Raw genomic sequence first — 72,089 nt, 5'->3', positions numbered from 1 at the left:
GTTTGATAACTAAGTTACACCAAGTGGTCTGTGACTACGTTCATCCTTCTACCCAATATAAAATAATGTTTTTATTTTTGTAGACAAAGGTTTGATAATGACAAAATTTTATGGAAAAATTATAAGGAGCACTAAAATGTCTGAAACATGAAAAGATTGATGCACTATATTTGAACCAGAACGTGTTATATAATATATTAATTTGTAAGTAAGATTACATTAACACTAAATTTTTCATGGTCGTATTTTTTCAATATTTGTTACATACTTAAGATACTTTGTTTCTCCGTTTCAGAAGAGAAACTGATTCAGCAAGGAACGTGAACTCTCAAGGGATCTTAATTTTTTTTAAATATGTTTATAATTGATAAATTAATAATTGAAATAGTTCATAAGAACTAAATTGATGCCAATTTTGTTTTAAAATAGGTTGTTTAGTTCTTATAGTTATAGTATTACGTTTGAATAGTTGTAATTAGTAAGTTAGTAATATATGAAAATACTGATATAAATTTTTGTAAATAACCTTTTGTAAATTCTACGAGAAGATGATTTTAATTAATGATCAAAAGTCAACGGTCTTCAAAAGCATTATTTGCAATTATTTAGATTAACTGTGGAATATATTTTTACTAAGTTGTGTTTTCTGTATGAGCAGATATAAATGAAAATGCCCAAACATGATTATGTTTCTTACATTTTCATTATGTGAAATCAATATGCTTGTGACTGAGTATATTAATAATTTATTAAAACTTAAGTGATAGACAGCAACCCCTATGGCACTGCTGAAGTTTATAAGCACTGGTGACCACTTATCATGAGCCGGGTTGCGTGCTCGTCTGCTGTTGAGTCCAATAAAAATTTTCGAAACCCTTTCTATTATTTAGATGTAATATTAATGTACATTTAATTTGGATTAAAAGATAAATTTACATTTTATGTTTGCATGTGTATGTTTATAATTCATTTGCATGTAACGAACATCAGTTTCTTTTGTAACAAAATGCAAACTAATGGTTTGTAATGAATGTAATTAACTTTAAGATGATTTTCTTTCAATCTGCTGTTTGTTTCATCTAGTATTACCAAATATAAGAATGTTAAGAATAATTTAGTATTCACTTTAGTGTGTGTATTATCTCTACAATGCTAGTTTAAATGACAATTATTGTATGACGAAGCATAGGTAGTGTTTATAGATGTAATATTTTCATACAAGATGATCATGATCATGATCTGTCACGATCAACTTTAAGCAAGAACTGCTATCGTTAAGAAACAAATTTATTTAATTTAATTCAAATTGTCTACTATGTTTGTAATGGAAAGCTGACATGTTTATATTTCGCACAAATGACTTATTGACATAGAATGATTTGATTATCTAGACTTAATTAACTTTTAGATAACTTTCGATTTAATGTTAATAAGTACGCTAGTAGGATTAATCTAGAGGAATTATTGTTATTCGAAATTTTATACAATTGTACGTTCATACAATCTTTTAACAGAAAATTGTTTGTAATATAGGGAAATTAAATAGCTTACAGAGAATTACAGCTTTTTATTTTAAAAAACTGTTTTCTCTCTGTATGAAAAGATCTTATCGATTAGAATGCTGAACACAATCAAACATTCCTTAATATCTCATAAGTACTACCGGGAATTTCAGCGATTCTAAACGATAAGATTTTTTCATAAAGAGAGTTATTAAAAATATTAAAATTACTATAAAAGCCACCTGGTGGGGGGTAGGGAGACTAATAATCGACCGTAGCGACGCCTGCTGGACCGGGCTTTAACTAAAGCAAAAATAAAAATGAGAGTTGCGCATCTATCTCGTATATATTAAGTGTATAATCTATGGTACCGATTCGTGAATATCAGCAATATTCGTTTGGTTCGTATCGAATCGGCCAGAGTGAGTGAGCGCACGATAGGGATATCATGTGATGAATGAAACAGAAACAGGCATTATCCATACAATTGTAAACCTTATATTTAAGTCCATATGTCTGTAGATTATTCTTAGCGTATCAGCAGGATACAATTTAGGAAAGAAGTTTCAACTTTCGACCCTAACTTGAATGCAGTATAGCCTATTTGCATCGTTGAATTTAATTTCACGCGCTTTGACCTTGAACTAGAATTTTTGGACAAGTGTTTATAAATACTTAAAAGTTTTTTGTGTTTGATTTTTAAAGTACACATTTTTCTATTTTTAGTTGAATCCAAATAATTGAGTTTATTTCTTGTGTTTGTATTAAACTTTTGAAATCTACACTCTTTTGGTATATTTTGTAATTTTAAATTAAGACACAAAATACTAAAAACTGAAAATAATGTAGCCAGTCCTAAGCCTGGTAAAAGCATGAAGGAAAGTTTTTTTGATATTTTTATTTTCATGTTCTTTTTATTACTTTAAGATCATATTATAAATTGATATCAGAAAACCAACCGTATAACGTTGACTTAAATCTATATCTACTACGATATTATATCAGCGTAACGTTTCAAATCTCAAATATCATGAATCGAGAAAATCTACTAGCATCCATCAATATATAGATTCAGAGAATATATAGATTCAATATCCGATATTGATACTCAATATATAGATACGATTCGATACGCGGCAAAACCGATATTACCCACTCCTAATCTATACTAATATTATAAAGAGGAAAGATTTGTTTGTTTGTTTGCCGCGCGTTACGGTTTGGAACCCATCCGAAGTTCCAGGCTGAGGGCTTGACGCGGATTCGAAATCCATCTCCGATTCGGTATCGGAGCCTGAACTCGAAACGATCGAGGTCGCGACGGGCGAAGCGCGCGATGACGTAATCGACGCGGGCGCGGGGGTGGGGGTAGCGTTAGGCGCTATGTGAGCCGCATCGTGGGAACGTGCGCTCGAATTTGATACGACGGCGGGGGGCGCGGCGCGTGCCTCCGAGGCACGTTTAAAGTACGCGGCGACGGACGCGGGGGGGGAGGGATTACTACGAGCGGCCCTAAACTCGAGATACTCGGCCCTAATTGACGGGTACCTATCCCGGATGAACCCGACAATGTCACTAACACTTTCACTGTCTTCCATTTTTCTTTCTTCTTGCCCGGGGGGGGCGGCCCCGGGACTTTTGTTGAACTCGCCGAAAGGCGAGGCCCCGGATAGGATTTGTAACCCCCCTGTGCTGCAGGACAGCAAGGAGCAGGGGGGGGGAATGCCTATGCCGTGAAAACGGCAATCGGCGGGGAAAAGGAAAGGAACCCGCTCGGGCTGTATAATGCTACAGCAGGCAGAATCGCGAGCGGGGGTCTAGTCTTGAAAAAGACTGTTGTTTTGGGAAGGGTTAGGAAATCGCTAGCCTGTGATAGTGCCACAGGAAGCCTGATCGTAGCGATTGGTTGCCTTGAAAAAGACAGTTGGTATGAGGTGGGTATTCACGGTCACAACACTATCACGCACAAATGTGTATTCCGATGCGTAGGTCGCAAGCGACCAACGGATTGGAAGGCACGTTCACACACAACCGAGTCGTAAACGAGAATGTATTCACGGTCACTAAACTGTCGAGCACAGCTGTGAGTTCAGAGACGCAGCTCGCAAGCGGGCCACGGATCGGAAAGCACGTCCGCGCACGACCGAGTCGTGAGCGAGAATGAGAAGCCGACATTGTCCCTGATGAACATAGGCTACTTTTATTTTTATTTTTTATTATTCTTTTTTTTGGTTTCATGTGTGTTTTAATGTTTCCGAAGCGAAGCGAGGGCGGGTCGCTAGTCTATACTAATATTATAAAGAGGAAAGATTTGTTTATTTGTTTGTTTCGAATAGGCTCCGAAACTACTGGACCGGTTTGAAAAATTATTTTTCCATTAGAAGCCGACATTGTCCCTGATGAACATAGGCTACTTTTTTTAATTTTTTTGTTTTTTTTTGGTTTCATGTGTGTTTTAATGTTTCCGAAGCGAAGCGAGGGCGGGTCGCTAGTATTGAATAATAGCTGTTTCTCCCTACAAATTGAAATACATGACTGATTCGTTGTAGAAATAGGTAGGACAGTTACCCGTACATGCTTACTAGCAGTATTCAGATTGAATTAATTGATTTTGTAGGTTTGATATATATATGACAGATAGAGGCTGGTTTCATGGTGTTTTTAAAATGATGACGTCAGCGTCGCTGACGCCATTCTCTTCATCATTACCATTGCTTTCCATAGTGACAGTAATTAAGAGTCACTTTTCCAATGAATTCCATTTATTAAATTTCAGGTGTACAACGATAACAATAGGGAGCTCCGCCTCGTTCGGCTGTTCGAGTCGGAAATCGGAATGCTTTGTGCGACAATAGCTACTCGTGTTGATAGTAAAATAGTGGAGGTAGCTTAGTCATTAATTCCGTCTTAAGCAGTTATTTACATGCGTAGCATTAAGGAAACAGTTAATTTTAACTAATTTTAGCTAACCAAATAGTGACGATACACCGACTTATACGTGCGTATATCCGGCGAAAACTTAATATAAAAAAAAGTAATAAGTAAGTAAATAAATAAATCAGTTCGTCTGTAGATCACTGAAAATGAAATGTAAGCAATTTGAGAAGAACCAGGCAGCGTAGTTTAATTAAAAGAAGATTCCTAGAACAGCCAGCAATGTAATTGGTTTATGTTAGGTGTTCTCAGAAATGAGAAATATCTGCTCCAATTAGAAATGTATGCGATTGATTATAATCTATTTCGAAACTGAGAACTAGAGAATTGTGTGTAATAAAATTGAAAAACTAATTAATCTACGTTGATATCTTGACAAGCTATAAATTTAGTGCCGAAGTCTGTGGATACAGCAAGAGAATACTTCAATTCTTGGCCAAGCAAGAATATTCCCTCTAGATATCATCTAGTTAATTAAAATGTCGATCGCGTTTTCACAATTATTGACATATACATACTAAACAATAGTTTTATTTATTTATTCTTTATTTGTACACACAGTTAATATAATACAGTAATTGCGATAAGATATAAAAAAATGGCGAGCTTAACTCAACAATTGAGTTATCTACCAGCTAACCGTTCTTAAGGAAGGAAAGCTTTACATGAGTGGGTAGATGAGTACAATCTAATCAATTTACTTATTTATACAATACACAATACACAATAACAATAATAAAAATAAACACTAATATATCAGACTATATACATACACAATTACACACATAAATATCATAAGCATATACATACACGTGCATATATAATGAAATACATAAAGTAATACTAATTTTTTTTTATTTTCTATTTTAGTTTAGAAGTTTCATAATTAATTTATTTATTATAAAAAAAAGAACACAATATTCCTAACCTAAAAGTACATGTTATTATCCGCAACATGCTTCGTCAGATTACAGAAATAAAGTTATCAGCAACATGCTTCGTCATAAAGTACAATACTTACTTTCAGCTGCAAGCGTCGTCATACTAAATTGATAGATAGTGCTCCTTTAATAGTTTATTTGATATTAAACGAATGTATTACCAAATTACATCGTTTGTGGCAAACGGGTAGCACAGCGCAACACAAATTCGTTACTGCAATCACGGACTTGGACGTTCGAAATCTGATTTACGTTTGATTTGTGGTCGAGTCTGGTCTACGTGTAGTGACACACGTCCCACCTATGAATACGATAAAACTTCGAACGTTTGCTATGTTTTACTACTTTGTAATTGAACTAGTAAAAACTGTGTGTTTTGTTTTTAAGTAAACCGTTTATTTTAATATTTAATTCTAGCTAGATTACAATAATCAAGTTTGCAAACATTTAAGGCGATTTATTTATTTGAAAGACACGAATGGCCTCCTTGATTAATGGAAGGAATATAGATAAGTTGTTGTGGCCAAAAGGATAAGACGTTCTGTGCATTCGTATCTAGCGATGCAACGGTGTTCGCATCTCGCAGGCAAGTACTAATTTTTGTAATGAAATACGTACTTAATAAATGTTCACGATTAACTTCCACGTTAAAGGAATAACATCGTGTAATAAAAATCAAACCCGCAAAATTGTAATTTACGTAATTACGAGTGGTAGGACCTCTTGTCAGTCCGCACGGGAAGGTACCACCACTCTGCCGTGAAGCAATAGCACGTGAAGGGTGGGGCAGCCGTTGTAACAATACTGAGACAAACATTTACGTTGTAGATGTCTATGGGCTCCGGTAACCACTTAACACCAGGTGGGCTTTGAGCTCGTCCACCCATACATACAATAAAAAAAATATTATATAGACAAAGCCAATAACGTCCCTCGCCTTCAGACATAAAGTCGAAGTTTCAATTATATTATTAAACGGCTGTTCCAACTTTCAAACCGAAACGCATGCTTGCTTTGCAGCAGTAAGAGGTAGGATGGTGGTACTTACCGTAATTATTGTTTTATCTGTAGAATGAAGAATTGCAATTACGACATTAATTGTTATATTGTGTTATTAAATACAAAAATACGCACGTATTAAAAAGTTGTGAAAACCTTGCGAGTGTATAAACAAAATCTTTTCTTAGATTATAACGAAATTGAGAAGATTTATAACGGAAATAATTTATTTTTAAACATCGAATGTACCAATCCAAATAATGATATAACTTTAAGAAATCATTTGCTGGAGAGATATTCGGCAATCATTATCGGGGGAAACTTTGTTTGTATCAAAACAACATCTGAAGAATTATGAATAAAATAACACTCGTACATATTTCAGCGAAAAAAATTGTTTGTTTTGTAGTCTTGGAGATTCCTTTTAAGTGCGACACGTGTAGTGCCACGGGAATATCTTTAGGAATTTAAAATTCCCGTCAAAACTTTCCTGGTACATAACAAAGCCATTAGGAGTAGACGAAAGTCCCGATGTTATTTTCTAAGTTTAGGAATCGGAAAGCTCTACTTTATCAAGTATCAGTGTCGAACTTTTGGGTGCTTAAGTCCTCAAATCGCATGTGATTTATGTTCTTTACTTTTATATAGTTTGTTGTAGTTTTCTTTTTGTTAGTTTTTAATGATTTTACTTAACTATTTTTGTTGCTTCAAATTAATTTTATCAGTAATTAAATAGTAGCTCTGTTTAAGATATTTCTGCGCAGCAGTTTATAGTTGACTTTATAGAAAAGAAAAATAAATAAATATATATATATATATATATATATATATATTTTCTTAGATGGGTGGACGAGCTCACAGCCCACCTAGTGTTAAGTGGTTACTGGAGCCCATAGACATCTACATCGTAAATGCGCCACCCACCTTGAGATAAGTTCTAAGGTCTCGATATAGTTACAACAGCTGCCCCACCCTTCACACCGAAACGCATTACTACTTCACGGCAGAAATGCGGACTCACAAGAGGTCCTACCACCACTAGAATATATATTATTTATATACATATATGGAGTTGAAAATAATTTGTTTCCAAATAAGAAGCCTCCATGACACATATTAAATTTACTGATATAAAGCAATTGCATATATATATATTCACATCGCAGAGTCACAAGCGGCATTTTGATTGCGATCACAAATGTATTATCAATGGATGCCCAAATCTGATTTACCACTGATTTGCGGTTGTCGGGCGGTTCGCAAACATTCACGTCACCAGCGCTTTACTTCGTATTCATGCCTGTCCGATAATGCACTTATTTCTGAATTCGTTACAGCCATTCAGGCTAAAGAGAATGTGTGTGCAACGCTTATTTACTAGAATTTTAATTATGATTAATGAGTCGTTTTATGTTGACATTTTCTAGTACGGGTATTATTATTATTATTAGATTAAATATCATTAGACCTGTCGTGCTGTATGGATCTGAGTGTTGGGCGACGAAAGTAAAGCATGAAAGAGGAGTGCATGCGGCATAGATGCGAATGTTGAGATGGATGTGTGGAGTGACAAGAATGGACAAGATAAAGAATGAGTATATCAGAGGAAGTGTGAAAGTGGCCCCGGTAAGCAACAAATTAAGGATCGGACGGTTAGCGTGGTATGGACATGTGATGCGTAGAGAGAAGATGCATGTGACTAGGAGATGTATGGAAATGGTAGTGCAAGGGAAGAGGTCGACCGAAGAAGACATGGATAGAGTGTGTGAATGACGATATGAGAGAGAGACAGGAGTGAGTGTTGAGATGACAGCTGATAGAAGAGAATGGAAGAGAAAAATTAGCTGTGCCGACCCCACCTAGTGGGATAAGGTGGAGAAAAAAAAAAGAAAAAATGTTTCTTGTATGGGTAAAACATAATGTTTATTTGAACTAGTGGTCCCCCGGTAGTCGAAATTCGTCTATAATTAATTGAAATTATAAATACACTATTACGATTCAATTGTCAAAGACTATTTTATACTTCTATAAATCAGAGATATTTATGCAAAAAGAAAAGTTTGACAATAAACAAATAGTATGCATGCGTGTGTGTGTTAAACACATGGTAGTGTGTGTAATGTTTTTTATTATTGATTTAATGTATTTTTTATGCATCATTTAAAAAAATATTAACATTCTGCCGTCCCTCTCTATATTCTCTATAAGTGTGGGAAATTTCATACTCCTCCGTCCGGGTAATTTTCGTAAAAAGCGATACAAAGTTTTTCCTTCACGTATTAATATATAGATATTGACGAAGTTATTTTTAGGTTTATCTATAGAATAATTAATTTAAAGTTCATTTTGATGTAGCCTTGATAATTAATAATACGATTTTCGTTGTAAAGAGAGAATTGATGCAGTTAGAACAAAATATATTAATATATTCCATAATCGGTTCGCATGATATGTGTTGTAGTGTTGTTGTAGAGAATTTAACCAGAAATTGTGCGTAAGATTAAAAGAGCGCTTCCTGGATTGATTGCTGAAAAAAATTAGTGGCTAGTTATAACTTAGTTAAGACACTATCAACGATCATCGTCGACTATCGCCTCGACGACCCGTCGGTCGGGCGTCCTCGGGGTGGCGCCGCGTGTCTGTTTGTAGTGTTGACCGCGGGAACCCCCCTACTCTGACCGGGTTCTGACCCCGGACGGAGATCGGACGTCGGGTGTAAGAGTGCAGGGGAGTCATTTAGTGGGTGGGCCCTATAATTCCTTGGGCCCGCGGTCTACTCTCAACACCTGCAGATCGTTGAGTCCCACATACCCCGCGCGCCCCCATAGGCGCGGGGACCTCGTAGGTGGTTAGGCCCCCGGCCCGAAAAAAAAAAACTATCAACGACCATGATGTCTGAAGTGTGATTATAACAAAGTACATATTGTAATTTCCTGATTATACGTGCGTATTTAGATTAATTTGTGATTTTTTTTTCTAAACACGTTCTCGTATTGTTGCTTTTGTATAAGGCACTTTTTTTTTCAAAATTATTTACATTCCTCTTCTCTTGTATTTAAAATTCAAAATGAAATGGAATTCATTCAATCAGAGCTTCTTTTGTGCGAGGACGTATGTTTACAAATGTAACATAACGCGGGTAGTCAAAGTAACTTCGTCGATTTGTCTTTGAAACGTTCACGAGGCATCTCCCTGGGCCTAAGGGATTATGGTTCGTAATGCCACCTAAGGACCGCTGTTGCTTGTTAAATTTAATTTCTGACAAGGAACGGGTATCGCTCCGAAGCGAGGGCGGCTGGTCAAACGAACCGTGGAAAGTAATGATCACACGAAATCCCAGATCAGGAATTAAGAGTACTTTTGTTTTAGTAAACCGACCGGAATAACGGTTGAAGTTTCGCGTTGTCATGCCGACAAATGATTTGATAGGCTTCATCAACCGAAGAGGGCTCGGATAATGTTTCTTTCGCTACCCGCCGACTTAAGAACGAACGCCGAGATAAAATCGTCAAAACAATATCGTCGTGAATTCTTACTTTCTATACATTGAATCGAAAATAGTATTGCCAACTTCATATATGAGTTCACTCTTTATGAGTTACGTTTTGTCGGCTGAGCCCTGAATAGCCGGCCGGTCGCTTTGATGGTATTGAAAGAGAAAATGCTTATCGCACCATCGGCCGTAAATAGCGGAGTGGGTGTCGAATTTCTCAACACATGCTACGAAAACACACTTATCCTTTCTACTTAAACTGTTTTCACATCCCTCTTCAATACATTGAAACTATTCGTTTCGACTTTGGCTAGTACTACGAGTTCTATATGTATCGAGATGACAGTAAATAAACGTATAGAGAAAATAAAGCAGTTTTAATGTTAATTCGTAATTAATGGAAACATGTAGACAAATTCCAATAAATTATTAACTATGAAATAACTATGCAAATGTTCTAATTCATAAGGTATGTATGTATAGAGTTGTTCATATCTAAAGAAACGTTTTTAAAGTGGGGTAATAGAGTTCTTATGTTATCACAACCATTTAACACTCATCTTTGGAATGAAAAAGCTAATGGCGCGGAACAAGCCGAAGTGGTTAAAATAAATCGACGACGTCCCATTTCCTGCAGTGAGTAACGCGACCTCATGGATCCGTTCTAAAAATTGAATTCGCGTTATCTAAGTCCTAGATCATGATGTACAGGGACTTCATATTAAATTTCAAGGGTCTGATCTCGTTTCAAAGTGAAGATTCGGTGGTTCGTTTCATTAAGTTCATATCGAAGCCAGCTGATGTTTATCTTAGAGCTGTTTCACTGTCTATCCATTTTTTTTAATTAAAAATTTACTCTTTTTTTTTTGGGGAACAGTGGCATAACACACTTTAATTATCTTTCACCATTTCATCTTAGTCTTTTATTATCAATATTAATTACTTTTCACTGTTACTACTAGTTTGTATATATTTATACTCATAATATGTATATATGTGTATTCAGTTTGTTATTATTTTACATATATTCATTTATTAAAGAGATATACTTTTAACATCTTTGAAGTACAGTTAAATATTTATCATAAGTTTTTATCTGTATTTTTGCCTGTAAGTCTATGTATGAACCGTGTTTAGATTTTTAGATATTTCACATCTCATGGAGGTTGCGCCAGATCCTACACAAATGGCAAAATGCTGTTCTCTATCTTGAACTGAATATTTAAAATTACGTTAATTTTGTCTACATTGCCTTGCCAAATAATATTCTTCGTTGAAAAGTCATTCATGAAAAGTATTAATTAATCAGTATTAATATATTCCTTTTGATAACAATTAACATTTAACAAGCGAAGTTTGAAGGCAACTTTAAATAAATCTCGTGTTCAGACATTATTTGGCAAATTAATTCAGAAAGTTTATTTCAAAACACGCAAGGAAAAGATGTTTGTGCAGAACGATAAAATCTTCATATTTTGTTCAGTTTATATTACACATCAAATAAGCCATGTTCTGATGTGTTTTATCCGATTTATTTTTGTAGTGCTTTAGAGGTCAATAATTACTTGTTTAGTACATTATAATTGTAGAATCGACTTCATAGATTATTACATGTGCGCCTTTATGTTCGTTATTTGTTTTAAATTAGTTGTAGATTTTTTTTAATTGTCCGAAAACAAAATTGAAATTTACACGGTCTAGTGAGCATGACATAATATACAGGAACTTGTAAAAGAGGAATTTTAATAAGAACATTCCAGAACATTCTAGGTGTTTGGTACCATCTAACTTCAGTGTTTTGAGCAATCGCTATGGACTGAGTTTGATTGGATTAAGATTTTTTTTTAATTGCAAAGTATTCGGGTTATTTTTTTGTTAATTGAAACTTTTTTCTTTAGTTTGCCAATATTATAAATTTATTTTGAACACATTTAAGATGACCATGATTCAAACAATGTGCAATAGAGTATATTTACTTAACCTAGATTCTGGGTTATTTTATTTAATGCATACAAAAATTTTGCATAAAAAGGAGCAAATTAAATGGCAAGTACATAAAACGAGCTCAATAGACACTGAGTTTTCTTTCAGCAAACCGAAATCAGAAGAAAATAAGTGGAAATATATAAAGCAAATTAGAACATTTGAAGTGATCATGGCTTGTTTTTGTTTCTCCCTTACGCTTAATAGTTAGTGGGCGTTACCTTTTATGGATATGAGTAATACCGAAATCACAGTTACGCTGCTACCTAACGTTAAGGATCATCTTTAAACTGCGACTGAAGAAGGACTGTATATCATAGCGCTTAGGAAATACGATGGTTAATTGTAGAACCGGTATTTAAAAAAATAAATAAAATGACTCCTTAAATTGCACTGTGATTTTAAATTCACGAAATTCATCTTACTAAATTACTCATCTACTACACACACTACACGTTCTATCCAAACTAGCGAGCTCTCCATTTCAAACGCAAGTTTCTGGTTTCAGTTGTCAGTTTATCGCGTATGACGTAGTAGGTATGACATAGTATCATTCATGTCAATGCTGCTTCAATTCTTAGATATCTGTCATGGTGAATGTTTTGTTATGTGCTACCTTCGTCGCCTAGAGTCGAGTTCGAGGCGAAAACCTTTAACAAAAGTCAGCCTTCTCTTTCGCAATAGGTATAGCCCAGAGTATCATCAGACTTTACTAGTTTACAAGTCACCCACTGTAGCCTTAGCCAAACTATTTTAACTACCATTTACTTATAATTTTCAATCATCATTCGTAATGGTTGTATATCTGTTGTTTTTTCCTTCACTTTCCCTTAAATAGTACTGGTTCTGCCTATTTTTGCCACCAACCAATCTTTAATTCCCGTTGGAAGAATAGGACAATCGTTGTTTAATTTAGCTGATACTAATATTCCGCGTGTCCTTAAATAGGGCAGTTCATTTAAACCAGTCTTTCTCAAAGTGGGCGATAACGCCCCCTAGGGGGCGTTTGAAACCTAGAGGGGGGCGTTAATGAGCCCAGGGAAAAATGGGGGGCGTTGATGTGGGTTAGGGGGGCGCTGTAAAATTTGTAATTTCATTTACTTTATAGTATTTTAAATTTCACTAAAATTAAAACTCGCCCACTACACAATAACGAATAATTAGTTTATGTTTCTACCCTGTATGATGTTATAAAAACTTAAAATAATTAACATAGATTTCGTATGATAGCCCACACACCGTACGCAATCAAGTTGTAACAAGTTTCTGCGGAACATGATCGATGATAGTTAAAAAATTAGAGCAATTTTACCTTAATTACATTGCACCAGAAATTATTTTAAACATTAGAAAAAAAAACTACCATCCAGCGTTCCAAAATATTACACTAACACAAATTGAGGTTTTACTGATGTAAGAATCATAATTTTTGTATAAAATGGAAATGCGTATATAATTATTATTCAAAAACTTGTCTTAGATTATTATTTTTTACAATTTACCCATTACCGTCCAATGTCAAATAGTATAGTAAGCCTAAACAGCTCACTTATTGTAAACATTGCTTACTATTTTATTTCAATATAATAATAGGTTGGGGAAAAAGTTTCTTCGCATTTTTTAAGAAAATTCACTACATTTTTTAATATAGTTTATTCACATTTAAATAAAGTATGTCGGTACCATTTTGTTCGATAACTTTTTGCCATCTTGTAGGTAGGGACATGATGCCATTGCTATAGAAATTTTGGGGCTTCTGATCAAAATACCGCGAAAATTGGTTTTGGCAGTCCTCACGTGATCTTAACCTGACACTGCCTAAAGAATTCTGAAGAGACCGAAACAGGTAGAAATCTGAAGGTGCAAGGTCAGGACTATACGGCGGATGCATTAACACCTCCCAGCCAAGCTCTCTTAATTTTTGCTGAGTGGTGAAAGATGTGTGAGGTCTAGCGTTATCGTGATGAAAAACCACACTCCTTCTGTTGATTAATTCCGGCCGCTTTCTCTCAACTTCTTGCTTTAATCTCATCAGTTGTTCGCAGTAGAGTTCAGAATCGATGGTCCTGCCTGGTGGTAACAGCTCATAATGTATAATGCCCTTCCAATCTCACCACACACACAACATCACCTTGTTGCAAGTTAACCCGGGTTTCGTCAGGGTCTGTGAAGCCTGACCAGCCTTTGACCACAACTTTTCTCGTACGTTCTTGTCGTACGTGATCCACTTTTCATCACCAGTTATCAGCTTCTTCAAAAATGGTTCGGTTTCATTACGTCGTAATAAAGAATCACAAATGAGTACACGGTTCATTAGGTTTCTTTCAGTGAGCTTTTTTTTGTGTACCCAGTTTTTTTCAAATGCGCCATAACTATTTTGTGGTCTTTTTCAAAAATGGCATCGATTTTACCCGTAATAGGGCGACCAGAGCGACGTGCATTTTTGACATCGGAATTTCCGGATTGAAAGCGCTTAAACCAAATTTGTGCTACTCACAGACACTGCACTAGGTCCATAAATATTTTTTTTCAACGCTTTCGTTGCTTTTTTACCTTTTTTGTAGTAAAATTTTAAAATGTATCGAATATCTTCATTAGATTCACTCATCTTGACAGTACGAGCCTCTGGGTCTGCGGAGGGACTTCGGTTCCCTCTGTATTTTGTACCGTATGTTCCATGGGGAGTGCTCTGAGGAATTGTTCGAGATGATACCAGCATCTCGTTTATACCATCGCACCGCCCGCCACCGGAGTAGAGTTCATCCATACTACCTGGAGCCACTGCGATTATCCACAGTGCGTTTCCAGAGATCTATTTTGCCACGTACCATCCGGCTATGGAATGAGCTCCCCTCCACGGTGTTTCCCGAGCACTATGACATGTCCTTCTTCAAACGAGGCTTGTGGAGAGTATTAAGCGGTAGGCAGCGGCTTGGCTCTGCCCCTGGCATTGCTGAAGTCCATGGGCGACGGTAACCACTCACCATCAGGTGGGCCGTATGCCCGTCTGCCTACAAAGCCAATAAAAAAAATAAAAAAAAAGTACGAAAAATAAATAAAAATCACACATCTTCCTAATTTTAATTTGGAATTATCTTCTTTCGAATTTAAACTTTTAATGATACCAAAACCAGCCAGATAAAAATTGTATAGCCAAAGAGATTTTATTACAAGTTCATACATTTTTAAGCTATCGCATAGCTTTTATCGCGGGCCTTGAGCGCGGCTATCGAATCATGAAATTCCGTAACGAAAAAAACCTAACATCCCTCACTCCGCCTACCATGTAGCTCGCGTTCAACACATTCACACATTGCGCTTGTGTAGTGTTTGTGAATAAGCGGGTGGCGTGACATCACACTGCATGCGCATCATGAAAAGTCTGCCCATCTCTCTCTCGCGCGGTTTAGCTTATGAGTGTGAAGCGGACAGTTAAGGATTTGCCTTTATTAAGGTTTAATATAGCGTGGTCTTGTTTTATTATTGTTTTAATATTAAATTATCATTGTCTAATTATAATGTCATAAGTTGATAAAAAATGCTATGCAATAGCTTTACCGCCGCAGTTCCCGAGTGTCACACGTTTTTTTTTGTCAGGAGGAAATCGCCGGACTTCCGCCCTTCCATCCCCAGATGGAGGGCGGGGCATGTCAGAGTCCAACCGACTAATACCTCCTGTCGCTCAACAACCAGCATCCAAACCTTGCATGAGACAGAGCTCATGAAAGGCAAAGGGGGGAAAGTGAAGCGCTTAGTGCGGAGCACATCTCTCCCATCACCCTCCCCCTCGGGACGCCGGACTGGTGGTCGTCGGCACCACGACCACCAGCCCTCTCGGTCGGCAGGCTCTCCGAAGCCCGCCTAGATGGCGCCGGTTAGAATTATCTATCCTACGGAATACCCCGCTGGATCAGAACCAGCGTGGGTTGAGGATAGCCGGCCTTCCATCACCCGGATGCTCATGCGTAAAACGTGTGCAGAGCAGCTTGCACGTCGTCTTCTTAGGCCCCCTTCACCGGTCCCCAGGCCGACATGTGAGGGAGACCCGAAACACTTAGAGGGCCAGGGTTTGGGCGAGATCCGCCTCCCTGGACCCCGCTCGACGGCGGCAGGCCTGTGCATCTCTCACGCGCCCCGTCGCCTCCTTTTGCGAGATGGTGCACTCGCATAAATCGAGCATCGCCTTCCACGACTCGTCGTCACCAAGCATCGATGCCAGAACACTCGGCAACGACAAGTCGTTTCTTATTTTTGCAACGAGGACACGCTGCCACCCCTCCCATGCGGGGCAGGTGACGAGCGTATGGTCTGCCGTGTCCAAGTCGCAACCACAATGGTGGCACTCTGCCGTCGGCTCGACTCCGATCCGGTGCACGAACTCACTGAAGCAACCATGCCCAGAGAGTACCTGCGTGAGCCGGAAAGTGAGGCGTCCTCTGTCACGATTCACCCAATTCACAAGAACCGGGTGAATCACCTCGACGGTCCTACGACCAGCCGAAGGATCGGCCAGCCGCCTGGACCATGACTCCAGCACGGACCGCCGAGATTGGGCCCTCCGCGCTCTGACCACACTGGGGATGGTACGCGCCGCGCCCCGGGCACGAAAGTTAGCCCGCCACTGATAGTCAGCGGCGAGCGTCTCCACCTCCAGGACCCAAGGCGTCCCAGCCAGTACACACGCCGCCTCGAAAGAGATGGCGCGATAACCACGGATGATCCTGACCGCGATGGTGCGTTGCGGCCGTTGCAGCAACTTCGCTACCCCCACGGCCAGTGACTGGCCCCACACGGGCGCCTCGTATAAGGCCATTGACCGCACTACTCCCGTATAGAGACGGCGCGTCACCTGGTCAGGCCCCCCGATGTTGGGAAGAAGCCGGCTTAACGCGCCGGCCACCCCCAACAAACGAGGGACCAAGTTCTGAAAGTGAACACGGAAGGTCCACCGACTGTCCAGAATGAGGCCGAGGTACTTCAACTGCACCCCGACCCGATACGGACGCCTCCAACCACGATATGGGCATCGACAGGCGGCACTCTCCGGGGCCTGTGGAACCACATGGCCTCGGATTTACTGAGTGTCACGTCGAGGCCCAATCTCCTGATTTTGCCGACGACATGTGCCACCCCAGCGGTGGCAAGACGAGTAAACTCAACAAAACTCCCCCCCGGGACACGACCAGCGTGTCGTCTGCGTAACAGATTACGCTTAGGCCCGGGAGGAGGGCACCTCTCAGTACCCAGTCATACCCGATATTCCACAAAAGGGGGCCGAGCACCGACCCCTGTGGAACACCATACACGACCGGGAACCTGTGCACGATCCCACCGTGTCCAGTACACGTGACCGTTCTGTCCTCCAAGTAGGAAGCCACCAGTCGGCGAAGGTAGGGGGGCACTCCGTGTCTTACCAGGGGCATTTTTTTAAATAAAAGAACTCTTATTGCGTCATAACTATAATAGTGAGACATATGCTGTCGCGACACTTTTTGTAAACACAAAGTCGTAGTACATTATTTTATTCTATCATCAATAGTTTTCGTAGGGCACGCGACGTAAAGAATATTTTAGGTAATTTTTTTTACACCTTTTTTTTTATTGCCCTTGTAGGCAGACGCGCATACGGCCCACCTGATGGTGAGTGGTTACCGTCGCCCATGGGCTTCAGCAATGCCAGGGGCAGAGCCAAGCCGCTGCCTACCGCTACCCAATAATTTAACCTTGGGTTGAATTTTAGTAAGGATACCTAATTTTTTTCAAAAAAGATTATAGCCTATGTCACTCGGGAAAAGTGAAGCTTCTAAACAGTAAAAGAATTTTTCAAATCGGTTTAGTAGTTTCGAAGCCTATTGAATACAAACAAACAAACAAATCTTTCCTCTTTATAATATTACTATAGATATTAATTATTACAAATAATAAAAACGCTGACTTAGGCGGCGGTTTTTATTTGAACCAGTTCTAAATTATAAACTAAAATTCTATGAAAAATTACCCATATTTATCTATAATATGAAATGATATTAATTTATTTTTCGTAGTTTCCTTCCTTCTTGCGTCGATAATCCTCAGTGCTGAGGGTCATGGCCTCCTCTAATAGCTTTCTCCTGCATCATCTTGCGCCATTCCTGCCTGTCCTCGGCTGTGTGGATAGCAACGTGGTAGTTCTTTTGACGTTCAACAAGTATGTACTTTCATTTATGTTGAATAAAAAAAATTTTTGATTTGATTTGAAAAAAAAACGTGGACTGAGGTATTGAGAGTGGAGCGTATTTGGTCCGACCAGCGCATTGGATTTCTGCCTCTGTGGCTTCTCCCGCATACCTTGCCTGTTACCAGCAGCTTTTCCAGATTGTCACCTCTCTTTCTGGCGATATGTCCAAAGATCTCGAAACTCCTCCGCGCGCATGTAGTGCTGAGGCGCATTGGAATTTTGAGCTTGGTAAGAATGGATTCGTTAGTTCTGTGTTCTGTCCAACGAATGCCGAGCATTTTCCTCCAGGACCACATCTCGAACGCGTCGATGCGTTGGCGGTCGGCTTTCTTGAGGGTCCAAGTCTCTGCGCCGTAGAGAAAAATGGAAAAGACAAGGGAGGTGACGAGCTGCTTTTTGGTCTTCCTCGAGATGTTTCTGTCCGCCCAAACACGGTCCATTTGGGCTATCTTTGCCATACTGATTCGCCTTCTGAGGTCCTTTTCGGAGGATCCATTACTAGCTATGACGGAGCCCAGATAAATGAAGTCCTCTACGACTTCCAGGTTTAGCTTATTCATAGTTTAATAAGTTATTATTGTTAGTAGTATTATTTACTAGTCGAAATATAAATTTTTAATTATCTTATCATGAGAATCTTATTTTAATGAGAAAGATATTCAACAAAAATAGTTTCGTTCTAATAAATTAGCATAGTAATAGTACAGTAATATCAGGTGCGCCGTATGCTCGTCTGCCTACAAAGGCAATAAAAAAAAAATAAAAAAAAAAAAACAGTGAACTAGCAATTTATTTTGGTAATTCTGAATTTAAACAAACATATTGATGAGAAGAATTCATTTTTACTTTGCAAATTTGTAAATACACGCTCTGTAGCAATGTATGAACATATAATAGTATGAAGAAACAATAACAGCATCTACAAATACATATTATTATGTACTACGTGGTACTACATTTACTAAAATTAATACAACATTTATTAATTAAATTAATGAAAATATGGTTTTAAAGTTTTAGGGATGTATAAAAAATGGGGGGCGCTGAAAAATAATTGATTTTCAAAGGGGGCGGTAAAAGAAATAAGTTTGATAATCACTGATTTAAACGATACAGTAGATGTGAGTCATTGATTGTCTGTGAATAATTTGACAGAAATGCTTATTTTTAATTATTAACTAGCTGACTCGGCAGACTTCGTAGTGCCTCAATCGATAAATAAAAGACCTAAACTTTTGTATAAAATAAACTTAAAACAAACAAAAGGAATCCGTCCGACGGGGGACACATCAAAGGAAAAACAAATTTGTTATTTTTATTTAATTCCGAGCATTTTCATATTTATCTACATTTTAAACCTTCTCTGGACTTCCACAAGTAGTTCAAGACCAAAATTAGCCAAATCGGTCCAACCGTTCTCGAGTTTTAGCGAGACTAACGAACAGCAATTCATTTTTATATATATATAGATAAGGGGCCACAAGTTTTATATTATTATGTTGAAAGGTTTTTTGTAAACTCTTATTTATTCTTATTGTACTTATTTGTATGGATAAACCATTTTTATGGAATTTAATCGCATCTGTTCTAATTGCAAAATACAACGTGCATACATATTTTTGGTATCAATATTGGACAATCAGTTTACAGACCCAATCGACACTTCATGAACAATTATATTGGAATAGCACGTCGTTATACGGTAAGTTTATTCTTTCCATAAATCCTCAGATATTAAGTTCACGTCGTAACCCGTATCTATTAATGCACTAATTGTTCTATTACTAATTTTCACTGATTTTACTGCGTTATTTTAATTGTATTGCCGGTCGCGTTGTATGTCCGCAATCTTCATCTTGTACATGTCTTCATGGCCGCATGCTCTGCTCTGAATTTTCGCCGAAGTCGCTTCGAACGTAGCCGATAGTTTTTTCGATCCTATACCAGACTGTTTTATTGACGGACGCATTTAACCCGTTGATTTGGTCATCCGACTGTTTACTTTTATAAACCTTCTCCGTATCTAACCATAACTGTGCTGTACCCGATAAGGATCTACAAGTTACGTTAAGTCGTTGTTGAGGCGATCATCCAAATATTTCCATGTTGTTGTCAAGGTCCTGCGATAATTTCGCTGAGGTGTAAGTGTGTTCATCACAACTTCATCACTCAATAATAATTATATCAATCATATCAATAATAATCCCGTCTTTATTATCCATACATAAATAATAAATCCTTGGTTTTCCGATATCTTGAAATATTTGTCGTCGTTTTTGTACAATATGATCGTGAGTTTTCACAAGTGTTTTTATAAGCGTATACAAGTAGCTGAATAATTGCTTTAATATCGGGCACTCACTGAAACAAAGAAAAAACGCGGCAAAAGAACCCGTTGAACTAAATTAAAGTTTTTATTTATTTATTCCTTAGGTGAGCGAACGAGCTCACGACCCACCTGGTGTTAAGCGGCTACAGGAGTTCTTAGACATTAACGCCATAAATGCCGCTACACACCCAGAGTCATCAGTTTTTAGGGTTCAGTATAGTTACAACGGCTGCCCCGCCCTTCAAACCGAAACGCGTTACTGCTTCGCGGCAGAATTAGGCACGGTGGCGGTACCTACCCGTGCGGACTCACAAGACGACGTATCACCAGTAAAAAGTAAAATATTTATAAATTAACTAAAAAACAATCATCATATTATATTTACATTGTATTTAAAAATAAATTTACATTGTATTGTAAAAATTTACATTGTACTTAAAAATAATGGATTGCCTCAAAAAATTCTCTTCTTCTTTTTCTCTCTATCTATCTCTCTCCCTCTCTCTCTCTCTCTCACTATGTTTTTTTAGATAACCACATAATATTGCTTATCCCGTGTTAAAAATAAAATTTCTTGGATTAGTCTCCCGGCTCAGTCGCAATACTCCACGCGTGTCGCAATACTGACACAGCGGGCAACCTAGCTATTAGGCTACGGATTCTTCAAGGTTTTTTTATCATAATCTATCAAATCAAATCAAATCAAAAAAAATTATACATCTATACATATAAATAAAATTGGAGTGTCTGTTTGTAATATTGAAATAACCACTTTTTACTACATGAATATATGTACATATATACCGTACATACACCAAAATAATATTTTTTACAATTTTTGTCTGTCTGTCTGTCTGTTTGTTCCGGCTAATCTCTGGAACGGCTGGACCGATTTTGACGAGACTTTCCTTGATAGGTAGCTAATGATATAAGGTATATAGGTAGCTAATAATACTTAGGCTACTTTTTTACTTTTAGACTAACTTCGCCTCGCGGCGTCACCCACGGCACGACAATAACCGCGGGTAACATCGCGGGACTCAGCTATCAATAATAAAATTTAATGTTTCCGAAGCGAAGCGAGGGCGGGTCACTAGTTAAAAATAAGACTGGTGTCGTGTAAATTAGATAACTTAAATATTGTGCCAAAAGCTACACTATTCTTTGTGTATTAATTGATCGGTTGGTAACGAAAGCATTAAAAACAATTCTCTTTGCCAGTAGTCGTGTCAGTGATTTTATAAATAAAAATGCATTTACAATGTTTCACTTTACCACCAACACGCCACGACAATGTGTTGAGAGTTCAAATAGCTTTTAGTTTATACTAAATTCTCACGATCGTGCTCGTTTGTTTCTTCTGTGATTAATTTTATAATCATATTGATAACGTGATTTCATAATCTGTGCTATACGTTTCAGGATTACATTATCATGGATACGTATGATTCGATTGAGAATACTGTTGAAGGTGAAAAGGAAAAAAATAACTGGACATCGTTCCGGAGACAAGTATGTGCCAACGCAAAGTTTATTTATTTATTTTTTATTGCTTAGATGGGTGGACGAGCTCACAGCCCACCTGGTGTTTAGTGGTTACAGGAGCCCATAGAAATTTACATCGTAAATGCGCCACCCATCTTGAGATAAGTTCTAAGGCCTCTGTATAGTTACAACGGCTGCCCCACCCTTCAAACCGAAACGCATTACTGCTTCACGACAGAAATAGGCAGGGTGGTGGTATCTACCCGTGCGGACTCACAAGAGGTCCTATCACCACCGTTTTCTGTCTATCATTTAAGGCCATCTGCTTTTTGGTTTAAAGCACATAATACTTCTTCATAATCATCGTTAGCCTATGGCAGTCCACTGCTGGACATAGGACTCTCCGATTATTCGCCATTGAGCACGATCCTCGGCTTCTCTTATCCGGCTCTTCATACCTTTCTACATTATAATCTTAGTATTAGTTATATATTACTATCGTTATGCTAAGCTTTGATTCAGCGATTTAAACCACTTTCCATAAATGACAAAATAGTAGTATTATTAGATTTATTCGATCCATGTAAAATATTCTGAATTTGAACTGGATAGAATTTCTAACAGTGTACAGACTTTTTTAATTAAAAAAAAAAAAAAAACACAAATTCGTCAAATTGCGGTCGATAGCACACGGTTCTTGACGAGTTAAACGAAAAAAATGCTTTAATACTAACATACAGTGGGGTCCTCACATATGCAAGTTAGCGAGTAGGCTTAGTTCTGCAGCGTTTGCGGTAAAAAAAATACGAATGTATATTAATGAAGATACGGCACGCCTGGTTTATTTTAGTTATTTTCATAGTGTTATGTCCTATGGCATTTTGCTATGGGGCAATGCTGCCGATGTCGAAACGATTTTCATCCTGCAGAAGAGGGCTATTCGTGCTATTTATAATATGCACCCGAGGGAATCCTTGAGGGACAAGTTTAAGGAAATCAAAATTCTAACTTTAGCGTCCCAATACATTTTTGAAAATTTATTGTACGTGCGTAAAAACATTGAAGAATTCCCCAGAGTCTGCGATTTGCACAATGTGAACACTAGGAACAAACATAGGCTTGCGTTGCCGGCGGCTCGAATTAAGAAAATAAGCAACTCTTTTAGGGGGCTGGGTGTACAGCTTTTCAACAAGATCCCACTAAACGTTCAATTACTACCTGTTCATAGATTTAAGAAAACTGTTAAGGAACGTTTGTGCAACAAGGCATATTATAAAGTTAAGGATTATTTACTAGATGGCACTACGTGGGAATGAGGCGCTCGCTCCTGGCCTTTTCATTTTTCATTATTATTATATTTTTTTTAATTGTATTTTTTTTGACTTGTTTTTTCTTTAATTGTGAATATTTCTATTTATTTAAAAAAAAGAAAATATTTGAGAAAAAACAAAAAAAAAGCCCGCTGAGTTTGTTTCGCCGGTTCTTCTCAGGACTGTGGCTTTTTTTGGAACCGGTGGTAGAGTTAACATTGTTATTTGTATTTTGACATTCAACAAGTGTGTCATACTGACATCTAAGATGAAAAAAAAAAAAAATTAAAAAATTAAAAACAAATAGGATTCAGTGAAAAAATATTATGCTTTAATCGCCACCACAAATATGAGATGTGATTTTCTATTTTACATCTGGAACACCTGTATCGACAGAAGCAGGCTTAGTGAGGTCATTTGACCTTCAAATTTTACGATCGGTACTTTTATGAATAAAATGTTTACAACTAAACAAACAGTGGAAACAATTAAATAAGTTACATCTGAAACATTTGTATCGTCAATAGCCGGCTTAGTGAAGTCAGTTCATCTTCAAATATTTCGATAGGTACATACATACCTTTACGATTAAAATGTTCACAATTAAACAAACAGTGGAAAAAAACATAATGTTAGGAGGCGGTTATCTATCTGCCGTCCGATCACTTTGAGAAAAGACGAGGTCATCGTAGGTGAAGTCGTTACGAAGACGTGGCCTAAAGGATTAAGACGTCCGGTGCATTTCTGTCTTGCGATGCACCGGTGTTTGAATCCTGCTGACAGGTACCAATTTTCACGATTGACTTCCATGATGAAGGAATAACATTGTGTAGTCGTAATTATTGGTGGTAAGACGTCCTGTGAGTCCCCACGGGTAGCTACCACCAACCTACTTATTTTTGCCATGACGCAGTAATGCTTTTCGGTTTGAAGAGTGGGGCAGCCGTTTTAACTATACTGAGACCTAAAACTCATGTCTCACGGTATTTACGTTGTAGATATTTATGGGCTACGGTTCACTTAATATCAGGTAGGCCGTGAGCTCGTCCACCTACCTATGTATTAATCGCTCGTTGCATGGAGCGTATGGAGCGATGCGCTTATACCAAAGACCAAATCTAGGAGTCAGGTACCAATCATTTTAAGGAAATAAATACTTTATACATGTTCACCGAATTACTTACACGTTGAGGGAGCATCATGTTAAAGTAACCAAATCCGCAAAAAATCTTTTAGTATGCATTCTGGTTTGAAGGGTTGGGACAGTTATTTTAAGGGGGTGGCCGCATTCACGATGTGAAGTCTATGGACTCTGGTAACTGGTGGTCAGGTGAGCCATGAGATCTTTCACTCATCTACGAAATAGAATAAAACAAAACTTTTATATTCAGATTAATGACCGTATTGATATTGCGGTAGGCAGCGGCTCGGCTCTGCCCCTGGCATTGCTGAAGTCTATGGGCGACGGTAACCACTCACCATCAGGTGGGCCGTGTGCTGGTCTGCCTACAAGGACAATAAAAAAAAAATATACAATTCATCGACAAGAATTACAATTGTTCGTTAATCCTCAAGTAATAATACATTATTGTTCTATTATTTGCTGATGTCAATACCAATCTGAACAGCGCCGATCAAAGTTTAAAGCCTTCGTCAAACAGAACGCGTAATTAGCGCGCGTCAGAGCGCTAAGCTAACGCCGCGCTATGACGCCGAGATGTGTTGTAATACCATGGTAACATACCGTCAAACAGAGACCCAGCGCTATAAGTACGCAGCGCTCTGTCGCGGCGTTAAGACGCTTTGACGTCAGGCGTCGTAATTTTTTACAAATTTAATTTTCGCGTCCGAGTGAATGTGTATTAAAATACTAGATAATGCCCGAAAAAATGATATAAATAGTTAGAAAATACCCATGCTTATACAATGCCACATCTGAATAACTCGATTTCTTAATACTTTTCAATTTTCACACTGCTATCGAAAGGCACTATGATTTGGCGAATGCGCTGCGTCAAGGAGCGTTAGACTCATCTAGTCAATTTGAAGAGCGCGACGTTAAGTACGCGACGTTAAGTACGCGGCGCTAAGTACGCGTTCTGTTTGACGAAGGCTTTAAAGCGTTTTAAATTTAGTTCGTAACCCGGATTTTTTAGCAAAACTAAGTAGACGACGTTTTGACTTAAGCATAACGAGCAAGTCAATAACTAAATTTGTTAATGAGTAAATAGGAATTTTATCTTACGAATGCTAACGTAGTCAGCTAATGAGTATTTAGAAATCTTATCGTTAGGTTACTCTCAAGTTTAAAAAACAAAAGACAATTAACATGAATTACAATGTATTGAAATACATTGTAAAATTACTTTATTATTCAGACGATTGTTCGACTTGTTTTTTGCTGATAGCTAAGGTCTACAAGGTTCGATGAAGTGCAATAATTATGTCATTGGAGGGTCACGCTGATAAAGATGTAGCTGTTTTTTAAAACTAGTTCTTTGGACGCGGCATCGCTTATGTAGACTTTATTTCGAGTGGGCGGAGAATCGTGTTCAGTGAGATGAAACAGTTAAATAATGAAGTTTGTATTGCTTTCCAAAGTTAAAACTATTTTCATAAATAATTTCGTTAATATTGGTTACGTGGCTTGGGCACGAAAACCCAACAGATAATTACTTCTATATTATGTATTTACTATGTAACAATTAACAGTGTACAAAAATATATTCCTACTAAATTTTAAATAGAGCTTATGTTCTGTTCAAAATTAATCTCCATCCATAGTTCCGGAGATGTAGGGACATTCCGATCCAAGCACTCGCCGCGTGCTGACGTGCTCATTGTTCGTTCGATCGCCCGACCTCGGTTCGTGGCACATCTGGCGTCCAAGTGTTTTCTCGGAAGTGACTACCTGTGCTAATTGCGTCGCACCGCCGTTTGTGAACGGGCGGACCCCTAAATTCCTGGAATTCGTTCAGCAACTTAGTGGCCCGTTTGTGAACGGACGGTTGTGTGCCGTAATTAATCGTGATTATTATAGTTTTGGGGCCTCGCCGTAAGGCGAGTGTGTTTAAAGTCCCGGGGTAGCCCCCCCTGGGCACGTGACAGTTACAATGGAGTCCACGATCGATCTGTTCGCGGAATTCCTCCGTCTGAGGTACCCGACATTATCGGCCGAATTTTTAGAATTTAAGGCCAATCACGCCGCGAACTCAGAAGCGGTCTCCGTCGCGCCCGCCGCTCCCGTGTCCCCAATACTCGCGAGCAAAGCTCCCGCGTCGATCGCTGCGGTCTCGGTTCCAGCCCTGCGCTCATCCGCAGCACACGTCGCGTCCACGCGTTCATCCGCGGCCTCCATCGCGCCCGCGCCGTCCTCTGCCCCCGAGCGATTGTCCGTGGCCTCCGTCGCGACCGTCAACCCCGCGCCCTCTAAAACGCCCGCCTGCGGGTCGCCCGCGCCCTCCTCTTCATCCGACTCGGAGTCGGACATGGAGGTCGATCTTTCCCCCGCCCCCTCGACTGATGGATTCACAGTAGTCCAAAAAGGTAAGAGGCGCGCTGCGGAAGCCCGAGCTCCCGCGGCCGCCAAAGTAAGCAGAGCCGCGAACGCGTCGCGCCTCCGTCCACCGACCCCCGTTGCTCCCCCTGCCCGTGCTACACCGTCGCCGCGCCCGGTAGTACAAAAGAAAATCCAAGCCCCTCCCCCGGTAATCCTTCAAGAGAAGGCAGCCTGGGAACGAGTTTCCCTGGCCCTTAAGGCCAAAAATATTAATTTCACGAATGCCCGTAACCTCGCGAACGGCATTCAAATTAAGGTTCAAACACCCGACGACCATAGGGCCCTCTCTTCTTACCTCCGTAAGGAGCGTATAAGTTTCCATACGTATACGCTCCAGGAGGAGCGCGAACTTCGTGCCGTCATACGTGGCATCCCTAAAGAGTTGGATGCCGAACTCGTCAAGGCCGACCTTCTGGAACAAGGCCTACCAGTAAATTCAGTGCACCGCATGCACACCGGCCGCGGTAGGGAGCCATATAATATGGTTCTAGTCGCCCTCCAGCCTACCCCCGAGGGTAAGCAAATTTTTAACATACGTACCGTCTGTAGGCTCTCCGGTATCGCCGTCGAAGCCCCCCATAAAAAAGGCACTCCTAGCCAGTGCCATAACTGTCAACTGTACGGGCATTCTTCCCGTAACTGTCACGCGCGCCCCCGATGCGTCAAGTGTCTAGGCGATCACGCTACGGCCCTTTGCACTCGCGATCAAAAAACCGCGACGGAACCGCCTAGCTGCGTCCTGTGTCGAACACAGGGTCACCCCGCAAATTACCGCGGATGCCCCCGAGCCCCGAAAATAAATCGCCGCGTCGCCCGCCAAAACCGCCTCCGAGCTTCCCACCCAGACATCAAAGCCTCGGCACCCTCTGTGTCGCAGGCTAAGCCAGCATTCGTTCCGGCGCCGGTGCCCAGTGGCTCGGCCTGGGCGAAACCGCTGCCGTACACGAACACGGCTACAACTCCCTCCTCCGCGATTCGTCCCGCCCCCGCGATACGCCCCTCCCCCGCGAATTGCCCTCCGACAGCGTCCGACAATCTTGCTCTAGCGATCGACTTCTTTCAATCGATTAACTTTGAGCGCGTTAACGCTTTAGGTGACGCCATCCGCGCCGCCTCCACTGCACAGCACTTCATCGCCGTTGTGCAAGAATACGCCGACGTATACGCGTCGTTAAATACGTACGTCCTCCCCTCACTCCGCCGGTAATCAATGGCGTACAAAAGTAGGCTGAAACCCCTATCCGTAACAATAGGATTTTTTAACGCATACGGTCTCGCAAATCAACGTGATCAGGTTTGTGATTTTTTGCGTGACCATCAAATTGACATATTTTTAGTACAGGAGACTCTACTTAAGCCCGCGCGCCGCGACCCTAAAATCGCGAACTATAACATGGTTAGGAACGACAGGCTCACTGCTCGTGGTGGTGGTACCGTCATCTACTACAGAAGAGCCTTGCACTGCATCCCGCTCGATCCCCCCGCGCTCGTTAACATCGAAGCATCAGTATGCCGAATCTCACTGACGGGACACGCGCCGATCGTTATCGCGTCCGTTTATCTTCCACCGGATAAGATTGTTCTAAGCAGTGATATCGAGGCGCTGCTCAGCATGGGAAGCTCTGTCATTCTGGCGGGCGACCTAAATTGTAAACACATCAGGTGGAATTCTCACACCACAACCCCTAATGGCAGGCGGCTCGACGCGCTAGTTGATGATCTCGCCTTCGATATCATCGCTCCGCTAACCCCGACTCACTACCCGCTAAATATCACGCATCGCCCGGATATACTCGACATAGCGTTATTAAAAAACGTAGCTCTGCGCTTACACTCGATCGAAGTAGTTTCAGAGTTAGATTCAGACCACCGTCCCGTCGTTATGAAACTCGGTCGCGCTCCCGATTCCGTTCCCGTCACGAGGACTGTGGTGGATTGGCACACGCTGGGCATCAGCCTGGCTGAATCTGATCCACCATCGCTCCCGTTTAGCCCGGACTCTACCCCGTCTCTTCAGGATACCGCTGAAGCCATAGACATCCTAACGTCACACATTACCTCGACATTAGATAGGTCATCGAAGCAAGTTGTAGCGGAGGACTTCCTTCACCGCTTCGAATTGCCCGACGATATTAGGGAACTCCTTAGAGCTAAGAACGCTTCGATCCGCGCCTACGATAGGTATCCTACCATGGAAAATCGTATTCGAATGCGTGCCCTACAACGCGACGTAAAGTCTCGCATCGCCGAAATCCGAGATGCTAGGTGGTCTGATTTCTTAGAAGGACTCGCGCCCTCTCAAAGGTCTTACTACCGTTTAGCTCGTACTCTCAAATCGGATACGGTTGTAACTATGCCCCCCCTCGTAGGCCCCTCAGGTCGACTCGCGGCGTTTGATGATGACGAAAAAGCAGAGCTGCTGGCCGATACATTGCAAACCCAGTGCACGCCCAGCATTCAATCCGCGGACCCTGTTCATGTAGAATTAGTAGACAGTGAGGTAGAACGCAGAGCCTCCTTGCCACCCTCGGATGCGTTACCACCCGTCACCCCAATGGAAGTTAAAGACCTGATCAAAGACCTACGTCCTCGCAAGGCTCCCGGTTCCGACGGTATATCTAACCGCGTTATTAAACTTCTACCCATCCAACTCATCGTGATGTTGGCATCTATTTTCAATGCCGCTATGGCGAACTGTATCTTTCCCGCGGTGTGGAAAGAAGCAGACGTTATCGGCATACATAAACCCGGTAAACCAAAAAATCATCCGACGAGTTACCGCCCGATTAGCCTCCTCATGTCTCTGGGCAAACTGTATGAGCGTTTGCTCTACAAACGCCTCAGAGACTTCGTCTCATCAAAGGGCATTCTCATCGATGAACAATTCGGATTCCGTGCAAATCACTCATGCGTACAACAGGTGCACCGCCTCACGGAGCACATTCTTGTAGGACTTAACCGACCAAAACCGATCTATACGGGAGCCCTCTTCTTCGACGTCGCAAAAGCGTTCGACAAAGTCTGGCACAACGGTTTGATTTTCAAACTTTTCAACATGGGCGTACCGGATAGTCTCGTGCTCATCATACGAGACTTCTTGTCTAACCGCTCTTTTCGATATCGAGTAGAGGGAACCCGCTCCTCCCCGCGACCACTCACGGCTGGAGTCCCGCAAGGCTCCGTTCTCTCTCCGCTCCTATTTAGTTTATTTATTAACGATATTCCCCGGTCGCCGCCGACTCAGCTAGCCTTATTCGCTGACGACACAACCGTTTACTACTCAAGTAGAAACAAGTCCCTAATCGCGAGTAAGCTCCAGAGTGCAGCGTTAACCCTCGGACAGTGGTTCCGAAAATGGCGCATAGACATCAACCCAGCGAAAAGCACAGCAGTGTTATTTCAAAGGGGAAACTCACCGCTTATTTCCTCCCGCATTAGGAGGAGAAATATCACACCCCCGATCACCCTCTTCGGCCAACCTATACCCTGGGCTAGGAAGGTCAAGTACCTGGGAGTCACCCTGGATGCATCCATGACATTCCGCCCGCATATAAAAACAGTCCGCGATCGTGCCGCATTTATTCTCGGCAGACTCTATCCCATGATCTGTAAGCGGAGTAAAATGTCCCTTCGGAACAAGGTGACACTTTACAAAACTTGCATAAGGCCCGTCATGACTTACGCGAGTGTGGTGTTCGCTCACGCGGCCCGCACACACATAGACACCCTCCAATCCCTACAATCCCGCTTTTGCAGGTTAGCCGTCGGGGCTCCGTGGTTCGTGAGGAACGTCGACCTACACGACGACCTGGGCCTCGAATCGATCCGCAAACACATGAAGTCAGTGTCGGAACGTTACTTCGATAAGGCTATGCGTCATGATAATCGTCTTATCGTTGCTGCCGCTGACTACTCCCCGAATCCTGATCACGCAGGAGCAAGTCACCGTCGTCGCCCTAGACACGTCCTTACGGATCCATCAGATCCAATAACTCTTGCATTAGATACCTTCAGCTCTAACACTAGGAGCAGGCTGAGGAACCCCGGTAACCGTACGCGTCGAACTCGACAAAGAGGTCGACGTGCAGCCTAACCCATGCATCAGCCCGCTGAGTTTCTCGCCGGATCTTCTCAGTGGGTCGCGATTCCGATCCGGTAGTAGATTCATTCGCGAAGCAACTGCTCTTGAGTTGTTAGGTCTCCTTCGGAGGCGCTCGGGCAGTTGTTAGCAAATCCCACCCCTCCTGGCTGAGCATTTGCTCGCCCACCTGTCCTGGTGAAGCTGGAAAGGCCTCCGGGCCACCAGTAATCCTTCAATCATAAAAAAAAAAAAAAAAAAAAAAAAAAAGATGTAGGGGAACAAACAAAAAGGCGGGCCTATGGCGCGCACATGGCGGTACCTGGGTCCCCGCCCAGCCGGAGTGGAGGAGCTCGTTGGGGTTTAGTCGGTAGTCGTTAAGCTGGGCGGGTTTGGCGAGAGCTGAACTTAGCCCAGCGCGCCTTTCTAAAGGCGTAGTCTCCGTGGACCAATTGGTTGAGGGCGCGGACCTGGGTTCGCGACTTCTTCCTCTTTCTTCCACCGGAGGCGTGGAGTCCGACATAACCCGGTCCGACCCCCGTCGGCAGGGTATCCGTAAAGACTAGGATTCCCCATCGATACCAAAAAAAAAAAAAAAAAGGGGGAACAAACAAAAAGATACACAGAAAATAATCTTAAATCGCTAGCTCATACTATATTACTCTTTAGCTATTTTAAAATTGAAATATACAGACGCACAAGATTCCATTGCTTTATTTTATGTATATTGATAAATAGATATATAGCATTATAAAATGATTACATATCATTTATACACAGTTCCATGATACCGTTGTTTGTTTCAGCTTTTTATAACAAGTGGTGTTTGTTCAATATATTTCGTTCTTGGATTATGCTACGGAATACCCAATGTCGTCATACCGCAGTTGAGAAAGGAGGCTAATTCAACTGAAGCAGTGTCCGAAGAAATGGCATCATGGATCAGTTAGTTTTTTTTTTATTGTAATTGCTCACGGTTTCCTTAGTGAAAACCCGAGCCCAAAGCCCATGAGGTCCAAATCTCAATTGCATTGCACAGTGGCTATTCCATAACGCATGTCAGCTTAGAGGCAGAAATGGTTAGCAATGAGTTATGTTTCGGAATTTCCATCTGCAGCTTAAAAATATTTAAAACTGTTACGAACGTTTGATGACAGATGTTTGTAAAAATATAAGCTAAAGCGAATCAGAATATAATTACGTCTTATAAAAACTCCATCTAGCTTAGAAATGTGAAGGAAGTATAAAACATGCATTTTCGGATTTTTTCCAACTATGAAATTACTGATAGTAGCACAAAATTATCTTCATTTTGTCTAATAACTTTTTTATTTTATTTGTTACAGCATCAGTACACGGATATAGTGCGTTACCATGGATATTAGTTTTACCTGTTATGACCAGATTGCTTGGAAGGAAAATACCTTTTATTTTAGTTTGTATGAATACACTTATAGGGTACACGATGTTCTATTGCAGCAATAATGCAACGTTCGTTTTAATTAGTGAAATAATGCAAGGTTCATTGGCCGCTAGCAACATGACCGTATTAATTTTGATTGTTACCGAATATACAACCCCGAAGTACAGAGGTATTTTTATGACAGTGAAATCGACGATATTTTTCTGGGGTGTTTGGATCGCCAATGCTACAGGCACATTTTTTCATTGGAAGAAAATTGCTATTTATGCCTTAGTTTTCTCGATATATCCCTTTACTGTATTTTTCTGGCCGGAATCACCATCTTGGCTCGCTATGAAGGGAAAATTCACAGAATGCGCTGCAGCTCATCATTGGTTAAAAGGATATGGTAATGATTCGGAGAAGGAACTTAACAATTTGATAAAGGCCCAAAAAGAATACTTAAAACTACGCATGGGACGTAATAGAACAATTCGGAGCAGAATTAAAGGTTTTTTTGAAAAAATGACCACGAAAGGGTTTTATGCGCCTTTATTGCTTTCTATATGTGTTATGTCTCTCTACAATTTTTCGGGAAAATTTGTTTGTACGATGTATTCGATTGAATTAATAAAAAAGATCACAAACAGCGAGAGCACGGCTTATTTAGGAATGCTAATATTGGAAGCAGTTACAATACTAAGTATGCATTTTGGGTCTGTTCTATCCAGGTTCTTGAGAAGAAGAACTCTTTTGTTAGGATCATCTTTTTTAGGAATAATATTTTTGTTGATATTATCAATGTATTTGTATTTAATATCATTAAAGATTATAGACGAGAATAAAGTTGTCTCCATTTCTTTATTAACTATATTTTCTATGACTATCAGTTGTGGACCAATGATTTTGGCTTGTTCTGTTTATGGCGAATTAACTCCTATAAGGTTTAGGAGTTCTTCACTACCTCTCCTAGCGTTATATTCAGAGTTTTTGATGGCTTCAGTTTTAAAAATCTCTCCATATATATTCAAAGCTTTGAAATTGCACGGAGCATTTTTATTTTACGGTCTATCTGCTTCAGTGTTTGCGTTCATTCTGTATAAATTTTTGCCGGAAACAAAAGACAAAACTTTGCAGGAAATTGAAAAGTATTTTCAAGAGACATGCACAACCAAAGATTTATCTAAACAGCTAATTGTTAAATGAATAAAGGTGCACGAATTTTAAAACACATTAAAGATTTTATAGTTTGTAATTAAAAAGTGAATTCTTTGTTAAGTTAAGATTTATTTTTGTAAGAAAGATATTATTATTATTTTAAGTTATTTTTAGGAAGATTTTTGTTTTGAGTTTGTTCTTTTTTTTTGTTTTGTTGTTGTTTGTTATTCTTTTGTCAATGCACCTACCATGCATTATCTCTGCACCACCCTATGGTCGACTGGAAGAGAATGCCCATGGCATTAAGTCCGCCTGTGTACAAGTTTTGTTTTGTGCATAAAGTATAAATAAATAAATAAATAAATAAATTAGTAGAAGTAAATTGAGTTTGTTTATGTACTAAAAATGATTTTGTATTATAGTTTTTAACACTCTAAAGGTTTTATTTGGTAGCCTAAGGTCATTATTATCGCGCATTTTTTTACACGACTTATTTTTCATTAACGTTAATGAGCAAACAAACAAACAAGCAGTCATATGATGTATTTACTAGAAGGGCGTATTGTAAGCCCGCATGGATCACTGCCACCGGCTTCCCTATTTTTGTCGCGAATCGGTAATTCGTTTCGATTTAAAGAGGACTGGTGGTAGGACCTCTTGTGAGTCCGCGCGGGTAGGTACCACCGCCCCTCCTGGTTCTGCCGTGAAGCAGTAATGCGTTTCGGCTTGAAGGGTGAGACAGCCGTTGTAACTATACTGAGATCTTAGAACTTATATCTCAAGGTGGGTGGTGCATTAACGTTGTAGATGTCTATGGGCTCCAGTACCCACTTAACACCAGGTGGGCTGTGAGCTCGTCCACCCATCTAAGCAATAAAAAAAAGGAGGTACCCGTTGTATAATGTCGTTTATTTATGAGAATTGGACTTCAAGTTTTAAAAAGGGTATGTGTATTAGTAAAATATATTTTTTGCTCATTCCATTACCTCCTAATTTTTTAAGTATTATAAAAGTATGTAAAGCACAATGTGACGTAGATATGTCAATAGGTACATATGTGAAGTTTTTCCTGCATAGATACTGTTTGGCAGCGAATGTTCTTTACTATTAATATAAACCTAGAATCTCCAGCTTGATTCCTTCTTTCTGATCTAAGATTTCGTTTTGAAAGAAGTAGTACGTTTTTCAATTATTCTTTTGATATTATTTCGTAACAATTATTATAGTGTACATAAATAAAAGATGAGAATATTTTCTTTTTTTTCTCTTTTTATTGCCCGTGTAGGCAGACGAGCATACGGCCCACCTGATGTTAAGTGGTTACCGTCTCTCATGGACGTCAGTAATGCCAGAGGCAGAGCCAAGCCGTTGCCTACCGCTTAATACTCTCCACAAGCCTCGTTTGAAGAAGAACATATCATAGCGCTCGGGAAATACCGCGGAAGGGAGTTAATTCCAAAGCCGGATAGTACGTGACAAAAAATATTATTTAGCTTTGTTTATTGTTATACTAATAACTGAATTTTACTTGTGTTTACGTCAATAGTCTGTATTTTGCAATAATTGCACTCAAAATTTATTACGCTACTTATATTTAGTCCCTACAAAGAAATTGTAATTTTAGTTAATTCATCAATATTGAAAACATTTATTGCTAAATAAATATTGTTGACTAAGGTTCGGAGTGATATCTCGTTTCTGTCAAGTTTATGATTTATAATGCAAAGCCTAATACATACACATAACAGATATAAGCATAATACAAAGCACAGGTCGAACCCGTCGAATGCGACGCAGGGTTCGTCGTGAAAATTAACTCACAGACACATCCCACTGTGTTTCTCGCCGGATCTTCTCCGTGGGTCTCCGAACCGGTGGTAGATTCAGCGAAGCACTGCTCTTGCTAACATTAGGCTAGCAAAGTCGGACGGCTGAGCCCCGTGAGCTCACCTACATGTTTGATGAAGCTAGGATAGCCCCTCGAGGACAAAGATTGAAATAATTGTGTAACGTTTCAATATTCTTCAATAGTTAGCAAAGCATTTGGGATTCGAAGTTCATCTCACGTTCGACTTTTGAAAATAATTTTCTGTACTAATTTATAAATATGCCCTAAAGTCTCCTAGTCCCTTGAACTGATTAGTAACAAAATGGAAATATATCACTTATTTGCTGTAGCATATCACGTTTTGTTTCGGCGCGATGAGATCCCAATTTCGGCGCTTGTATTTTTTATTGTTTAGATGTGTGGACGAGCTCACGGCCCGCCTGGTGTTAAGTGATCATCGGAGCCCATAGAATATCTACAACGTAAATGCGGCCACCCGCCTTGGCACAATATTCTAAAGTTTTTTACAGTACAACGGCTGCCCCGCACTTCAAACCGAAACACATTACTATTTCACGGCAGAAAGAGTCAGGACGGTGGTGCTTGCTCGTACGGACTCACCAAATGTCTTACTACTACTAATTGCTCAAGTTATAATTTTGCGGGTTGATTTCAATTTAAGTGCATAATTCACTAGAAAATGTCGCGCTCTGCTTTTGAGTTCCCGAAATACTTATAGGCCCTATTTTACGACCTTAAAATCTTTTTGCGTGAAGCGTTGCTTATTTTCTTATTATTCTAACTTTCAGTTCCAGTTTCACCAAATTATCTTTGTTATTATACTAAGCTTTGGAATTGTATGTATTACTGAATACAATAAAACCATACCAACCTTTGATCTGATGCATGGAAGGTCAGTTATAGAAATACTAGTAAAATATTTTTTTGCTCATTCCATGATCTCCTACTTTTTAAGTACTTTTTATATGCATTATTAAAAGTGTACAATTTCCAAAAATTTTCGAAATTGAGTTAATATGCGGAATCATTTGGTATCACCAGTATTTTTCTCATAAATACTGTCAAAAGAGCGTAGATTTAGTTGTTTTTTTTAGTTTACCTATATTTTGAGTACAATTAACAAAATTAATACATAATTTTATCTTACTTTAAAAGACAGATAATGTAACTGGTAAAAAATAAAAAAAAAATGTTTCAAAGATGATTAATGTAAAAAATATCACATGTTAAACCTTTAAAACGCTCTCCTGTAAAATTAGTAAGTTTTGAGATTATATAGTTTTAACGCGAGAAGATATGTCAATAGGTACATATGTGAAGTTATTCCTGCATATATACTGTTTGGTTGTATTGTATTATTCAATGAGTTTGGTATTTTTAATTAATTACCTATAAAAAACACATTCTCCGGTATTCAAAACCGGTTATTTGCAATTAATTACTTTAATTAACGATAACATGACGAACCTAAGGAAACGCTAATAAACAGCAAATAATTCAATAAATTTGCGTTGAATTGACATTGCAAGGCATTGATAAGTTTGTAATGATGGCGTTATAAAAATGACTAACCCGTTGAGTTTGTTTCCTCAGTTCTTTTCAGGACTGTAAATTATTTTGGGACTGATAGTTGTTCAATGAGATAGATCCAACCGCGGTCGATCGAGACGGATTTCATATTTTGTGGCAGGAAGCCATAGGTTTGAGTTCAACATCACTTTGTGGATTCCATTACTTGTCTATAGACATGAGGTCGCAGTCTCAACTGTATTGTATAGAAGCTGTTCCACTCTTCAAATTGGAACACATCATGTCTTAGTGGTAGAAATAGGCAAAATTCTAGTATTTATGTAAGCGAGCTCACAATAGCATTAGGGTGCTATGAAAGTTCTTAAGAGCTAATTAAAACGTGTTTATAATGTATTTACTCAACTACTGAAAGAATCTAATATTTAAGTATTGAAATTGACATTAAATGAACGCGTAGATATTATGTACATGTATAGAATGTAACTAAATTAAATATGATTATCTAAAACATTGATGTAATTTATTGGAAAAAAAAATTAACTAGGTGTTTTCTCAATATCGGATCATTGAACTTTAGCATAAGATTTTTTAACTCATGAAATTGTTACGGAATTCGATTGGTTTTATTTAATCATTTGTAGTAAAATAACATTCAACGGAGTTTTCGTTGGACTAATATTGTCCAATAATCTATATATATATAAATGAATTGCTGTTCGTTAGTCTCGCTAAAACTCGAGAACGGTTGGACCGATTTGGCTAATTTAGGTCTTCAATTATTCGTGAAAGTCCAGAGAAGGTTTAAAAGGTGAAAAAATATGAAAATGTCCCCCGTCGGACGGATTCCTTTTGTTTTTTTTTAAGTTTATTTTATACAAAAGTTTAGGTCTTTTATTTATCGATTGAGGCACTACGAAGTCTGCCGGATCAGCTAGTGTCCAATAAAATTGGATTGTGTTATTTTGCTGTAAGTACAACAAACAGACAGTAGTAGCTCGTATGTTAATGGCGGTCATAATGTTTGTTTAATCGAGTTTTATAAATCATCATAAGTAATCAATACTCATTTGTTTATTTTTACTTGTAAATTTATTTGTCATAGCCCGAGCCCACAAGAATTGTAACCATCATTAAATAAAGCTCTGAGGGTTTTCCGATTTGAAGGGTAGAAGAGTTGTTATTTGAATATCATTTAGACTTTAAACTAATGTTCAAAGTTTCCAGCATCCAATTTGATGTATCTACACCAATAAATAAATAAATACCGGGAACAAGTCACGCACAGTTATCGGGCTCCAAGTTATGGGAACCAGAGACTGACATACAAACTTATTACGTTTAAATGTATAGATATATAGATATTGAACACCCAGAAATAAAGCAAACAAACCTGTTCATCACACGAACGTTTGCCCGATGTGGGAATCGAAGTCTCGACCCTGGGCGCAATAGTCAGGGGCGATAACACCACCGAGTCGGTCATAATAACGAGGAGTCGTGATTTTGTCGAGCGATAGCCATAGCTATTATTTTATTTTTCTAGGGATCATATTATCTTCATAATGCAACCTTAGATGATTTTGGTCTACTTAATTACCAGTAACCTCAAGGGGCAATTCTGGCTTCAGCGGGTGCGTAGGCGAGCACACGCAGCTCCAAATGAGAGGCTTTGTTAAAATCTGGCTTAGCGGCTACGCTGAATCTACTATCGGATCGGGATTGTGACTCGTGATCGGGAACTTTTGCTGGGCAATTCATTTTTAGCAATAACAACACAGAGGTGTAAATAACATGTAAAATTACTGTTATTTCTCAGTTAGTGATTGTTAAGAGAATAACCGTATATACTTTATGCTACATAGATTAGACTTTTGCGAAAATGTAGTGCCTGCCTGTTTTGTAGCCGCCATGAATTGCGCAAGAGGAATGTATGTATTAAATCGTCATAGAATTAAGCAGCATTTTGTGTTACTTAGTCCATCATGTTTACGCTAATAAACCAGGAATGATTTACTTATGTGGACCTAAAATTTTATTATACTACAAAATGTTGTGAATTGTGTTGTGAGATCTCTCAACCATAGCAACCCTCCACACTCCACGTTATTTATTTATTATTATTATTATTTATTTTTATATTTAAATTGCGAGTGCCTCACGTTTCATAAAGAAAGAGAATAGACTTGGTGCTTTTTAGTCTGTTTTATTTTATTTTTCTATTGTTTGTATTACTTTTTCTATTTTTTTATTTTCTTTCATTCTTGGATGTGTGAAAGGGTTAGTTAATAATACAATTATATTGTCTTATCTATTATCCAGATCTATGTTTAATATTTACTTTCAGTCTTTAGCTTATCGGAAGTTGATTTGTATTACATTGCCAAGTTTATTTCTAATATTTAGGAATACAAAAAAAAAAGTGAGGAAAGCCCACGTGAAAACCAGTAAGTAAAAAAGTGTTAACAACAAGATTTATTAAATAGGAAGATGTGATTTCTTTATCACCCTTTGAATAACGTTAGCTGCGCATCGTAAATTATTTACAGTCGATGCATAAAGATATTTTAAGCATATCATTCCAGCTATATGAATAAGTCAGTAGTTATTGAACAGGCATCGCAATTGGGTGTGCACGATATATTTTGCATTGATTCTATGTAGCTTTTATGTATGGAACGTGTTGTTGTGAAAAAGTCATTGAGTTGAGGAATTCACATCATAAATTAAAGCAAGGTAAATATTGTGTTATATGAGTCGTCTATTATCAAAGGTGGCAATCTGTGCATTTGGACAAAAAATGTTATTGATATGTCAATACAGATTGATTTGAATATAATCGTCTCCTTCAAAGAATACGATTCAAAACCTGCATTAAATAAAGGTTAATACTTAACCTGTTATTTATCTAAGATGTCGTTCAGAAGAGTTTTGTGACTGCCAATGGAATACAAAGTCAATAATTCGTTTTTCTGATTTACCAATAATTGTCCAAAAGTCACATTGCCGGCTTTGATAATAGTCGACTCATATACAGGTAATACTTTATAATTGGCATTATTAGTGTCACGGAAACGGTATGAGATTCGATTTACCTTTGAATTTAAGCGATCTTAAAGTATTAAATATGTATTTACAGTGTTTGCGCATGAGGGTATGTTTGCCTTATTTAATTAACCTTGTGGGTTGGAGGTTGGCTCGACAAATAGCAAGAGATATTATAATTTGACGGTTCAACGTGTTAGTATTTTTTTTTATTTTTTTTTATTGCTTAGATGGGTGGACGAGCTCACAGCCCACCTGGTGTTAAGTGGTTACTGGAGCCCATAGACATCTACAATGTAAATGCCACCTTAAGATATAAGTTCTAAGGTCTCATGTATAGTTACAACGGCTGCCTCACCCTTCAAACCGAAACGCATTATTGCTTCACGGCAGATAAAGGCAGGGTGGTGGTACCCACCCGCGCGGACTCACAAGAGATCCTACCACCAGTAATAGTATGGATAAAAATATATCATTCAAAGCTTAGTATAATGTTTAATTTATATTAGCAGTTATTGTTTTGAAGCGAATGTATATTATGTTAATTTATTTGTGTTTGATTTAAAAAATATTTGTTTTGAGAGTAAATTTTTTTTTATCGTTCACTACTTTAAATTGGTTTTTAAATTATTAATATGTTTTGTGTCAACAATAAATCACAGTTGATGATATCATAAAGATATTTATTAATATATTAGAAGAACAATGTAAAAATTCGGATTGATGGTGTTGTTTTATGGATGCTTTCATTGCTTAGATACCTAACTTATGATAGGTTCGAAATGGTCATTTTGAAATTTAATTTTTACAAGGAGTTAAAATAAACAGATTTTTTCTGTATCCGACTTTCGGTAAAGCGTTTCCGATCCGGTGGTAGATTCTGCGAAGCACTGCTCTTGTTAGGGTCAGTGTTAGCAACTCTTCGGTTTGAGCCCCGTGAGCTCACCTACAAACGTCAGGGTGAAGCTGAAATAGCCTCTCAAGGCATAGGTAGGAAAAAAAAAGAAGCGGCTAGTGGAATTTACATTGTATTGTCTTTGAAATCCGGCAAGCGATTAATACCAAATACCAAATACGGCTTCCGCTGCTATCAAATTTTCATACAGATTTCGGGTCAGGCAATTTGTAAAAGATATGAGCGGTCTGCTTTATTTACATATATGAGTTACAGGATAGATAAAAGCAAGATTAGAACATCATTCCACAAAAATAGTTACGTCCCGATTTCATTCAGGAAAATTGTACCACTATTTAGTTTATACATGATGCGTGATTGCATCGTGCGATCGCCATGTTTAAAGAGCAAAATGTTTGGGTAGTATTTGATGTGACAAAAATTAAGAAAAGAGGTGTTTAAAAATAGATTTGTTGTTAAAATGCACTCTATTTCTGGTATATTTAGTTTATTTATCTATGACATAAGTTTTGGATATTGACATTGAAATATTATGGAATACATTGACACTTCAAATATTTTTCTTTTATATTTATTAGGTTCACAGAACTGGAGAAAATCTAGACACATTAGCTTTTCACTTAAATAGAAAAAAAAATACATTAATAAATTCATCCTTTTGGGGTGTGAACACAACTTGCATAAGGTCGGTTGTGAAGTCGTCAGAGGCCGACTTTTTATTTATTAAATATGTAGTAAAATATCAATATAGACCGATATTAAAACTAATAAAAAACATTCAACAGTTAAATAAAGAGGGAACTTAATGTTCAATAAAATTCAAACGAAGTCTATAGCTCAGTGTGGATCGCGGATCTTAAATGTATTTTAAGTGAGGCTAGAGAAGCGTGGCAAACAAATATGTCAATTTTATCATGTGTACTATTAGTCAGGGTAGTCATACGATATACAGGACAGTGCTGGCCAAGATTACTTTAATTTTAATTTTTGGTAGGTTAAAGTAAAGGTAAAGTTTTGCGATTACATAAACGGCTGCCCGAGCGCGGTATACTTAAGTAAATGCGTTCAAGTGTATCTGTTGAATCTATTTGTTATGTACAAGCTTGTATAGGAACACAATGTCAGCTACTTTACGTCGTGTGCTTAATAACTGCATCCCATAGAATGAAAGTCGTTTTTTATATGATTTTAGTTGCTGATATTAATTATTATTAAAAGCGAGATTATAAAGGAACCGTTTTTGGACTCTTTCTAATTTTCTTGCCTTAAACCTATTATTGCGTATCCGTTAGTTTTTACGAGTCGTACACTAAATCATAGCTATTTTTCGATTTAATCTTTGTTTAAACGCGACGACAGTCGTCCGCGCCACGGGAACTCTAAAGTATCCGAAACACCGGAAATTGTAAATAGAATTATATCACCCGATTAAACTGTAAAAGTAATTTTAATTAAATTTGTAACATAAATAAACTCAGGTAACTAACTACACGTGTAGGGGCAACCCTCGCTACGTGTACACACACGCTTTTATCATTCACGTGTTTGTGTTCGTACGCCACTGAATCAGCATTCTTTTAGATTGTCATAACAATGTCAATCACTTCTGTTAGTGATGTACTGAAGTATTATTTTCAAATTACGTTCAGTGTTATCGAGTCATGTTTACTAAAAAATAGTTTTAACTCGGAATGAGTCTGAGATATTTGTTTCATCTTATGACTGGAAGGGCTTGTTAGATTTGGTTGCTAAATAGTGAATTTAAAACTTAAAATACCAGTTCACCGTCTCGTTGTAAGCTTACACATATCACGGTAATCAGAAGTTTCGTGGAATTTATTGAAAAATCGCTGGGGAATATATTTAAATTAAGAAATCCTTATGCGTAACAGAGCCGATCAATGCACTTGTGTCAAGGTTTTCTGACCGTTTTAAATCTAGAGGTTATCAATCAAACAAACACTGCTTTATTCTGATATCATAAGAATTAATTTAGCGAAATCAGTGGTCGAATGTATTATAATTCAATTTTGATATCTGAAATCTCATAATTTTGAGTATCTTATTGTAAACTGTTGGAGTTCGAATATAAATGTAATGGCAGGCAACACTTGACACATGATTACAGATTTCGAATATTAGAATTATTTTAAATGTTGAAAAAACAGATGATTGTTTTCTCGTAAGAAAAAGTAAAGACTTCTAATCTAGACACGGTCAAAGAAACATGTAAGAGTTTTATAAAAATATAAAGATAATAATTTTAAAATGGTGTAACAGTGTTTAAACTATCTGCAATATAATTATAATGAAGCAGTGTGTTTTTAAATAGCCCCTCATCACCTACAGAACCCAATCCCCCAAATGTAACCATCCAACATAAAAAATAAACGTTAACCTGTTTTTTTTAAATAATCTTGTTTTAAGATTATTGATGTAATTTGTCGTTGATTCGTTTTCAAACTGCACTAGTCTGCACGTACGGTTCCAGATAACATAAAAAGGTGAACATGCAATGATCGACATAGCGAGTCAGTTACGTTCAAATCACCAAGATGAGTTGAAGGGTGAATTGAAATGTAAATTCACATGATTTGTTACATACATATTTTTGTATTTAAATTAAATATTCCTGATTTAGTTTATTTTGGAATTGTTCGAGTTGTTGAGTGTGATAAGTTTAGTTATTGTATTAGTCAGATTATGTTTTTACAATAAATGAGTGAGTGCTATCGTATGATTGTGAAATAAGCCTCTGATTGAAAATAAATACGAGCTAGTAAATGATCATTCTGTTTCGGCTTATTAAAATAAAAATCGGTTTCAAGCTGCATTTACAATTGCTGCAGGTATCTTATTATATTTATTAATCTTAGTAAAATAAAAATAAAATCGTGTTAGATTAGTGGCTGTTTTTGGATATTATGTTTTTAATTATATTTGTTTTTTTGTTACGTTTACGAAGTGATCACATTTCGATTTTCAAATTATTATGTTATAAATATATTACTTGGAAGAATACTTTGTTAGGATCTTGTAATTGAACGAATATTTGAGAATTCTGCGTCTACATATTTTCCTCTCTATATTGCACCGTATGTACCATGAGAAATGTTCTGAATAATTGTTTGTCGTGTCATCACCTCGATTCCCGCCATCGAAGCGTAGTTTATAATTACTGCAGTAGTAGCTGCGTTTATATACAGTGACTTTACGGTTATAATTTTTCTTCTCTTCTGATTTGAACATCACCTTGGTTATAACAGCACAGACTAACGACATGTTTATCTTTAAATCGGGCTTAAAAAGAGCTTCTTGGCCATAGAAAGTGTCTTCGAAGGTGCCGCCTTAAAATTGAATAAAAAATCATTAATACTCTGTTTATTCTTAAAAAAAATTCTCATTTGTTTCAGTTAAAGCGTGTAAAGTAAACATAACTCGGAATCGATCATGGATTCTTGTGCTGACGAAGCAGTTGATTTGAATGAAAGTGGTGAAGCAGACGATAAGAATAGCGTTACAACAAAGAGATATCTATGGCGACAAGTACGTATTATTGATGCTAGAATAGGGATTTTTCCTATTCTTAGATTTGTACATAATTTTATCTTTAACAGTAAATATTGATAAAAGAAATACTTTCAACATATTAGTGAAAATATAATTAATACTAGCTGACCCTGCAGATTTCGCAGTGCCTCAATGGATAAATAAAAGACCTAAACTTTATTTGATTCCTAGAATTTTCATATTTATCTACTTTTTAAACCTTCTCTGGACTTCGACAAATAATTCAAGATCAAAATTAGCCAAATCGGTTTAGCCGTTCTCGAGTTTTAGCGAGACTAACGAACAGCAATTCATTTTTATATACAAATATAGATGATAGATGATAAAATTGTTTTAAGCATAGATGTGTAGTGGGAGCATCTAACCATTTTTTTAGGCACGCGCGTACTAATGTCGTTATTTCTATTTCAAACATTAAATCCATGTTTCCTTCTGTCAATTAACAGTAGATTTAGTTTATTTGAGCTCACACATTTTGGAAGAGTTTTTTGATACTAACTTATTAAAAAAACATGTAACATTCTCATTCCGAACCCTGTATTAATTAGTGAGGTAAATTTTAATTGACAGACGAGTTTCTGGCCCACACGGTGTTCAGTGGTGACCGGAGTATGTACCTACCCTTCAAAACGTGAATACCGCCGCCTCAGTCGAAGTCCCTATAACATTAGAATAATGACTATCCCATCTTTAACCCAGAACGAATAAAGGTTTTTGGCAAAAACGTATCGATAACGGACCATAAACGCTGTAGTTAAACGAACACACCGGGCGTCTTACCTGTAGGCTATCGACGCAATTGTCAAATTTACATTATGAGAGGCTCATTGTTGAAAAAAAAAAGCGCTGAATTTTAATTAATATTGGAATTGGATTTGTCGCAGAAATTGATAAGATAATAGTACTACTACACAATGATTTAATTTTCTAATTTGAATGTATTGTATAATTAGTAGATTATGTATAACAGAGTCTATTGTGAGTATCGGAATTCATTTATTACACTGAACCTAAATTGGAAACTTGTTATTTATTCACAATTTATCAAACCAAACATAAATTAGTCTTCTGAGTATGCATTTTAAAACGAAGATATAACTTTTATTCAGTATTTTTATCAAAATGAATAGTGTTCTTTATTTACCATAACGTATTCCTGTAGTACGACTGCACAAAAAAATAGGCCGTCGGTTTATTTATAATGTAAAATAATATTGATAGAAAACATATCCTTTCAGATTTTTGTTTCAAGTGGAGTTTGGTCGATTTACTTTGTTCTTGGTTTGGGCTTCGGAGCTCCAACTGTAATGATCCCACAGATCAGAAGAGAAGCTAACTCAACAGATGCAGTTACCGAGAGCATGGCTTCATGGCTAAGTGAGTTTGCTATTTTCTTGTCTCTTCTCAAGTATCAAGTTAGGAAAAAAATATATTACGAAGGACAGATGACGTAAAAGCAGTTTAACTATTCTGCTTGATGCATCAATAATGCATTCCACGGATAGGCAAAATACTCGCTGTTACAAATTAATTTGATAATTATATACATTGTCAAGATGAGTAACTGTGTTCACATTATACATAGTATCTATAGACTCTTGTTATCTACTAAAATCGAGTGAGCCCTGTGCTTGTTTTCTTAATATTTCGCTAAAAAAGACTATAAATGTATTTTTTTTTATTTATTGGCACAGGATGGATTGGTGAGGATATTTTTTCTTTTCAGCTTCCGTGCACGGCTACTCTGCACTTCCATGGGTATTCGTGATACCCGTTTTGACAAGATACATCGGAAGAAAAATACCTTTCACCATAATATGTATAGTGACTTTAGTTTCGTTCCTGTTATTTTATTTCAGTACAAATACAACGCATTTATTGATCAGTGCGATAATGCAAGGGATGCTTCTAGCAAGCAACATGACTTTGTTGGTTGTTATTGTAACGGAATACTCCTCCCCGAAATATCGAGGGGTATTCATGATATTCGAATCTACAGTTTTCTTTTGGGGAGTATGGGTCGCTAATGCGACGGGAGCCTTTTCCCACTGGAAAAACATCGGGTACATCGCCTTTGTTTGTTCTCTGTACCCTTTGACCGTCGTATTTTGGCCCGAATCGCCTTACTGGTTGGCGATGAAGGGCCGGTTCGAGGAATGTGCCGCTTCACACCACTGGCTGAAAGGGTACGATAAAGATTCCCAATGTGAACTCGAGACGTTGATTGATTCTCAGAAACAGTATATTAAGATGTGTGCGGAGAATAAACGAAATGTTGCAGGGAATAGAGTGAAGTTTATTTATGAAACTATAAGCACAAAAGCGTTTTACATGCCAATGTTTATATCTGTTGTAGTAATGTCAATGTATCATTTCTCTGGAAAATTAGTATGCACGATGTATGCGATGGATTTAATTAATCAAATAACTGGCAGCAACATTACCTCAAGTTATGGCATGCTGATTATGGACATCATTACAATAGTAGGTATGCAGCTCGGATGTATTTTATCAAAGTTTTTGAAAAGGCGTACATTGTTGTTGACTTCGGCCACTTCGGGGATTTTCTTTCTCTACGTCATATCTGTATATTTGTATCTAGTTAAGTATTCGGTTATTGCCGAGAATAGATATTTGTCAATATTGTTTCTGACATTGTTTTCCGTGTCAATAAGTCTCGGTCCCATGATAATGCCGTCCACTATATTTGGAGAGTTAATATGTTTAAGGTACCAAACGCCTTGTTTACTTTTATTAACATTGTTTTCTGAATTTTTAATGGCAACTATTTTGAAAACATCTCCGTATATATTTCGTACCCTAACTTTACCCGGTGCTTTCCTGTTTTACGGGCTATCAGCATCTTTTTTCGCATTACTTGTTTACAAATATTTACCGGAAACTAAAGATAAGACGTTATTTGAGATTGAGAATTATTTCAAAGATCCCAATCAGAGACAAAACGATGTTGAGAGGGTTTTGATAAAGCATAGGTAATGTTTTTTGTTGCTAATTTAACATGACTGATTAATTTTTTAGAGCTTTTTAACCAAACAACGTTAACATTTCGTTTATAAATAATAAATACATGACAATAATTCAAGGTCATTTTTATCTAATTTTCGTGTGTGTGTGTTTTAAATGTAAAATATCTTCAAGTGGTGAATGAATTCTCTTTTATCTGGAGACACTAGTTCAAAGTCTATTGCGTTGTAATAATCGCTATGCTATCGCTCAAACTGAAATCGGTTATAGCTTCGTGGCAAAGGTAAACAGCAGCTCTAAGTTAAAATTATGTAAAGTTAAAAGCTTAAAAGCTAAGTTAAAATTATCTAAGGTAAAATTATGAGTGTAATTGTAAATAAAAATAATAAAGGGTTAAATACTAGTAATACAAAAATATAGTTATTATAATGAATCATAATGATATAAAAAAACATTTATTCAATAATTTTTGTGTAATATTGACGATTTATAGTTTAACTTTATTTAGTTTAACGTTATTTTTAGCTAATCGTTGTGTAATTAGGTCCTTACATATAAAATTGGCGTTTTGTACGGGAGGATTATAAAGTCAATTTTTTTTTGTAAAATATATTTAACTAGGTTTTGCCCGCGACTTCGACCGCGTGGAATAGTTAGTTTGGCACAACGCTAAATTTTACCCGCCTCTTAATTTACGTAGAGATTGAAAATATTTTTGAATAATAGAATGTTAAGGAGCTATTTAAGGTACCAAAATCACGCTTTTTAACCGACTTCAAAAGAGGAAGTTATCAATTCGACCATAATTTTTTTATCTATGTATGTTCACCGATTTCTCGAAAATGAACCAATTCTGATAATTCTTTTTCTTTTTTGTTCGAAAGGGTAGACTTTCCGAATGGTCCTGTAATAATTAAGATCTGATGATGGGATCCTGGAGAAATTCAGAAAAGTCTATAATTGTCAAAGCCTATCTTGAAGTGATTTGGGTGTTTTAGTGTTGTAATGAATAACATTTTTTTTTATTTTATTTTTTATTGCCTTTTTTGGCAGACGAGCATACGGCCCACCTGATGGTGAGTGGTTACCGTCGCCCATGGACTTCAGCAATGCCAGGGGCAGAGCCAAGCCGCTGCCTACAAGCCGCTGCTTTATTTGGATAAGGATTCATATCATCTTTATAAATATACCTTCACAAATAATGCTTTATTTTAGAATAAATTTGGTTAGCATAAAAAACGTTATAGTGAGCCAACCTTAACATGACAGCGTGATGTTATATTATGATGATATACATAAATGGGCTATCTAACACTGAAAGAATTTTTCAAATCGGACCAGTAGTTTTTGAGATTAGCGCGTTCAAACAAACAAACAAACTCTTCAGCTTTATAATATTACAATAGTATAGACTAGGCAAAGTATGCTCCGTTGTTATCTATGCACTTTTGCCATCTCATAGGTAGTTCATTGATCCCTTTACTAAAAACACCAATAAACTCTTTAAAGGCGGTTTGGATTGCCTTTTGGATTTTCCTTTCCAGATTTGCTTCAAGTGGATTAATACAGTTTTATCACTTACCCCGAAGCCTGCATCTATCTCTGAAGTGCTTTGTGATGGATCCGCTTCCACAATAGCCTGTAATTCTTCATTTTCCACTTTGGTCTCCGGCCGTCCACGGGGTTGGTTCTGAAGGTCGAAATTTCAAGAACGAAAACGTTGAAACCAAAAACATACCGTGCTTTCTTTTGGACACCAGTGCCGTACATTCGAGATGTTTCTGCAGCACTGGTGCCATGGTAGAACTCGTGCTCGTAAATATACCAATATTTCATGTTTTCCATTGTGCGGTAATAAGCGACGCCAAAAAAAAAAATGAGGAAAAAACAAATAAATGACTGTTTTTGAAACTCAAATGTACCAGCTAAATGAAATTATGCATTTGAATTTGGAATTCTTAACCAAAGAGGAGATATTTCAAATCAAAGTGGTCAGTACGACAAAATGCCTATTTCATATGTAAGGACCTAATATTAGTTTATGGTGTATGGTTAGCTCGTTATATTTATTTTGCGTATGTTATGTAATTAATTTTCGCTTAATCGATTTTGTAAGCTTTGCTTGGCTATTATGAAAAATAAGAGCTGTCCTTTTCCACAAAGTAACCAATATTCGCGATATTTCTTGCCTATGTTTATAAAATGTCTTCATCAATAAAGGTTTTATACCTATGTATTTTAATTGAATCGGTTTTGTGAAATTTAAGAACTTGTACTATAAATTATGTCGACCCCAATATCAAATAGATAATTGATCTTTAGTTCTCAACAGTTTATTCTCATCTTAAATTTATTATTTTATAATTTATCAGTTTTTTTAAAAACCAGTGACATCCGGCGACACCGAGACTGACTTGAAATATAATGAATAAAAATATATATATATATTTGTTGAAACGTTTTATTGGACTATTTATTTTTTATATTGAATTTATTTTCAAATCAATCAAAACGCGGAAGAATGTGTTTCTTAAATTAATATTATTTATTATTGTATAGAAGTGTTAAAGAGCTCTCCGTTCACCTTGTGTAAAGGGGTTAGACTCGCGTGAATGTCATGAATGCCGCCACCCATCTTCAGGCCTAAGTTCGAACTCTACATTGACTTGAACCGATACGCATGACTGCTTCTCGGTGACATAAAGAGAATAGTGGTTAAAATTTGTGAGAACCAAGAATACTCTTTACTAGTGTTCAACCCCGATTAGCGACCGTAGAATACAAGTAGAATACTCTGGGAACGCTGCTGCCGTTCTTCAATTATTAAGTCCTCTTTGACGAAAGAACGAAAAGAAAAAACAAAAGAAAACGGATAGAGCTATTCTAGACCACACATAATAAGTTACAAAATATAATATTATAATTATAACAAAATACCCTATATCTTTAAATAGCTTACTAACATGTAATTAGTTAGAGAGCAAGAATAAAACACAAAACCTGTCTGGGCGGGTCGTTAGACGATCCTGCGGAAATTTCTGCTAATTCTCTATTTATTGAATTATATGATAAGAAGAGCGGCGCTGTACGTACGGTATAATTTACAAAATAGTGTTAGAAAAAGTTGAAGAAAAATAAATGTCACATATTTAATGGTTGTAAATCTCTTTTTCTCCACCTTATCCCACTATGTGGGGTCGGCACTAAATCGTGTTTTAAATGTAATTTCTTTTAAATATTCATAGATAAAATTTAACTCACTAAAATTAACTCGTTATGTAAAGTTTGTTAGTTATTTGTAAATAAATTTATTTATCTTCTAAAGTATTTTCTTTATTTTACTCTTTTTTTTGTAGAAGTCTTATAATGTAGATACTTAAATGATATTTTTTTGCATTAATATTATTTTAGTGACCGTTTTCATGCAAATTGACGTAGTTTAAATTTATACATGTAAACGTAAGACGAAATTTCTTCAGTATTTAGTATTTTTACAAGAAGGAATAACTAGCAATGTTCCCAACGAAAAGCCTTCATCATTAATTCTGTACAAATCTTCTGTGAAAAGTTGGAGATAAATCAGATTGCTTATGTTGATTTATTGATACAATACTCTTGCCTCCACTTATTAGAGTTTTTTTTTGACCACCGCCTTTGCATTTTTATTTTTATCGCTCAGATGGGAGAAAGAGATCTCGGCCCACGTGGCCTTAAATGGACACCAGAGCCCTCCGATATCACACTGTGAAAATCGCCACCAACCTTGGAAAATTATATCGAAATTTCAAGTTATATGTCTAATCGTTGTCCAGTCTCTAAATCAGATAATATGCGGTAGAAATAGGCAGAGTGATTGGCTCACCACATACTGCAGAAGTGGCGATTGCTCGTGAGGTATATAAATTCTACCCACAGCAATAATACTGAATGACCACGACCGCGATGACACGAGTGATAGGACAAAAAAAGAAAGAAAGAAAGAAATAGTGTCTTTAACAGTCTTGCTTCTTTTGCTAATACACAGTTTCTTAGAAAACATACACCAGATTACACTAATACATACCACGACGTATTTAATCACCATACTCGTACTCTTCCTGGTGAATATATTATTGAGGCAGATGCTTTTATTTTTAAATCTGTGGAGAGAACCAGTACATCGTCGATATAACTAGGGCATTAACTCAAGTTCCTTAATACTTCTATTACAAAAGCATTGAAATCGTTGAGCAGCATTTATAAAGGAAAATGTCATTAATAGGAACTTAAAGAGGCTGAATGGGGATATGACAGCTCTTTATATAGCTGATAGGCTGTTTTAGCTACATTGGATAGAAATAAAATATTTGGTTGTAAACTTTACGAAATCAATAGTAGATCAAATTTCGCGAATTAAAGGAATAAATTGAGGAAATTTTCAACGACGAATTTGCGATCTGCGAAAGACACCAGACTAGACTCTAAATTCCAGTGCTAGTGAAATGACCACCTCTTTCACTACGGCGATCAATCTTGGCTAGCAACGGGATTCAACAGTGTGTATTTATCCTTTCCAATTTAAAACTCTTTGGCGATGTGGGCTGGGGTAAGTGACCTTGAACATGGTTTTAAAGCTATAGTATCTTAACCCAATGAAATTCATGTTTAAATGGCATGCTACTTGTCTTGTAAGAAGGTTTAACAGATTGGTACACATGTGTACGAACTAGGGCCATATGTCGTGTGTGACCTTCAAATGTACTTCACTGCCTATTGTCTCTCAACGTTTACTAGGGCGGAGACAGTAACGCTGACTACATGGACCGGTGTATAATTGTGTCAAATCTGGAAGACGCATTGAGCTGTCTATGTCTTCAAGAGGCTGATATCCTTCGATTCAATCCCGGTTAATGGTTAACATTTTTTATTTCTATTAGTTTATTATAAATTTTTTTATTTAGACTACAAGTAAATTCAATCTCGTAATTTGGAGCGTCCTTCTAATATACAAGTTAAGTGTAATTAATTAGTGTTGTGTTGGTGAAGAAATAGTCGCTGACATACTGATGAGTTGCGAGGTCCAAGAAAGCAAACTCGTACAAAAATAGGTCCGGATTTACTAGAGCCGTGCACAAGCCGTTAAACCTGCTTCTTTTGTGAAATTGAAAAACGATTAAGAACCACCCACACCAACCATCCATAAATTCTAATCAAAAAGATAGTAGATGTTCTGAAACTTTCAACATTTCGTAGAAGACATGTAAAGTATAAGATATAAGCGCTCTAATTTATTTACATACATTAACTGAGACATGAACAAAACATGATTAAAATATTACACCACTAAACTAGTATAAAATTATACGTCTAGATTAAATAACGGAAAACGATAATTGAGTTAATCTTGTTGATGTGGTTGGTTGTATTGGAATTGTAAAAAGCTATAAGTAATGAAAATAAGTTGCAGAGAAGCAGTTCAAAAACTTAGGACGATAAATTTGTGCGTGATAGTGCTATTTATTTCGTAATTGTCAAGGTTGTAGACGTAATACTCGTAAATACTAGGGGATTATCAAACAAATCAATTTCGTTCGTTCGAATATTAATTGTTTTTTATTTCAGAAGTTTTGACCGGCTTAAACCGAATCTCTTGAAAACATTGCATTACAGCATAGCATTCGTTTTAATTTTGGTCCATAACAGTTTTTCTATTATAAATCGTTATTTAAATCGTTTGGAACCTCTGGAGCTTCGGTTCGTTCTGTGTTTTACACAGTGTGTTTTAAGGTACGCTAAGGTATGGTTCTCATCTGCTTTTTACTATTGCACTATTTGTCACCAGAACAACGTCTATCTCTAATAACTTCAGGGAGAAGTAGGATTCGAATTGTAGTATTCTAAGCATTATCGATAATGACCATTTGCTATGATGTGGGCTGCAAACCCGTTTTCCTCTAGTGGCAACATAATTGTACTAAGTAATAAGAATATGTCATGACCTAAATGAGAAGACGCCCGGTGTACCCGTATAAAGCGATGTGATTATGATTGATTATTTTTAATTATTTTATTATATATTAATTTTATTATATATATATTAATTATTTCGAGGCGGGTGGCGCATTTACGTTGTAGATGTCTATGGGCTCCAGTAACCACTAAACACCAGGTGGGCTGTGAGCTCGTCCATCCATCTAAGCAATAAATAAAAAATAAAAATAAATCTATGGATATGTTTACCAAAAAGGTTTTAATAAAACTAATAACACTATGAAGGAATAATACCGTGTTAAAAAATAAACCTCGCATACATTTGCGCAATTTGCACGGTAGGTCGTACTAATATGTTCCTACTAATGTTTCCCGAGATGTCGATTCAAAGAGTGGAACTGCAGTTAGACTTGAACCTCTTATCTCAAGGTGGATGGTGGCATTCGTGGTGATGTCTATGGATTTCGTACCAAAACAAAGTAAGCCGTGTCTTAATTCACAAATTTAAACAAGAAAATTATCCTACATTTTATCCTATAGCTAAGCATTCGATCTATGATGGATTCTTGTGTTTACGACGTGGTAAGCAATGCGGCTAATGAAACAGAGGAAACCGAATTGAACAGCGTTGAAACGAAACGGATATATCTTTGGAGACAAGTACGTAATTTTATAGGTTATTTATTTGTACGTAATTAATAGTAAATTATGGCTGGAAAAATAAACTTTTTTGTGACAAAAGTTTCCAAATTAAATTCCAAAAGTTTCCAAAAAGTACTTACGGAGTATTCTTTTAATAACGCAAGAACTCTATTGCCATCTCTCTTGCTCAATTCCATCCAATGGATCTGTGAATATGTAAAACACTATGTCCAAACATATTTTTTTTTGCTTCGATGGGTTGACGAGCTCACTGCCCACCTGGTGTTAAGTGGTTACTGGAGCCCATAGACATCTACAACGTAAATGCGCCACCCATCTTGAGATATAAGTTCTAAGATCTCAGTATAGTTACAACGGCTGCCCCACCTTTCAAACCGAAACGCATTACTGCTTCACGGCAGAAATAGGCAGGGTGGTGGTACCTACCCGCGCGGACTCACAAGAGGTCCTACCACCAGTAATTTTGTTATAACGTTACTCCAAAACTATGTTCATTAGGTTTTTAGCATAAAATAACCTAAGTAACTAATACGTACGGCTCTACGAACTTAAAATAAGTCATAACATAAGTAATTATGCAAATTAATTTCGCGACCTCATAAGCAACAAAATATATATTTATTTTTGTAGATGTATAAATCACTAGCCACCCTTTTTTTTTGGACAGGAGGATATCGCCGGACTTCCGCCCTCCACTGGGGACAGAGGGCGGGGTATGTCAGAGTCGAACTGACTAACACCTCCTGTCGCTCAACAACCAACGTCCAAACCTCGCATGAGACAGAACTCATGAAAAGGCAAAGGGGAGAAAGTGAAGCGTTTAGTGCGGTGCACATCTCTCCCATCACCCTCCCCCTCGGGACGCCAGACCGGCGGTCGTCGGCGCCACGACCACCAGCCCTCTCGGTCGGCAGGCTATCCGAAGCCCGCCTAGATGGCGCCGGTTAGAGTGAGCTATCCTACGGAATACCCCGCTGGACCAGAACCAGCATGGGTCGAGGATAGCCGGCCTTCCATCACCCGGATGCTCTTGCGTAAAACGCGTGCAGAGCAGCTTGCACATCGTCTTCTTAGGCCCCCCTCGCCAGTCCCCAGACCGACATGTGAGGGGGATCTGAAACACTTAGAGGGCCAGGGCTTGGGCGAGATCCGCCTCCCTGGCCCCCGCTCGACGGCGGCGGGATTGTGCGTCTCTTACGCGCCCCGCCGCTTCCTTTTGCGAGATGGTGCACTCGCAGAAGTCGAGCATCACCTCCCACGACTCGTCGTCGCCGAGCATCGATGCCACAACACTCGGCAACGACAAGTCGTTTCCGATTTTTGCGACTAGGACACGGCGCCACCCCTCCCATGCGGGGCAGGTGACGAGCGTGTGCTCTGCCGTGTCCAAATCGCAACCACAATGGTGGCATTCTGCCGTCGGCTCGGCTGTGATCCGGTGCAGGAACTCACCGAAACAACCATGCCCAGTGAGCACCTGCGTGAGCCGGAAAGTGAGGCGTCCTCTGTCACGATTCACCCAATCCACAAGGACCGGGCGAATCGCCTCGACGGTCCTACGACCAGCCGAAGGATCAGCCAGCCGTCTGGACGAGCGACCCTATACAGAACGGCTCGTAGATCGCAGATTTTTTCATACTTATTTGACAGTTATCGTTATATTTTGGTTAATTCACACTATATGTTTATAAATTATAGCTTAAGTGTTATTCTGATGTGTAAGCTATTATTATATATTATTGTAAAGTTTCAAATACATTCAGTAAGTACCTACTTTTTGTGTGAAAGAGTAATAAACATATATCCATACATTCTTACAAACTTTCGCACTTATAATATTATATTATGTACCCATATACCTAGTCTTGGCATAAATACTGAGACAAAGGAAAAAAAAAATCTATTGCAAATAACATTTATTACTTTTACAGTGTGTTAGTTTAATACATAAATATAAAACTATTTAAAGTATAAAAGGCTTATTCAAAGTGGTCTCCATTGGCCATTACTCTCCAAGTATATACACATTAATAGTATAGCCGGTTTTTTCTTTCTTTCAGATGTTTGTATCAAGCGGTGTTTGGTCGGTTTATTTTGTTCTTGGCTTGGGCTTCGGAGCGCCAACTGTAATGATCCCACAGATCAGAAGAGAAGCTAACTCAACAGACGCAGTCACGGAGAGCATGGCTTCATGGCTAAGTGAGTTCTTCTATTGTCTCTTCTTTGTATTATATCGGTAGCAAGTTGGGCTTATAATTTTCTTGAAAGTAAGTGAAAGCCTTGGCAGAACAATCTACGAGTTAGCGGAAGTATCAAAAAAGAAAATAAGAATAAGACATATACGAATTTTATCTCCTTTATTCGATTGTTGTGCGTGTTCTTTATTGATAAAGAATGCCTTAGCATTAAGCTCGTCAACGTTCATTTATTTGAATGGAGTCTAAAAAATTCAAATATGTTTGTTTTAGTCTAATTGTTCGGTAAACAATATTTGTTTCAATTTTTCAGCATCCGTCCACGGGTACGGCGCGCTTCCATGGGTATTCGTGATACCTCTTTTGACAAGATATGTTGGAAGAAAAATACCTTTTCTAATAATCTGTCTCGTTACTTTGGTATCATTTCTGTTATTTTACTTCAGTACCAATACAACACATTTATTGATCAGTGCGATTACGCAAGGCATGCTTCTAGCAAGCAACATGACTTTGTTGGTTGTTATTGTAACGGAATACTCCTCCCCGAAATATCGAGGAATATTCATGATATTCAAATCTACGGTTTTCTTTTGGGGAGTATGGGTCGCTAACGCGACGGGAGTCTTTTCCCACTGGAAAAACATCGGGTACATCGCCTTTGTTTGTTCTATGTACCCTTTGACCGTCGTATTTTGGCCCGAATCGCCTTACTGGTTGGCGATGAAGGGCCGGTTCGAAGAATGTGCCGCTTCACACCACTGGCTGAAAGGGTACGATAAAGATTCCCAATGTGAACTCGAGACGTTGATTGATTCTCAGAAACAGTATATTAAAATGTGTGCGGAGAATAAACGAAATGTTGCAGGGAATAGGGTGAAGTTTATTTATGAAACTATAAGCACAAAAGCATTTTACATGCCAATGTTTATATCTGTTGTAGTAATGTCAATGTATCATTTCTCTGGAAAATTAGTATGCACTATGTATGCGATGGATTTAATTAATCAAATAACTGGCAGCAACGTGACCTCAAGTTATGGCATGCTGATTATGGACATCATTACAATAATAGGTATGCAGCTCGGATGTATTTTATCAAAGTTTTTGAAAAGGCGTACATTGTTGTTGTCTTCGGCTACTTCGGGAATTTTCTTTCTCTATGTCATATCTGTATATTTGTATCTAGTTAAGTATTCGGTTATTGCCGAGAATAGATATTTGTCAATATTGTTTCTGACATTATTTTCCGTGTCAATAAGTCTCGGTCCCATGATAATGCCGTCCACTATATTTGGAGAGTTAATATGTTTAAGGTACCAAACGCCTTGTTTACTTTTATTGACATTGTTTTCTGAATTATTAATGGCAACTATTTTGAAAATATCTCCGTATATATTTCGTACCTTAACTTTACCCGGTGCTTTTCTGTTTTACGGGCTATCAGCATCTTTTTTCGCTTTACTTGTTTACAAATATTTACCGGAAACTAAAGATAAGACGTTATTTGAGATTGAGAATTATTTCAAAGATCCCAATCAGAGACAAAACGATGTTGAGAGGGTTTTGATAAAGCATAGGTAATGTTTTTATATCGAATTAATTTATTAACAAAAAGTCAAATCAAAATAATTTAACATAAATCAATTCACACAGTAGAACAGATCTTCCAACGCGCTTGAAGGAGGCACAGTTCCCAAGATACTGGCTACGTTGCCTCGTTGGACAGCCAGACTCACTCTCTGTGCAAAGTACCAGCCAGCCTTAGCATCACGTGTAACATCCTTCAAGCGTTTGGAGATTTTTGTTAAAAATTTCTTTGCTTTAGGGCCTCAAGGGCCCGTCGTCTCAACCGCGAAAGGCAAAAAAGAATAAGAAGACCCCAAACCCGAATACTTCCGCTTTTTTGAAATTTCTGCTGAAGCTGCAGCTGAACCGGGGCGGGAGGAAGTACCATCTAAATGACAGGGAGCCATAGTATCCACACAAGTAGCATCCCATATCAGGCACCTACCAACCGACCATGGAATTAGCGTGACTCCATCGGGCCTTTTCCCATCTGACCTCAAAATTCCGATGGGTTCCAAGACAGCCGAAACATTGACTGTAGTGAGCGCCCTTCTTACCATATCACTTAAAGACGCGTGTCTTGGAATGCGCCCAGCGCTTTTCTGGCACGAGAGTCCGTGATGTCCAAGCTCATTGACGTACTCGCCATAGACACAGAAATGTGGTACGTTAATATGGGCCCCCAACTGTAAGCCAATAGCTAGCGAGAGAGCGTTGTAGTCCAACAATGTGCCTGTATTGGACGATGGATAGGCTTGGAGCCAGTAACTTGATTCCTTTTCGGTAACGGCGCGAAAACGAGCAATGTCCACGCTGTTATCATATGACTGTAGCAACCCTTGCTGTATCCGTTGACAAAGTGGAGTGTCCCAAAGACGCTGCAAATGCGGTCAAGTAGGAAAATCCGCCTGACACAAAGACTACCAGGCCGATCCAGCCTCCGACACACCCACAATCTCTACGGAACCCATACAGGGGTTGAGAACATTACCGACTATGAGACAGGAGGCGTGTGCAGAAGCAAGAAAGGCCGGCAACGCAACAGCTGATGCTTTACGTACACCGATACCACCAAAACGTACTGGTAGGACACATTGCTCCCAAGAGAGGTCACCCAAATTACAATTAATTATTTTGCACAGAATATTTTTTATCATTTCGTCCAAAGAATTAAGTTTATTATTATGTTTCCATAAGAAAGAACATCTAAACACATATGTAAATTTAGGTACGAATAGACAGTGTCTTATGATGAATAAAGCCATATGAGAGTTAATTTCAAATAAATTGTTGGAACACTGAGAAAATTTTTCAAATCTGCTCATCAATATATGCGTCGATCGATTCATCCAAAATGGGAGCATCTTGCAACATCAGAGAATTCTCATCAACAACTTTGATGTTGGGCGCTGCGGTATTAAACTTTGCAAAAACGTCAGAAACTGGTACGGAACAACAAGAGGCTTTGATAAAGAGCTTACACTTATCAAAAATGAGCTCTAAACCCAAAGTGGCTAAAGCAGATTTTAGATATTCTAAATCTTTTAAGACCGTGGAAATATCCCCTCCCAATGTTCCATCATCTAGATACCATAAATTTATGCTGGACTTCAGCTCCCTCAAAACTGGATGTATTCCCAAACTAAAAATCGCCGGACCGAGTGGATCACCTTGTTGACAGCCCGTCGCTGATTCCACAAGATTCTCTTTATAAACCAGCTTAGATGGATTACCATAGCATTGATAAAGGTAGGGATAGATAGATGGCATGTGTTCCTTCACTTCTTTGAGAAAGGCATTCCTATTGATACAATTAAATGCATTTTTTAAATCCACCTTTACCAATACTTCGGCACCACCCCCCTTTAGAAAGGTGCGAGCCGTATGTACCGCAGCTTCACAGCCGCATGTACCGCAGCTTCACAGCCGCCCTTTGTACCGACGCCGACGCCCAACTGTATCGGCTGGAACATCCCACTGAATATCGGCAGAACCTCTTTGCAGCAAAGCTTGGATACAATGCGGCGCAGTGTACTGCCAACAGCGATAGGCCTAATACCGCCATCTCTCTTTAGCACACAAATTCGCTCCATACAAAATATCAGCGATACTGTCAGGTACACTACCCGCCAGCATTAAATTAACAAGCGAGACTATACTTACTTTGAAGTAAAGACTGCCCGACATCACCAGCAGAAACATTGATGAAATCCTTGAAATGCTGCGGGGAATAGTCCGCCTGCTGAACCGTTTTTAAAAGATGTAATTGTGGTGAGAATCATCAAGAGACACACGAGGCAAAGTTGTGGAAGACTGTGGTGGGGGCACATTGACAGGTGTTAAAGGTGCAGGATGTTTCGACTTCAATGCCAGAAGAGTGTCGGCATTGTTCGGAATTAGAGAATCTGATGAAAATAACAGTTGTGAGGCACCCTTTAAATCTCCATCACTCACTTTCCCCTCAATTTTTGCAACTTTATTAAATGGACGCTGTTGCTTGTAATAATTTACCCCATCAACCAACAAAGTCTTATTGGAATTATTCTTACAATTCTCATAATGTTTTTTGTTGTTAATTTAACATGACTGATTAATTTTTTAGCTTTTTAACCAAAGAACGTAAATATTTCGCTATTAAAAAATTTATACAGGACATTTTTCATTTTATCTCATTTTCGTGTGTAAGTACTATGTGTTTTATACGTAAAATTTAATGAAACGTCTTCTATCTGAAGACACTAATTCAAAGTCTATTGCTATGAAATAAACGCTGCAAACTGAAATCGGTTATAGGTTCGCGGCAAAGGTAAAAGCATGTTGTAATAAACTCGAGCGGGTTGGAATAAACGCGACCTATAAAATTATGGAGCTGTAAATGAAAATACTTGAATGTGATTATAATTTGCAAAAACCCGCAAAATTATAATTTGCGTAATTACTGGTGGTAGGACCACTCGTGAGTCCGCGCGGATAGGTACCACCGCCCTGCCTATTTCTGCCGTGAAGCAGTAATGCGTTTCGGTTTGAAGGGTGAGGCAGCCGTTGTAACTATACTTGAGACTTTAGAACTTGTATCTCAGGGTGGGTGGCGCATTTACGTTGTAGATGTCTATGGGCTCTACAAACCACTTAACACCAGGTGGGCTGTGAGCTCGTCCACAAAAAAAAAAGATTGTAGATGAAAAATAATAATAAAGGATTAAACACTATTAATCAAAATATATGGTTATTATAACGAATAACAATTAAATTAAAACAAATATGTATGTATTTATAATTTTTGTGTAATATTAACGATTTTTAGTTTAACATTTTAAACAAAATTACAGATGCATGATGTTATTTGTCGCTAATCGTTGTGTATGTATTAGTTTATGGTGTATCGTTAGTTCGTCTTTTATTTTTCACCCAAATGGCATTATGTAATGAAGTTTTGCTTAGTCGTGAAGTCGTCGTGACCCAAAACGTCCGGTGCATTCGTATCTAACAATGCACCGGTGTTAGAATCCTGCGGGCAACTACCAATTTTTCTAATAAAATATCTACAATTGACTTCCAAGGTGAAGGAATATTATATGGAGAATATTATATGAAAGAATTTTATATTTAAATTGAATAGGTTTAGTGAAATTTAAAAACTTGTATTATAAATTTTATCGACTCCAATTTGTAAGTTAACAAACTTATAGTTGATGGTAATTGATTTTTAGTTCTCAACAGTTTAACAGTTTAAGGACCAGAGCGGTCCCTGTGGGTGGATACTATTACTTTGCCGCAACTCACCCGCCTAGAATATCCCTGACCGCAAATTTACTATTGAATATGTAAGAAACGCGGACCCCCATGGCTCATCGAGACTAGTAGCAATAACATATTGAGGGGGGACTATTCGACAATCGTATAATGAAAAAACTAAAAGTAGGAATAACTTATTTGAGTAATTCTTTACCCAATGTAATTAATTACTTTTGGAAAAAATCGCAAAAAAATCTCGGTCCTTCACCTGTTAATCTCATCCTAAGTTTATTCATTTATAATTTATTAGCTTTTTAAAAAGCCAGTGAATTCCGGCGACACCTAACCGAAATTGACTTGAAATATTAATGATTTGTAATCATTTGTTGAAACGTTTGCCGCTAAAACTATTACAGAAACCCACCTGGAAGAACCAATTGGACTATTTATTTTTATATTTAATTTATTTTCAAATCAATCAAAACACGAACGAATAGGTTCCTTAAATTATTATTATTTATTATTGTATAGATGTGTTAAAGAGCTCTTCGTTCATCGCTCATTCCACATACTAGATGTAAATAGGCTAGACCCATGTGAATGTCATGAATGCCGCCACCCACTTTGAGATCTGAGGTCGAACACTAACTTGTACAGCGGTTTTTCCACCATTCAAATCGATACACGACTGCTTCTCGGTGACATAGGCAGAATATTGGTAAAAAAATGTGAGAGCCAAGAATGCTCCTTACAAGTTAGTGTTGAGCGCCTATCGGTGATCGTAGAATACAACTATAATACTCTGGGAACGCTGCTGCTGTTTTTCAGTTATTATTAGTCCTCTTTGACGACCCCGACGAAAAGAAAACGGATAGAGCTATTCTAGACCACACAGTCAAACGAACAAAATACCCTACATCTTTAAATAGCTTACTAACACATAGTAAGTTAGAATGCAAGAATAAAACACAAAAACTTTTTACGCGAGTCGTTAGACGATCGCGCGGAAATTTCTGCTAATTCTATATTTATTAAATTCTCTGATAACAAGAACCCTACGTACAGTTTAATTTAAATATAAAATAGTGTTATAAAATAATGAAACAAAAATAAAAGTGACATACCAATGATTATAAAACGGGTTTTAAATGTATTTTTTTTACAAATTCATCGATAAAACTTAACTGACTAAAAATTAACTCGCTATGTAAAGTTTGGTAATTATTTGTAAATAAATTCTTCTTTTTCTAAAGTTTTTTTTTTATTTTACTCTTTTTATTGTGTAATTTTTGTAATGGACGAACTTAAATGATATTTATTTCCAATAATATTATTTATATTAAACTTTCCATGCATTAAATTTATTATTTATATTTAAACGTAAGATGAAATTTCTTCAATACATATTATTTTTACAAGGAGGAATATCCAGCTATGCTCCGAAAGAAAAGCCTTCATCATTAATTCCGTACAAATCTTCTGTGACAAGGTGGAGATAGCTCTGATTGCTCAAGTTGATTTATTGATACAATACTCTTGTCCCCACTTATTTGACTTATATTTTGACTATTTATCTATGCACCTTTGTATTGTATTTTTATTGCTTAGATGGGAGAAATGGGGTGTTTGGATACCAGAGCCATACGATATCACACTGTGAATATCGCCACCTAGCCTCTAAATGCCCAGCCTCTAAATCAGATAATTTGCGGTAGAAATAGGCAAAGTAATTGTATGTACACGTGCGGGTTCGTTATAAATATAACGCCACCAAGTATTAGCTATGTAAATTTATAAATTTTGTGGGTATGATTTTTATTGAAACATGTTATTCCGTCAATCAGAACCAGATACTCTGTGCGTATTTCGTTAGAAAAAATTGTACCTACCCGCGAGATTCGAGCCTTGGCACAGTCGCATAGATTAAAACAAGTACACCGGTATTCTTGTCGTTATGTCACAAAGAAAAAGAAAGAATGAAAAAGAGCTGGGAAATTTGTGGTTAGGTACTCGATGATAGTATCTCTATCTCTCCCACTGTATAGTGAGAAAACTTATAACTGTGTCGATTGTCTGATTTTTACCTTTCATATAATTAGGATTAAGCTTCAAAAAAAATCAATTTCGTGATTTTAATGTTGTAAGAAGCTTCTCAACCTCAGGCCCAGCTAATTCATGTCAATATTTGTCATCATTACATTGAGCTTATAGTGTCTAACAGCATTAAGCAGTACCTTTCGGCACTCGTATATGAGCGAATAATATTATTTTTTGGACATGCCTCTCAACGAGAAAATGACTCCACAGAGCGTCTTATCATTCCGGTAAAAGTAGTCGCCTAGAAGGAAATTAGCGATGGTCCGACCAAGTCAAATCGGCGGTTGGCGGTTGGATGGTAAATGATCTGAAACTTTCCATATTTCGTAGAAGACACACATAAACTATGAGACATAAGCGCTCTAATTTATTTACATACATAAACTGGAATATTAACAGAACATGAATAAAATATCAAACCACTAATAGTATAAAATTATACGTGTAGATTAAATAACGGAAAAGGGTAACATGAGTTGATCATTACACTTGTTAATATCGTTGGTTGTATTTAAATTGTAAAATACGTTAAGCAATGAAAATTAATTGAATAAAAGCAGTTCAAATTCTGAGAAGGATTAATTTGTGCATGATAGTGCTATTTCGTAAGTGTCAAGATTGTTTGGTTAGACGGAAGAAATCTAAGGGATTATCAAAATATCCATTTCGTCCGTTTGAATATTAAATATTTTTTTATTTCAAAAAGTTCAATAGTTTTGATAAATCGATTCTCTTAAAAATGGTTGAATTCCCTTTAATTTTTTAAGTTTTTTTTTTAAGTCTTATTGCTTTTTACGATTGCACTACTTGTCACCAGAACAACATCTATCTCTAATAGCTTCAGTGAGAAGTAGGAGCGAGTTGTAGTACCCTTGGCATTAACGATGCGTGACAATGACCTTTTCCTATGAGTTGTTTTCTTCTGATGGCAACATATATACTTATAGTAAAACGCCGTCATTATTTAAAGGATAAGACGCTCGATGTACTCATATCAAGCGATGCAATTACGATTATTTATAATTTTTTCTATGAATATACGCATCTAAGACGTATTAACAAACGACTTACACTATGAGGAAGCCGTGTAAAAAAACATAAAACTTATTACTACTGTGTTCCTGCCTACTTTGCCCGAGATGTAGATTTAAAAAGTGGAAATGCAGTTTCAACTTAGACTTGGATCTCTTGTCTCTCGGTGGATAGTGGCATTCGCGTTGTGATGTTTCATGGGGTTCGGTAACCACCGTAACAAGGTAAGCCGTGTGTTAATTCACAAATTTAAACAAGATTTTTTTCCGACGATTTTTTATTTCTTTGTGTTTATAAATCTTAATTTTACAATTTTTGGGCTTAGGTAATCCATACTTAAAGAAAATATAGCTAAGCATTCGATCTATGATGGATTCTTGTGTTTACGACGTGGTAAGCAATGCGGTTAATGAAACAGAGGAAACCGCATTGGACAAAGCTGAAACAAAACGGATATATCTTTGGAGACAAGTACGTAATTTTATAAGTTTCGTAAGGATATCTCCTGTTCTTGTTTGTTTATTTCTACGCATTAATGGTAAACGGTGATTGGAAATAATTAACTATTTTATGGAAAAAAATATCCAAATGAAATGAAAAATCACGACTGCGTATTATTTTAATAACGCAAGAATACTACTGCCTTACCTCTTGCTCGATTGCATCCAATGTAGCCGACTTTATATAACGTTATGTCCAAACATTTTTGTTATTTGACAGTTACTCCTTAACTATGACATTGATTAAATTTTTAGCAAAAAATAATATAGGTTTCCTACTTCAGTGAATATAAGTTACTAATACGTACGCCCGTGCGAGTTTAAAATAAGCTCTAATTCACATAAGTCATTATGCAAATGATTTTTTTTATGATTGAAGGATTACTGGTGGCCCGGAGGCCTTTCCAGTTTCACCAGGACAGTTGGGCGAGCAAAGGCTCAGCCAGGAGGGGTGGGATTTGCTAACAGCTACCCGAGCGCCTCCGAAGGAGACCTAACAACTCAAGAGTAGCTGCTTCGCGAATGAATCTACTACCGGATCGGAATCGCGACCCGCTGAGAAGATCTGGCGAGAAACTCAGCGGGCTGATTCATGGGTTAGGTTGCACGGCGAACTCTTTGTCGAGTTCGACGAGTACGGTTACCGAGGTCCCTAAGCCTGCTCCTAGAGCTGAAGGCGTCTAGTGCAAAGGTTATTGGATCTGATGGATCCGTAAGGACGTGTCTAGGGCGTCGACGGTGACTGGCTCCTGCATGATCAGGATTCGGGGAGTAGTCAGCGGCGGCTACGATAAGGCGATTATCATGACGCATAGCCTTATCGAAGTACCGTTCCGACGCTGACTTCATGTATTTCTGTATAGATTCGAGGCCCAGGTCGTCGTGTAGGTCAACGTTCCTCACGAACCACGGAGCTCCGACGGCTAACCTGCAAAAGCGGGATTGTAGAGATTGAAGGGTGTCTATGTGTGTGCGGGCCGCGTGAGCGAACACCACACTCGCGTAAGTCATGACGGGCCTTATGCAAGTTTTGTAAAGTGTCACCTTGTTCCGAAGGGACATTTTACTCCGCTTACAGATCATGGGGTAGAGTCTACCGAGGATAAGCGCGGCACGGTCACGGACTGATTTTATATGCGGGCGGAATGTCATCGATGCATCCAGGGTAACGCCCAGGTACTTGACTTTCCTGGCCCAGGGTATGGGTTGTCTAAAGAGAGTAATCGGGGGTGTGAGATTCCTCCTCCTAATCCGGGAGGAAATCCGTGTGGAGCTTCCTCTCTGAAATAGCACCGCAGTACTTTTCGCTGGGTTGATGTCTATGCGCCATTTTCGGAACCACTGTCCTAGGGCTAGGGCTGCGCTCTGAAGCTTCTTCGCGATTAGGGACTTGTTTCTACTGGAATAGTAAACAGTCGTGTCGTCGGCGAATAAAGCTAAATGGGTCGGCGGCGACCGGGGAATATCGTTAACGAATAAGCTAAATAGGAGGGGTGAGAGGACAGAGCCTTGCGGGACTCCAGCTGTGAGAGGTCGTGGGGAGGAGCGGGTTCCCTCGACTCGATATCGAAAAGAGCGGTTCGACCAGAAGTCCCGTATGATGAGCACGAGACTATCCGGCACACCCATGTTGAATAGTTTGAAAATCAAACCGTTGTGCCAGACTTTGTCGAACGCTTTTGCGACGTCGACGAAGAGAGCTCCCGTGTATAACGGTTTTGGTCGATTAAGCCCCACAAGAATGTGCTCCATGAGGCGGTGCACCTGTTGAACGCATGAGTGATTTGTACGGAATCCGAATTGTTCATCGATGAGAATGCCCTTGGATGAGACGAAGTCTCTGAGGCGTTTGTAGAGCAGACGCTCATACAGTTTGCCTAGAGACATGAGGAGGCTGATCGGGCGGTAGCTCGTCGGATGATTTTTTGGTTTACCGGGTTTATGTATGCCGATAATGTCCGCTTCTTTCCACACCGCGGGAAAGATACAGTTCGCCATAGCGGCATTGAAAATAGATGCCAACATCACGATGAGTTGGACGGGTAGAAGTTTAATAACGCGGTTGGATATACCGTCGGAACCGGGAGCCTTGCGAGGACGTAGGTCTTTGATCAAGTCTTTAACTTCCATTGGAGTGATGGGTGGTAACGCATCCGAGGGTGGCAAGGAGGCTCTGCGTTCTACCTCACTGTCTACTAATTCTACATGAACAGGGTCCACGGATTGAGTGCTGGGTGTACACTGGGTTTGCAATGTATCGGCCAGCAGCTCTGCTTTTTCGTCATCATCGGACGCCGCGAGTCGGCCTGAGGGGCCTACGAGGGGGGGCATAGTTACTACCGTATCCGATTTGAGATTACGAGCTAAGCGGTAGTAAGATCTTTGGGAGGGCGCGAGTCCTTCTAAGAAATCAGACCATCTGGCATCTCGGACTTCGGCGATGCGAGACTTTACGTCGCGTTGTAGGGCACGCATTCGAATACGATTTTCCGCGGTAGGATACCTGTCGTAGGCGCGTATTGAGGCGTTCTTAGCTCTTAGGAGCTCCCTAATATCGTAGGACAATTTGAAGCGGTGAAGGAAGTCCTCCGCTACAACTTGTTTCGATGACCTATCTAATGTCGAGGTGATGTGTGACGTTAAGATGTCTATGGCTTCAGCGGTATCCTGAGGAGACGGGGTAGAGTCCGGGCTAAACGGTAGCGATGGTGGATCAGATTCAGCCAGGCTGACGCCCAGCGTGTGCCAATCCACCACAGTCCTCGTGACGGGAACGGAATCGGGAGCGCGACCGAGCTTCATAACGACGGGACGGTGGTCTGAATCTAACTCTGAAACTACTTCGATCGAGTGTAAGCTCAGAGTTACGTTTTGTAATAACGCTATGTCGAGTATATCCGGGCGATGCGCGATATTTAGCGGGTAGTGAGTCGGAGTTAGCGGAGCGACGATATCGAAGGCGAGATCATCGACTAACGCGTCGAGCCGCCTGCCATTCGAGGTTGTGGTGTGTGAGTTCCACCTGATGTGTTTACAATTTAGGTCGCCCGCCAGAATGACAGAGCTTCCCATGCCGAGCAGCACCTCGATATCACTGCTTAGAACGATCTTATCCGGTGGAAGATAAACGGACGCGATAACGATCGGCGCGTGTCCCGTCAGTGAGATTCGGCACACTGATGCTTCGATATTAGCGAGCGCGGGAGGATCGAGCGGGACGCAATGCAGGGCTCTTCTATAGTAAATGACGGTGCCACCACCACGAGCAGAGAGCCTGTCGTTCCTGACCATGTTATAGTTCGCGATTTTAGGGTCACGGCGCGCGGGCTTAAGTAGGGTCTCCTGCACTAAAAATATATCAATTTGATGGTCACGCAAAAAGTCAGAAACCTGATCACGTTGATTTGCGAGACCGTAAGCGTTAAAAAATCCTATCGTTACGGATAGGGGCTTTATTCTACTTATATACGCCATTGATTACCGGCGGAGTGAGGGGAGGACGTACGTATTTAATGACGCGTATACGTCGGCGTATTCTTGCACAACGGCGATAAAGTGTTGTGCAGTGGAGGCAGCGCGAATGGCGTCGCCCAAAGCGTTAACGCGCTCAAAGTTGATCGACTGAAAGAAGTCGATCGCTAAAGCGAGATTGTCGGACGCGGTCGGAGGGCAAGTCGCGGGAGAGGGACGAGTCGCGGGGGCGGGACGAATCGCGGAGGAGGGAGTTGTAGCCGTGTTCGTGTACGGCAGCGGTTTCGCCCAGGCCGAGACACTGGGCACCGACGCCGGAACGAACGCTGGCTTAGCCTGCGACACAGAGGGTGCCGAGGCTTTGATGTCTGGGCCGGAAGCTCGGAGGCGGTTTTGGCGGGCGACGCGTCGATTTATTTTAGGGGCTCGGGGGCATCCGCGGTAATTTGCGGGGTGACCCTGTGTTCGACACAGGACGCAGCTAGGCGGTTCCGTCGCGGTTTTTTGATCGCGAGTGCATAAGGCCGTGGCGTGATCGCCTAAGCACTTGACGCATCGGGGGCGCGCGTGACAGTTACGGGAAGAATGCCCGTATAATTGGCAGTTATGGCACTGGCTAGGTGTGCCTTTCTTGTGTGGGGTTTCGACTGCGATTCCGGAAAGGCTACAGACCGTTCGGATGTTGTATATTTGCTTACCCTCGGGGGTAGGCTGGAGGGCGACTATGCAAATGAATTGTGCGACCTCATAAGCAATAAAATTAGTATTTATTTTTGTAGATGTACTCCTGCCCTTCTTCCAGTCACCTGGGGTCAGCGCAACATGTTTTCTCCTTCCATACTTCCTCTATCATATACCATTTCTTCGCTCACTCCCATCTTGCACATATCGTCTTTCACACAATCCATCAATTTCTTCTTAGGTCTACCTCTTCCTCTATATCCTTCCACATTCATAGTTAACACTCTCTTACCAACTTCATTTTCGTTTCGTCTCATCACATGTCCATACCATCCCAAACGCGCACTTCCCAACTTCTCTGTCACAGGTGCCACTTTCAGGCTTCCTCTAACATATCTTTATTAACATTTTGTAGATGTATCAAGCATAAATACACATATACCTATGTACAGATATTATGGTATATACGTTTAAATATAGTATAGCCGGTTTTGTTTTTCTTTCAGATGTTTGTATCAAGCGGTGTTTGGTCGATTTATTTTGTTCTTGGTTTGGGCTTTGGAGCGCCAACTGTAATGATCCCACAGATCAGAAGAGAAGCTAACTCAACAGACGCAGTCACGGAGAGCATGGCTTCATGGCTAAGTTAGTTCTTCTATTGCCCCTTCTTTGATTTTATTTATATATTTTTTGTTGCTTAAATAGGTGGACGAGCGCACAGCCCACCTGGTGTTAAGTGGTTACCGGAGCCTATAGAAATCTACAACGTAAATGCCGCCACCTATCTTGAGATATGAGTTCCAAGGTCTCAGTATAGTTACAACGGTTGCTCTACCCTTCAAAGCGAAACGCATTACTGCTTCACGGCAGAGATAGGCAGGTATGTATAATATCAACTGCAGTTGGATCTATAATGTTCTTGAATGTAAGTGAAAGCGTTGGATTGGCAGATTTAGACAATAGTTAGAGGAAGTATCAAATGAGAAAAATAAAATAAAGCATATTATACGCATTTATCTCCTTTATTTAATTTTAAATTGTATTTATAAGTCTCATAACAAATAAACTTCAAAAGGCATATGATTTGCATACGGATTACTTTAAGCTCTATGTACAAGTGAGTGTGAAGACTATAACCTCTAATGATAGATAAAATAAGTAACGACTTAGAATATATTATTAGCCACAGACCATCAATAGAAGTGCCACATTATTGCCATTTTTGTAAGAATCAATTGTATGTTGTGCAGCGTGGACACTACATACATTCCGTTTATTTTGCAATCTGTTTATTTCTATCGAGTAAGGAGTATCATAATTAAAATTTTACAATCCCTTACTTTTTACCAGTCCCCTGCTTTTTACCAAACTTTTACCTACTTTCGGCACTCCTATCAATTATGTTTTCATTGTCTCTGTTGTGTAGTTCCAGTATAGTACTCTTATAGTTTGTCCATTCCTTGTATTCCTCGTACATACTTTTTTATCTGGAATGCTTTCCCTCTTGAAATCAGAACAATCAGTAATGGACTTGTGTTCAACTTGAGAGTTGGCAAATGATTTTAGGTATGTTTATAGAATCGTTTCAAAATTAATATATAAGTATAGAAAATATTTATTTAGGTATAATACATTTAATTTTTTTAATAAATTTTACTGGATTGGAAACAAAGTCATTTATGCCAAGGTTTTTTTTATTTTTTTTATTGCCCTTGTAGGTAGACGAGCATACGGCCCACCTGATGGTGAGTGGCTACCGTCGCTCATGGACTTCAGCAATGCCAGAAGCAGAGCCAAGCCATTGCCTACCACTTAATACTCTCTACAAGCCTCGTTTGAAGAAGGATATGTCATAGCGCTCGGGAAACACCGTGGAGGGGAGCTCGTTCCATAGTCGGATGGTACGTGGCAAAAAAGACCTCTGGAAACGCACTGTCGATGAACGCAGCGGTTCCAGATAATATGACAGAGAATGCCTTCGGCATTAATTTCGTCAATGTTCATTAATGTGAATGAAGTCTGAAAATATAAAAGACAGAGACGTACCGTAATGTTTTAATCGAATTGTTCGGTAAACAATATTTATTTTTATTTTACAGCATCCGTCCACGGGTACGGCGCGCTGCCATGGGTATTCGTGATACCTCTCTTGACAAGATATGTTGGAAGAAAAATACCTTTTCTAATAATCTGTCTCGTTACTTTGATATCCTTTGTGTTATTTTACTTCAGTACCAATACAACGCATTTATTAATCAGTGCGGTTATGCAAGGCATGCTTCTAGCAAGCAACATGACTTTATTGATTGTCATTATAACGGAATACTCCTCTCCGAAATATCGAGGGATGTTCATGATATTTGAATCTACAATTTTCTTTTTGGGTATATGGGTAGCTAATGCGACGGGAGTTTTTTTGCAGTGGAAAAACATCGGGTACATCGCCTTTATTTGTTCTTTATACCCTTTGACTGTCGTATTTTGGCCTGAATCGCCTTACTGGTTGGCGATGAAGGGCCGGTTCGAAGAATGTGCCGCTTCACACCACTGGCTGAAAGGGTACGATAAAGATTCCCAATGTGAACTCGAGACATTGATTGATTCCCAGAAACAGTATATTAAGATGTGTGAGGAGAACAAACGAAATGTTGCAGGGAATAGGGTGAAGTTTATTTATGAAACTATAAGCACAAAAGCGTTTTATATGCCAATGCTTATTTCTGTTGTAGTAATGTCAATGTACCATTTTTCTGGAAAATTAGTATGCACAATGTATGCGATGGATTTAATCAATCAAATAACTGGCAGTAACATGACCTCAAGTTATGGCATGCTGATTATGGACATAATTACAATAGTAGGTATGCTGCTCGGTTGTATTTTATCAAAGATTT

The 72,089-nt window shown here is 38.6% G+C and overlaps 4 protein-coding genes and 1 long non-coding RNA gene across 7 annotated transcripts in view; all 5 read left to right on the top strand.

The window, feature by feature from the left end:
* Positions 1 to 1,557, top strand: part of LOC134199005 (uncharacterized) — a 2,371-nt gene extending 814 nt beyond the window's left edge. Inside the window, exons 2-3 of the long non-coding RNA XR_009973320.1 lie at positions 84 to 204; positions 296 to 1,557. This is a non-coding gene — a long non-coding RNA (uncharacterized LOC134199005). The remainder of the gene's footprint in view (positions 1 to 83; positions 205 to 295) is intronic.
* A 19,417-nt stretch (positions 1,558 to 20,974) lies between these two features.
* Positions 20,975 to 33,547, top strand: LOC134198652 (facilitated trehalose transporter Tret1-2 homolog). Its single transcript, XM_012694158.4, has 5 exons — positions 20,975 to 21,066; positions 21,377 to 21,487; positions 21,821 to 21,910; positions 31,637 to 31,775; positions 32,177 to 33,547. The coding sequence occupies exons 3-5, from the start codon at positions 21,833 to 21,835 to the stop codon at positions 33,436 to 33,438; spliced, it is 1,479 nt and encodes a 492-aa protein (XP_012549612.1). The 5' UTR covers positions 20,975 to 21,066; positions 21,377 to 21,487; positions 21,821 to 21,832; the 3' UTR covers positions 33,439 to 33,547.
* Positions 33,548 to 39,351: 5,804 nt separating this feature from the next.
* Positions 39,352 to 50,606, top strand: LOC101735395 (facilitated trehalose transporter Tret1-2 homolog). 3 transcript variants are annotated; one of them, XM_062669073.1, is made up of 5 exons: positions 39,352 to 39,502; positions 44,141 to 44,273; positions 45,536 to 45,674; positions 46,024 to 46,785; positions 48,827 to 50,606. In XM_062669073.1, exons 2-5 carry the CDS (start codon positions 44,178 to 44,180, stop codon positions 48,844 to 48,846), a joined length of 1,017 nt encoding a protein of 338 aa, XP_062525057.1. In that variant the 5' UTR covers positions 39,352 to 39,502; positions 44,141 to 44,177; the 3' UTR covers positions 48,847 to 50,606. The 3 variants fall into 3 exon arrangements, with proteins under 3 accessions (XP_062525057.1, XP_021206567.2, XP_012549707.2); XM_021350892.3 differs by having other exon boundaries at positions 46,024 to 50,606; XM_012694253.4 differs by lacking the exon at positions 39,352 to 39,502 and adding an exon at positions 43,259 to 43,576 and having other exon boundaries at positions 46,024 to 50,606.
* A 3,204-nt stretch (positions 50,607 to 53,810) lies between these two features.
* On the top strand, positions 53,811 to 57,695 carry LOC134199096 (facilitated trehalose transporter Tret1-2 homolog). The gene is made up of 3 exons (XM_062669243.1): positions 53,811 to 53,912; positions 55,976 to 56,114; positions 56,424 to 57,695. The coding sequence occupies exons 1-3, from the start codon at positions 53,811 to 53,813 to the stop codon at positions 57,692 to 57,694; spliced, it is 1,512 nt and encodes a 503-aa protein (XP_062525227.1). The 3' UTR covers position 57,695.
* A 6,294-nt stretch (positions 57,696 to 63,989) lies between these two features.
* The window catches only part of LOC134199081 (facilitated trehalose transporter Tret1-2 homolog), a 9,807-nt gene continuing 1,707 nt past the window's right edge, over positions 63,990 to 72,089 (top strand). The window contains exons 1-4 of the mRNA XM_062669224.1: positions 63,990 to 64,116; positions 64,869 to 65,014; positions 69,702 to 69,840; positions 71,295 to 72,089. The exon at positions 71,295 to 72,089 is cut by the window's right edge and continues 1,707 nt beyond it. Coding sequence (XP_062525208.1) covers positions 64,910 to 65,014; positions 69,702 to 69,840; positions 71,295 to 72,089 — 1,039 coding nt within the window. The 5' untranslated portion in view covers positions 63,990 to 64,116; positions 64,869 to 64,909. The remainder of the gene's footprint in view (positions 64,117 to 64,868; positions 65,015 to 69,701; positions 69,841 to 71,294) is intronic.

This window comes from Bombyx mori, chromosome 6 (genome assembly GCF_030269925.1).
Source record: "Bombyx mori chromosome 6, ASM3026992v2".
In the NCBI taxonomy this organism is placed as follows: domain Eukaryota; kingdom Metazoa; phylum Arthropoda; class Insecta; order Lepidoptera; family Bombycidae; genus Bombyx; species Bombyx mori.
This window is presented reverse-complemented; position numbering and strand designations above follow the sequence as displayed.

Coding starts and splice junctions, on each gene's coding strand:
- LOC134198652 (XM_012694158.4), top strand. CDS start 21,833: ATGGATACGTATGATTCGATTGAGAATACTGTTGAAGGTGAAAAGGAA. Junction 21,911..31,636: donor GGACATCGTTCCGGAGACAA/GTATGTGCCAAC, acceptor TGTTTGTTTCAG/CTTTTTATAACAAGTGGTGT. Junction 31,776..32,176: donor AGAAATGGCATCATGGATCA/GTTAGTTTTTTT, acceptor TATTTGTTACAG/CATCAGTACACGGATATAGT.
- LOC101735395 (XM_021350892.3), top strand. CDS start 44,178: ATGGATTCTTGTGCTGACGAAGCAGTTGATTTGAATGAAAGTGGTGAA. Junction 44,274..45,535: donor AGAGATATCTATGGCGACAA/GTACGTATTATT, acceptor ATATCCTTTCAG/ATTTTTGTTTCAAGTGGAGT. Junction 45,675..46,023: donor GAGCATGGCTTCATGGCTAA/GTGAGTTTGCTA, acceptor TTTTCTTTTCAG/CTTCCGTGCACGGCTACTCT.
- LOC134199096 (XM_062669243.1), top strand. CDS start 53,811: ATGGATTCTTGTGTTTACGACGTGGTAAGCAATGCGGCTAATGAAACA. Junction 53,913..55,975: donor GGATATATCTTTGGAGACAA/GTACGTAATTTT, acceptor TCTTTCTTTCAG/ATGTTTGTATCAAGCGGTGT. Junction 56,115..56,423: donor GAGCATGGCTTCATGGCTAA/GTGAGTTCTTCT, acceptor TCAATTTTTCAG/CATCCGTCCACGGGTACGGC.